At 31.2% G+C, this 72,089-nt stretch overlaps 3 protein-coding genes and 2 long non-coding RNA genes across 5 annotated transcripts; 3 read left to right on the forward strand and 2 right to left on the reverse strand.

Moving 5' to 3' along the window:
* Window positions 1–458: 458 nt before the first annotated feature.
* Window positions 459–1,425, forward strand: LOC114163408 (protein RKD2-like). Its single transcript, XM_028047726.1, has 3 exons — window positions 459–633; window positions 722–1,062; window positions 1,180–1,425. The coding sequence occupies exons 1-3, from the start codon at window positions 459–461 to the stop codon at window positions 1,423–1,425; spliced, it is 762 nt and encodes a 253-aa protein (XP_027903527.1).
* Window positions 1,426–7,377: 5,952 nt separating this feature from the next.
* LOC114162748 (GDSL esterase/lipase At1g74460-like) lies at window positions 7,378–9,442 on the forward strand. The gene is made up of 5 exons (XM_028046713.1): window positions 7,378–7,726; window positions 7,864–7,994; window positions 8,228–8,467; window positions 8,662–8,911; window positions 9,022–9,442. Exons 1-5 carry the CDS (start codon window positions 7,489–7,491, stop codon window positions 9,264–9,266), a joined length of 1,104 nt encoding a protein of 367 aa, XP_027902514.1. The 5' UTR covers window positions 7,378–7,488; the 3' UTR covers window positions 9,267–9,442.
* Window positions 9,443–24,053: 14,611 nt separating this feature from the next.
* On the reverse strand, window positions 24,054–24,445 carry LOC114162485. Its single transcript, XR_003599216.1, has 3 exons — window positions 24,331–24,445; window positions 24,159–24,234; window positions 24,054–24,086 (listed from the first exon to the last, which is right to left on the reverse strand). It is a non-coding gene; the product is annotated as an uncharacterized LOC114162485 (long non-coding RNA).
* Window positions 24,446–34,745: 10,300 nt separating this feature from the next.
* LOC114162244 lies at window positions 34,746–36,176 on the reverse strand. Its single transcript, XR_003599168.1, has 2 exons — window positions 35,127–36,176; window positions 34,746–34,990 (listed from the first exon to the last, which is right to left on the reverse strand). It is a non-coding gene; the product is annotated as an uncharacterized LOC114162244 (long non-coding RNA).
* Window positions 36,177–57,786: 21,610 nt separating this feature from the next.
* Window positions 57,787–61,028, forward strand: LOC114163860 (cyclic dof factor 1-like). Its single transcript, XM_028048222.1, has 2 exons — window positions 57,787–58,253; window positions 59,413–61,028. Exons 1-2 carry the CDS (start codon window positions 58,044–58,046, stop codon window positions 60,646–60,648), a joined length of 1,446 nt encoding a protein of 481 aa, XP_027904023.1. The 5' UTR covers window positions 57,787–58,043; the 3' UTR covers window positions 60,649–61,028.
* Window positions 61,029–72,089: the final 11,061 nt, after the last annotated feature.

Raw genomic sequence — 72,089 nt, forward strand, 5'->3', positions numbered from 1 at the left:
TATGGCTATAGAAGAATCACGTATCTACGAACGGTGATAAATTTTACAATATATAATAAATATAAGATTATGCAGAGTTAATAACCAGGTATATCTTGGTAATTGAATTCATCTTGTAACTCATAGTAGCGCACACGTTAAACAATAAATCATTCGGCGCGCACATTCTTCTAAAATTAATTACCACACTACTTTCATTCATTCATCATCATCATTACCATCAAATTCGAATATATATTTCCAATTTCTCTGCTCATTTCACACTGTACTATGGTGTCAACGAAGACATGGAGAATCAGCAACTCACGTTTTGGAATTCTAATTATGAAATTGATGAAAACTCATTTGCACCTACGTGCCAGTTTTCTTCATATGATTATTTAAGGTTAAGAAACTTCTCTGCTTTCCCTTAGTTTATTTCTCTACACATTTCGGTTTCCATGTACGAAAAAGTTACCATGTTAGCATCTTTATGCAGAGGTAATGCCATTGGCAGTGATGGGTTTCATTGGCCCTATGAATTTCCTCTGCAAGATAGCTATTTTGATGTTGTCCCATTCATGAAGTGTTATTATCCCCATGACATTTTATACGAAACTATGCCGCTTGAACCAACCCCACTAAGTTTTCAAGGTTGTAAGTATCAGCATCATGAGTTTTTTGAATCCTTTGTTCTTGTCCTTGTTTTTGATTTATTATATCTTCTGAGTTGCTGTTGCAGACTACGACTTCAGTGATGTTAAAAACGTGCTTTCTGCATGGAACGAAGTTGACGGTTCGGATCATAGACCTGCGTTTTCATCAAGCAACGATGGTGGAAGTGTGAATGAGATGAGGGATGAAGTGAAGGGTAAACAACGCAGAGAAGAGAGAATTAGTAGCAGTGCGAGAATGCTATCGAGGAAAACCGTTTCTCAGTACTTCTACATGCCTATATCACAGGCTGCGAAAGAGCTTAACGTTGGTCTCACACACTTGAAGAAAAGGTGCAGGGAATTAGGTATTCAAAGGTGGCCACATAGGAAGCTAATGAGTCTTCAAACCCTAATAAAGAACATGCAAGTAAGTTCTCAGTGTTTGAATTCCTAATAACTGCAAGGTTTTAAGCTATTTTTCTGCAATACTTGTTGATTATAAAGTCAAAGTTCGTTATTATAGTGAATTGGGGGGGTGATGCAGGAGCAAGGAGAGGCTGAAGGACCTGAAAATGATGAAAAAATAAGGATTGCTATTGAAATGTTGGAGAAAGAAAAGAGCATGGTGGAAGAAAGACCAGATTTGGAACTTGAAGATAAAACAAGAAGGCTTAGACAAGCTTGTTTCAAGGCTAACTACAAGAAGAGGAAACTCATGAGCATGAGGTTCATGGAACACAATCTTCCCTTGGTGCCCTATCCCACAAGTATTGACAAAAGGGGTGAATAAAATTATCATCAACCATATATATATATATATATATATATATATATATATATATAAACTATAAAACAACTATAACTTTGGTTCCTCCTTCTTCTTTGGTACAACGTAGTATATATGTTTGATTTCAGCCATGTATGCTGTGACAGTTCATGCTATTTATTTTCTTTCTGTTTTTATTTCAGCCAGCTATCATTGCTGAGTATTTTTAGTATTACGTGCTTCCAGTACGATCAAATTTCTATAACTATTCAAAGTTTTTCTCCACAGAAGTAAGGTGGCTCAAACAGAAAAAGAAATAATGTTTTCAATATTTTTCGGTCTAAACCTATGATTTCATGGAACATATCCTCTCTGATTTTGAAGACGAGGAGGAATGAACTTTGCAGTGTTTTTAAAGAACTGTAGGTATTCTTAAGTTGCCTTAACGCAGCTGTTATGAAAATTTTTGAAAGATTAACGATTGAGTTGTGATCTGACTGTAGATATTGTAACCATAGTTTAAAAGTTTAAATGTTGTTTCAATGATCAGATTGATTGATATAATTAAAATCCCCAGAGACTCTTGCGTTGCCATGTAATGATTTCATTTTATCGTTACACAATACGTAGTTTTTTTATTTAAACTTTTCTATTATTTATGTCCAGTGCATTGATGACAGGTTGATAACCATTATGACCAGGATAACGATATTTTAATTTAATTATTTTTAGATATTTTTCTACATCAATAAAATAATTAAAGATGAATAAAATGGTAAATTAAAAAAAAATAAAAAAAATAAAATATCATTATTCTTTATTTACGTGCCTATACATCTCGATTGACCGAAACAACAAATAACAGTACTTATTAATTAACTAAATTAAGTAATAACCACTTATTTAGTATAGGTAATACGATCTTCTACTAATAAGGTCCATCATGCAGGGTTTGTGAGTTTTCTTTAATTTTATCTCACGACTTTCTCACACCTTTATCATTTTTGGGTTGGTAATCCAATCATAATTTGTTTATTTCTTTGGCACACCTGTAACCCAAACATCAAAATGTTTGGTCTATGTGAGATTTATCAGAAAAGTTGAAACATTGGGTTTATTTAAGCAAAAAGGTCAAATATTTGGGTAGTAGGAGTCATTGCAAGTAAGGAATGCGGTAAGAGTGATTGCAAGGTTGGGAGAATCAAGTTTTTTTAGTGTTGTTGTTGGAATCCTTCCTTCGTCGATGTTCATTCGTTGTGGGTTCTGTATGTGGGGAGTAGTGTTGGAATAAGTGGGGAATTTTTCTTAATATTATGAACAACACTAACCATTTTTTTAATGCAAAAATAAGAAACTTAATCCACAGGCAAAAAGTGCCTGAATACTACGATTTATTTGTTAAAAGTTAGTTGGTGCTGTAATTTGTTGACATTGTCAACCATTTTGAAGTGCAAAATTATGGATGGATTCAAGATATGTGAACTGAAAAGTTAATGCAATGCAAATTGGATGGCATTACTGACTTAAAATTGTTTTTCGTAGTCATTTGTATAAGTGCACAAAATTATATGGTAGATCCCTAGTAATTTTGATGGGTCCCCACTTCGACGTTAGACCTGATGTCGAAGTTGTCATGAAAAGAAAGTTACAACTCTGTTGTTTGTGTATATTAAGTGCAATGTTAAGTTATGCAGAATTATATGTTGACAATAGCAGGCCTTGTGTTTTGTGGAATGATTGAAATATGGATAGACAAGTTTATTTGATGCCTTATTAGATGAAAATGTAAGTCCAAATTTCTTGTGTTTATGCTTTAATAAGAAGAATTATTATGGACATTTAATTATTATCAATATGGAAGTAAGGTTCTTTATATATTACTTGTGATGAATATAGGGTTGTTAAAGGATGTGGTGATGTTGAATAAAACTCCCCAAATAATCCTGCAGTTGTTCCCAAAAACCTTGAAATAGTGGTTGAATAGTAAGCCAAATTTTCAACTCTTGACCTAAAAATCCAATATAACTCTCATAAGAAAATCCAATACAACATTACTACCCACAAACTTCATAAGAAAATGTTGGCGCTTTAATTTAACAACAACAGTAATGAACAAAATATCCTTTAGAACTGCCCACTTTAATCATCTGTACTACCCACTAACATTATAATTCAATTTTAGGACATTTTAAAAAAAGGTCACCCAAGCACGTAACCTAGTTCTGCAACTTTTTTGACATGAAAATTATTTTTAACTACATTTAGGTGAGTTTGAGGATTTTGTGTTCACAATTTACTTTGTCTTCCATTTAAAAATTGCAAAAAATGAACAAAATATTGATCATGACTACCCATTTATTTAATCCATACTCCCCACTTATGTAATGAGTCATTGATGAACCATTTTAAAAAATCACAACGAATATCATAATCCAATATTCTATGTTTTGGTAATTGAAATAATTTTTTAGAAAATCAGGGTCACACTGTAAGGATCATTTTCTGACACCTAATTTTTCACTTCAATGAAATACTGCGAAAAAGTCTAAATATTTATCACCACTCCCCACTTTTTTAGTCAGTAGTCCCCACTTATGTTATCAGTTATAGATGATTACTTTTACAATAAATCCAAGTAATGAACATAACTAAAAAGTGAGTATTTAGGTAGTGGAAATCAATTTGTAATACATTAAGGTCATAATGTTTTGTGGGCAATAAACTTTGAACCCCATTTTTGAAGTGGAAATTAGACAAAAATCTTCAACACCACTCTCCACCATTTTAGTCAGTACTACCCACTTATGGATTCAGTTATTGATGGTTACTTTTATTAAAAAAACCCAAGTAATGAAGATAACCGAATATTGAGTGTTTAGGTAGTGGAAATCAATTTCTTGTACATTAAGGTCATCATGTTGTGTAGACAATAAAGTTTGTACTCCATTTTTAAAGTGGAAATTATTAGACCAAAATATTCTTCACCACTCCCAATTTTTTAGTCAGTACTCCACACTTATGGATTCAGTTATTGATGGTTACTTTTATAAAAAAAAACCCAATTATAGAAGATAATCGAATATTGAGTATTTAGGTAGTGAAAATCAATTTGTAGTACATTAAGGTTATCAAGTTTGAATTCCATTTTTAAAGTGGAAATTATTAGACCAAAATATTCATCCTCACTCCCCACTTTTTTAGCCAATGCTCCCTAGTTATGTTATCAGTTATTGATGATTACTTTTATAAAAGACCAATGTCATGAAGATAACCGAATATTGAGTATTTAGGTTGTGAAAATCAATTTGTAGTACATTAAGTTCATCAAGTTTGAAGTCCATTTTTAAAGTGAAAATTATTAGACCAAAATATTCATCACCACTCCCCGTTAATAACTTTATACTCACCACTTATGGAATAATTCATGCATGGTACATTATGTACATAAAAAATTTAGCTAGTACGACAACATTCACTATTGGGTTATGTGGATGGTGGACCTTTTTGAAATTATGCTAATACTGATATTATTCGTAAGTGGGGAGTACATATGTAGTAAGTGAGGAGTTGTGGTGACTATTTTGGTCTTCATCACCCAATTTTTATATAAAAATCAAACTTCATTGTGAACATAATATCCTCACACTAACCTTAACATAATACAAATTCATTTCCATGACCATGACATTAAATACTGGGTAATGTGGCCACGAGGATTTTTTGGAATTTTTGAGTCACACTATGTTCGAAAGTGAGGAGTGGAGAACAATTAAGTGGGAAGTTATGTTGGATATTTTGGTCATTAGTACCAGTTTTTGTTTCATATTTTGAGTTAGTGCAACTAATAATAAAAAAATTTACAATAACTCCTCACTTATTCCAACACTATTCCCCACATACAGAACCCACAACGAATGAACATCGACGAAGGAAGGATTCCAACAACAACACTAAAAAAACTTGATTCTCCCAACCTTGCAATCACTCTTACCGCATTCCTTACTTGCAATGACTCCTACTACCCAAATATTTGACCTTTTTGCTTAAATAAACCCAATGTTTCAACTTTTCTGATGAATCTCACATAGACCAAACATTTTGATGTTTGGGTTACAGGTGTGCCAAAGAAATAAACAAATTATGATTGGATTACCAACCCAAAAATGATAAAGGTGTGAGAAAGTCGTGAGATAAAATTAAAGAAAACTCACAAACGACCGTGGGCATGGATGACGACAATGGAAACCCTTGTTCTCAATGATGTGTTTTCGTCACCTCTGTCTTCTCTCAGCAAAACAAAATGTCTTTGTCTTCTCTCTGCAAAACACAATGCTTATTTTCTTTTCCCTCCAAAAAATGTTCGCACGTGCAAGAAGGTAAAACCTTTTTAATGAAAATCAATTTAAAAAACTTAACTACTAGGCCACCTCATCTATGTCAAAACTGAGTCCAAAAATTTTGTTTAAATATCATTTTCGTAATCTAAAATACATCATAGTTAAATTTTATGATATATTAAATTTTGAATTGAACCTAATCATAGTTAATTTTAACCACAATGGTATGTTAAGACAAAAAGCAAGAATTCAAATTTAAACCATATTGATATAAAAAGGAAATCATCATAAAAAAATAAAAAATAAACAAGACACAGTCTAACAAAATACATAACACGGACATTCAAAATAAATTCTTCCACAGTAAAAATCATCTTGTACAATGGCCACATAGATAAAATAAAAAAGAACCACTAACACTGAAAAATATGATTGATTGCAGCATTTTACACACTGAAAAGTCTAAGATAAGATAAAAATAAGTGAAAACAGTTTAGTTTTACAATGAAAAATATGATTGTAACATTTTACAATTCTAAGAGTTAACTGAACTGTAACTATATAGATTCGGTTTTTTTCAACTAAACTAGAAAAATCGTCCAGTCCAATTTTTGTTAAAAGAGTTCAACTTTCTTTGTATATAATAGTATAAATAAAATGTAGTTCAGTACAGTTTCATAAACTATGTCCAGTCCTATACAAGAGGAGGCAGAGTCGAGACCCACAATGATAACTTTTTTTTAGTTTATTTATCATGTAATAGTCATATTACATTATTAAAAGGTTTTATGCTTAAGTGAATTTTAATGTGTTTTTAGGAGAGCACTTTTTGTTTTGTTTCAAATCTTATAATACTCATAGTTTACTAATTTTTATTTATATTACAAAATTTTAAATTTAAAAAACAATTTTTTATTACCTCTTATATCATAATCATGCTCCAATGTAGATTTTTTTTTTTAAATTTAAATATTAACCTTATAATGTTATTAGGTTGGAGATGTTTCTAAATTTGCATAAGTTGTGGGATTTTAATACCTCTTATTAATCCATCTTTAGGAAGAAACATCTCCAACCTTCACAGATTTCTTAGTAAAGATTGATGAATTAGAAGGACTAAAATATTTAATCTTTTATAGATTTACGGTTTCGGTGTTACAATTAAGATATAAAATGTGATAGGAAAGATGAAAAATAGATACAAAGAAAGAAAAAAGAGGGTGGAAATAATTTATAAAAAAAAAAATGAAATATTTGTTTATTGAAGTGAAATACAATTTGAGCAAGCGATGGCATTGTTAGGTGTACTTACCACAACAATTCACTATAATAATATCATATATGTTCATTGAAAATTCGACTAATAAGAATCACCTGTTTGAGAAATTCATCATTCTGAAATACGCTTAAACTGCATTCAGCGAGAGTTCCACACCAATGGATTTCAAGTTGAAACATTCACCAAATCATGGTTTGATCACCCCAAAAATAACTAAAAACATGACTTCAGAGTCACAAAGTTGTACCCTGTAACAGACTAACGGGTAGTTGCAGTAGGTTTGAATCAGTAATAGTTGGTCCATCAAACGATCTACTTCACTCTGTTAACAATGCTACCAAACTAAAGCACAATCTCACCATTCTACACTTCAAAAATTCATAACTATAATGATATAAAACCAACTAAAGTGCTTCAAGCTACAAGAGAGGTGTGACTTAACTTGAAGAGATTATCACTTGATACTCAAACATGAAGTTCCATCTGTCTCTATTTGTTATAATAGGTATCATTTTTGGAATAAAACTTGAAGGGTGCCAATGCAGGGTTGTGCAGTTCATTTTTGGAGACTCTCTCTCAGATGTTGGAAATAACAAGTACCTTTCTAAAAGCCTTGCTCAGGCAAGTTTACCATGGTATGGTATTGATTTTGGTAATGGACTACCTAATGGTAGGTTCTCCAATGGTCGCACGGTTGCAGATATAATAGGTAAATCTTTCACTTTTTTATATGTAGACCCTAAATCAGTCCCTGATATTTGATCACTATAGTGAAAACTTAATGCAGATCCTAAAGCATTTATTTTTTTGTAATATTTCCCTCTGTAATGATGTTCATATGTTCAGGTGACAACATGGGACTTCCTAGGCCTCCAGCATTTCTTGATCCATCTTTAACTGAAGATGTTATATTGGAAAATGGGGTGAATTATGCTTCTGGGGGTGGCGGCATATTGAATGAAACTGGCAGTTATTTTGTAAGTTGCTTAGCGTAAACTTTCATGATAACTATTTAGCATATGAGCATAACAAAGCACAAATATATGTTATGAATAGGATCCTCTAAAGTAAACAATCTGAGAGTTATACTACACACTGCATAAATGTGTTAGAACATTTAATAAGAATTGAGATCATTCACTTGAAATTTACCTGCATCAGAGGAACAAATCCATGACATAGTTTGAATGAAAAACCAATCCTCTTGCAGATTCAAAGGTTCTCTCTGTACAAACAAATTGAGCTGTTTCAGGGGACACAGGAACTGATCAGAAGCAGAGTTGGAAAAGATGAGGCAGAAAAGTTTTTCCAGGGAGCTCGTTATGTTGTTGCTTTAGGCAGCAATGACTTCATCAACAACTATTTGATGCCTGTTTACAGCGATTCATGGACATACAATGACGAAACCTTTGTGGACTACTTGATAGGAACTCTTGGAGAACAATTGAAGGTTTATATACTAATCCACTCTAACACATATTAACAACATATTTAACATACTCTATCTGATCTGCTAGTAGAAGGTTGTTGGAAACTACAGAATTATGCTCTCTCAGTTCTTTTTTCATACATCTTACGTGTGTTATTTTTTACGCTTGATTTCAACTTCTAACAAATTTTCAATTATGACATTTTACTATTCAGCTACTTCATGGGCTTGGAGCCAGGCAGTTGATGGTGTTTGGGCTGGGCCCAATGGGCTGCATTCCCCTTCAAAGAGTGCTTAGTACATCTGGAGACTGTCAAGATAGAACAAACAAGTTGGCTATCAGGTTTAACAGAGCTTCAAGTAAGTTAATAGATGAGTTGCAAAAACAACTTCCCAATTCAAGCTACAGATTTGGAGATGCATATGATGTTGTTAATGATGTTATTAGCAACCCAAACAAATATGGTAAGCACAAATACCTGATACATAGAACATTATCTGAAACACAAATGTTGAGAGGAATTTGATTTGATACATTATTGTTGATTTCCTTTGTAATAACGTTTTGAATGTAGGATTCCAAAACTCAGACTCACCCTGTTGCTCCTTCGGGAACATTCGACCAGCTCTTACGTGTATTCCTGCATCAAAACTGTGCAAAGATAGAAGCAAGTACGTTTTCTGGGATGAGTACCATCCCTCAGACAGAGCCAATGAACTAATTGCGAATGAGTTAATCAAGAAATTTGGGTTCATGCGTGTTGACCAAACAAATCCTCCTTCACCATCACCTGCTATTGCCCCATCTTCAAACCATTAATCATGCATACCAAGGTTTTTAGGTTGGTTTCAACAAGTTTCTTTAGGATAGAGAAAATGGAAGTAAATTAATTTGTAGAAGTTCTTTTTTATAATTTTTCTAAATTACTTTTTCTTTTCTCTTATAGAAAGTCTTTGTGATAAATTTCATCCAATCTTCTAAATTTGTAATGGAAGTTCTGTTTATTGGTTGAACACAATTCTGACTAACGTAAACTAAAAATAATATGTATTGATTTTGATCAAAGAAATCATATTTGACATTAGCTAGAAATATTATTAATATTGATGAAAAGGTTTCTAACTAATTTAAGTTGAAATACAATATTAATTTGTATTAACAAAAAATAATTTTGGCAATGACAACGGAAAATATTGAGTTTATAACCATCTCACTTGAATTAATAATATTTCGATTTAAGATAGAATCAAAGAGATAATATAAAAGTAAATATAAATTTAAAAACAGATAAAATATTAACATTTTCAAATCATTACCTTTTATAAATAAAATTCAAAATTATTTATCTTTTAAAATAATTAAATTCATTTACTAAATTTTAAAAATTTTATATGGGATAACAAATTTTATCATAAAAAATTTCAAATTATTTATACAAATAAAGTATCTCTAAATAGTTTTTGTAGAAAGAGTATTAGTATTGCCAAATCATCCTATTTAAAAGGTTCCAAAGTTTGTTATTTTGGAATATACTTATTATACGGAAAATACAAAAAGGGTGCTAGATTTGAGAAAATATCTATTCTAGGAAATATAATATAAAAATGTTATGAAACGCTTTATGACGCACATAAACGCAATCTAGAACGTTTATTCTAGCATTCACATTCTACAAGACCTATTCCAAAATTTAAATAATCAACAAGATGAACAAACGGCGTTGATTACTCTATCTGTAACACACAAAAAGGGTCAAAATGTAAGTATCACAAATATGTTACTGCATTGCTTATCAAATTTTTTCTAACCATCATCATTATAATTTTTTCTTAAAACATTTTTGCAATCTTTAGTTTCTTCTAAATCGTAATTTACATATTTTATTTGTACGTTCAACAGATATTAATCTTCGTAAAATAAATAGGTTTCTGAATGAATGACCATCTCATATCTCATGTTAAATGATTTTTAGGAAAAATAATAAATCATTGTAACCACTAATTAAAAACAAAAATTATTATAGTAATTATAGAGTAGACGTTTGGAAATTAAGGATAACTTCCCCTAGTAAGTGCAATATTTAAAATGATAGTTTCCATTAGTAAGTAAACTGGTCATCTATTATTTAGATCTTATAAATAGATTCTTTTAAATGTAAAAGTAGAAAAATTATTATAGGTTTATAGAGAAGATAAATTAAGAATTACAAATTAAAAAATCACAAAAATTAACGTTCATCATAAAAGAATCAATTTGGTTTAATTTGATTTTTTTTATATTAAAAAATCTAATCATACTTTTAACTAGATCACTACAAAAAAATGTCTCATCAGTAACTAATTGTAGTGACCAAAAAATATTAGTTACTATAGTGACTAATTTAGATACCAATTCACAAAGTATAAAATATTGATCATTAAAATAGTCACTATTATGAATGCAAAATTGTAATTGGTCACTAAATTAGTTTTTAAAATTAGTTACTATAATTTTAGCTACCAAGGAATTGGTCAATAAAAATAAACTCAGTAAGGTTTTGGATCACAAAATAACTTAATTACTAAATTGGTCTCTAAGTAATAATTGACTAATTTAGTGAGCAATTATACTTTTTTATTTATATTAATGATTATTTTAATAATCAATAATTGTTACTTTTTTAAATTGACATTTAAATTCGTTATTATAGTGATTAACAACTTTTGATCACTAAAATTAGTTATCAATAAAATATTTTCTTGCAACGATGAAATTAGAATTCAACTAATAAATTAAAAAAAAAAACTATATTAAACATCTTTTATGAAACTTATAACTTTTTTTCTTCTTTTTTTGTTATACTTTTTGTTGTATCTTTCTAATATTGAGGAGTGAGTTGTACATTTATCTACTTATTCTAACATAGGGTTTCGGGTTCTAGATATGCAACTATGGAGGGAATCTTTGATCTAAGAAAGAAAGAAATAAATAAAGCATCAACTTTTTGTGAGGCATGATAAACAATCCCAAACTCCTAGGAATAAACCAAAACTTCTTCCGAGGTGATGGAAAATACCACTCTTGAACAATTACGTGTATGAATACGAATATTACTTGATTGCGTTCAGCAAAGATGAAAGCACGATTCATATACCACTACCTGTTTGAAACATTGACTATTTTAGCCTAATTTGTTGAAAAAGGCAAAGCATGTCAATGAAAAAATAATCAGACAGAACTTTAGTAAAAAAATTATATAAAATAAAGTAGTGTATATTATACACAATTTATATATGTTGAAAAAAAGGTGAAAAATAGTGCTTAAGGAACATAATTTCTTTCAAGATTAAATATGTTTTATCCCTTAGTTTTTACTGAAAATTAAAATTAGTCCATTTTCAAAAATTTTATCCATTTTAGTCTCACAATTTTAGAATTGTCTGAATTTAGTTATTTTAACTAATTTTTGTTATGTTTATTTGACGTTTCAAATGTGTTTTATAATAATATTTGAGTTGTTTACGCCGTTTAATACATTTTTGAAACTATCATGAAACACGTTTGAAACGTTAGATAAACTTAACAAAATCTGGTTAAAATGACTAAATTCATGCAGTTTTAAAGTTGGGGGACTAGACTGGATCAAAGTTTTGAAGAGAGATTAATTCCAATTTTCATTGACAGTTAAAGGACCAAAAATATATTTAATGATTTCTTTTAAGACAAAGCATACTATCTAAGCATGGTTTGTCCAATTTTAATTTTTTTTAGTCTATTCATTATAAAATTTACATTAGAATAGTAAATAATATTTACACTTCTTACTTTTTTTCATATTTTTTTAAATTATATATATAATCAGTGGCGAAACATGAACAAAAAATTCAAGGGTGCCAAATTAGATTTTTTTTAAAAAAAAATTCATTATATGTAATTCTAGGAATTTTAAAGAGTTGTTTTTCATTGTCTTTACTTATTTAATTATCATTCCCTGCTTCCCCTTATATCCTCCCTTTACCACATCATGGGGGTTTACAAGAGATCCTAGAGGCTCGCTAAAAAAGGTTGTTATACCATACCTTGTGACTCCACTCTACTCTAGTAGTCACTGAACTCATTATAGTAGTACTTCTGATTGCTCTTATTGAAATCATTACTCTTCATTCCCTGTGCTCTAAGAATTGCACTCCGTAGACCACTACCATGTAGTTAGGTATGGACATATATGCATTTTTTTCATCTTCATGACATGTCTTCCTTTTGAAAAAAGAAGAAGAATAAATTCTTTTACTTTTTATAAGAAACTTTCTAATATAAATTTATCACCTCTCACCTATTTAGAAAAAAATAAATTTATCATCGCCTAGTGATATACAATAGTGAATTAGACTTATGTCTTGTATCTCCCCAGTGATCCTCTCTCGAGAAACTTAGAGATGTGAACACGGGTAATCTAGCCCAGCCCTGCTCAACCCACCATGGGTTGGTTACTTAATGAGTCAACCCAATCCGACTCACTTATTAGCGAGGCAAAAAAAATTGAACCTGACCCGACCCACCACGGGTTGGTAGATTAAACAGGTTGGCTCACTAGTTCACTTAATAAAAAAAATACATCTTTTTTGTCAACTAAAATTATAATTCTGATTAAAATCTAAATAAACTTCAACACAATCCAAATACACAAAACTATAAATTATCGATGTGTTGACTAAAAAAACAACCTAATCTGACTAAAATGCAAAGCCCAACTTATAAAAGATACTTGTGTGACCTTTTATTTACGGGTTGGTGAGCCAATCTGACTCAACACGGGTTTAACCTCAGTGAGCCGAATTCTAGATGGGTCGGGTCAAAAGTCAACCCGCATTGAAATTTGTAAAAAATTTTCAACCCAACCCGAACCCGTGGTGGGCCGGGTTGACTCATGAGTTCCAACCATTTTGACACCTCTAGAAAAACCTAACAGGTTTCTCGCCACTTTACATTTTTAGCTTCTGAAACATTTCATCTTCAAAACACTTCTATTCACATGAAAGCAAATTTTTAATTTCAAAAATCTAAAGTTTATTCAAAGTTAGCTGAAAATTCTAATCATTGAAAATACATGAATTCTTAATTATTCACGTATGAATACAATTCAATGAATTATATATTTTTGTAAAATTGGTATGCAATATAAATGGTTTACACATGAGTTTTATGATAATTGTGGAATCTTGAATTAAAACATTGTAATTTAGATTGGAAAACAAGTTTGCTAGTCCTGCTATAAGAATCTACGTCAAGTTGATTTAATTCATCAAACCCACATGTTTATGTAGTTTGTCCCATGATAACTAATTAGGAAATTTGTATATTGTTGATTAGAGATCTAATGTTCGTTCAGATAAACCGAGTATAATTCTATTCTTTTATAATTTCTTTCTCCAAGAATCTATGATGGGAGGAAATATCTAGCTAAGATTAAGAAAGTCATTAAGTCATTTATACGTGTTGTGATGTCAAGAAGTAGTTCTCAACATATATATTAAAACAATTGTTATTATGCTAATATATTGTATGATATTTGAATTTCTCACATTATTAGACTTAATATCGAGTAAGTATCGTAGAAAAAACTAATTTTATTAAAATTGTTGAACACGTTACCTACGAATCAGATGAGTAGGTACATACAAATCATATTTGTGGGTATTACCTACGAATTATATTTATAGATAATTGCCTACTAATTTAATTTGTAAGTAAAATCTGAAGATAATATATTCGTAGATAAAATCTGTAGATCACAATTATCTATAAAGTATTTATTAACATATTTTTGCCATTAGTATTTCATCAGTAAATCATAATTACCTATAGATTTCAACTATTACCTATGAATTTTAATTGTAAATATATATATATATATATATATATATATATATATATATATATATATATATATATATATATTCTTATCATACCTTATATTTTCTTCTGAGATAAGACATATCATTGTTGTATACCCAATACGTTTTATATCTAATTCCTGTACATGTCGTATCATATTTGTATAACGTAAAAGTACAATAGAAGAGGGTTAAAACTCATTTGTGTTGGAAAAAAAAATAAAGTTTTAGTGTAACCATAATGTCTTTATCATAGAAGATAAACTCTACATAAAACTATCAATAAATTCATTTGAATATAAGTTGTACTTGTGAATTTGAGTAATACATTCTCTAACAAACCATTAGCATATTTGATATTAAATTGTTTTTACATTGATAAATTGCGAATATGATTGGACTTTGATAATTGCTTTATTTGGATGAGTATAGAGGAGTATAACTTCTATAACAAGTCTTTGTAACAATATTTATACTTTAACATGTTTTTAGATTGAGATTTTGAAAGTTCGACAAAATTTGAGTATTTGTAAAAAAAGAAGAAATAGTACACTGTTAAACAAATAATATTTCGCTATTTTTTGTAAAAATAATGAATCAAGGTCCATTTTAGTTAGAAGAGGATATTCATCTATATTCAAGCAAGATTGATTTTTCTTTTTAAAAGATAATTAATTACGGAAAACACTTGAAATAAGAGAAAGCTGGAAAATTAACCATTTAATGAGAATTGATTGAGTCAAAATTGGTTAAGAATATTATTACCTTTTAGTTATTGTTTTAAGCATTGATACTTTTATCAAGAATTATATTTGTAGCTTCTTTAGAAATAATGTTTAACACGAGTTTTTTTATGGACAGAAGAGAAAATAAAATAAAAAAAGTCAGCAATCAACACCACGGAATAAAAGTTAACACGCAAATACAACTCTAATGTGTTTTTTGGATGGCTTTATTTATCTTTTGTTTCATCAGTTTAATAGGAGTAAATATCAATTTTGACAAAAGGTTTTTATAAAAAACTTTAAAAAGAGTACTACAAAATAGAATTAATTTTAATTTTCACATAAGATCATTTTAACTTCAAAAAAAAATTCGTTTATTTATATTTTTTTCTTCTAAACCATTTTTTAATTAGAGGTGTTCTGATCTCTTCACATTTTTTCAGTAGGAATTTCCTGGAAGTTGACTATTATTTTTCTTTCTAAAAGTAGGCAGACATAAAGCAGTGTGTTAACCTAGGTTGGTTTGATGCTGTTTTTGTCTTTCTAAAAGCAAGTGTGGATACAAGCAAAATCCACTTTCTTAATTTACTATCTTCCAATAAAGTACCCATGAATTTCTCAGAAGTTCATTATATTTATTTCCAAAGGTTATGGGTTTAGTACCTTAGCAACCATTTCACAAATGACAATTAAATTTCAATCCACAATGACAATGTTTCTATATAGATATATATATTTTTCTCTCTATGGTTCTAGGGTTGCAGCTTTTCTACGACGACTCTGTATAACATATATATCCTTTTATAGTGTTTTGAGATTAAAAATAATACAATTGTTTTTGGGATTAAAAATTGCCATAATTAACAAAAAGGTACAACATTAAACAGGAACACTACAAAAAATTACACTGATATCTAAAAGTATATACCATTTATTTATTATTTTTGGAAATTGTTCTTCTTATAATATATCTATTTCCCTAACACAAAAACAGCAAATCACATCACCAAAATTCACAAATTTACATATGACATATAAAAATCAGCCGTGAAAAATATGTGATAATATTTTTGTAAGTAATAATTGTCGACATTTACGTATGTAGAGAATTTTTTATTTTATTTGAGAACTAATTACTATGAATTTCCATACTTATGTGCGGATGATTAGATTCAAAATTAGTTATAATCATATACTTAGTTAAAATATGTCATATATTTAACTTCTAATTTTAACTCTGTACACAAGATTAAATATTCCATATAATCAGTGGCGAGATTAAATATTCCATATAATCAGTAGCGGAACTTAGACAAAAACTTTAGGAGGGCCAAATTAGATTTTTTATATATAAATTATTTTTTCTAATTAAATAAAAAAATTCTTCATTTTCTTTGTTTCAATCATTCTCAAAAAGTGATTCTCATATGCATTTTCCAATTTATAATCTTTCTAATTCATTAAATTAACATAATAGGGATATTCTAATATCTAATCCAATTCAAGGTTATTCAACTAATTCATTGTATACAACAAAATTCGTAGTTCAACCCAAGATTTTACCATATGCAATGGAAAACACAAAATTTCTAAATTTCATAATCTATGTCATACTAATTTCAGGAAAAATATAATTAGGATTAGTGCCAATTTTATAAAAGAATCCTTACCATCATAATTAGGCAAACTAATTTGAAAAAAAAACATAATTTAAGAAAATCATTGTAATAGGAGAGTCATAAACACATAAATTATAATAAGATACTAGCCTCGATTCATGAGTGATATTGTGCATTTTTTAATTTTTTGTTTCCTAATATCTCTTTACCTTTCTTTCTATTATCATTATTTCTTAATGATGTACCATAAAAGAATTCTATCACTAGTGATTAAATCTATTACCTTTCATTAATCCATGTCTATCAAGTTGATTTTTATTTTATTTTTTATATAATAAATATATATAAATTTTAATACATAAATAAAATAGGTGATAAAATAAAATATTTTATTAAATTTAATATAAATAAAATAATAATATATAAATACAATTTTAAAAAATATATAACATATATAAAAAATAGAATTAAAATTTTGTGGGAAGCCATGGCTCCCTTGTCATAACAATGGTTCGCCATTACATATAATTAAAGTTTAATAAGTAATAACAATTTTATATTATTAACCAATATGGAATCTTAGTATAAATTTTGAAATGGTTTTCATTTAATTAAGTGTTAATTCTCTGTTGTAACTAATGAAATTAAACTTTTGGAGTAGTATTCATCCTATCTCTAATGTTTGGTGCTGATGATTAGAGTTGCTAAATTGTCCTATATGCTATAATGGAGAAAAGTATTGTTCCCACTCGAAATAACATGCATGAGCTGAACTTGAATATTCAAGCTTTTTCATGTATTGAATATGACTTCCACCAACTCAGGTTAATGTGCAATTAGCACCAGTCACAGGTAGAACAACCTTTTTGTTTTATCAGCAACCTAAACCCTCTTTACCCTCATAATGTAATATTCTCAAACTTAGGCCACACGACAGGATCAGAAAAAATATATATATACCACACATCATGCAATTACCTAGAAAAACACATTATTATTAAAAAAATGCACTTGATATATAAAAAAATAAAAATTAGCCTTCTTGTTTCGTGATAGTTCTTCAAGAGAACTTACTAAGATAGTTGATACATACCGAATTGATTCGGTATTAGTAAAGCATAAACTAATTCCTACAAGAGATATCATCTTTAATTCAAAATCTTAAGATATTGAATTTATATATCTATTCTCGCACATTGTTTATCCTTCAAAGACTATTGTATTACGATAACTTTTATCTTAATTATTTATAAATTAAAATGTTCTCACGAGAAAATTTGATGTATTATTCGTTTTGAAATGTGTGTTTTATTACGATTTTGTCTTTAAAAATCGTCTTGACAATAATGGAATGAAAAGAAGTATTTAAATTATTTTACACCTAATCTTGTAAACATGTGTTCTGTTACGATTTTGTCTTTAAAAATAGTCTTGTGATAAAATGGGATGAGAAAGATGTATTTAAATTTTACACATCAACTTTTAAATGTGTAAAAACAATTTTGACGAGTTGAGACAACCCATATACATGATAATATTGCTTTTAACCTAAAATCGTAAATGTATGTTCTTTTGTTATATATTATTCATCTTGATCTAATGGAGACTATCCCCTCACGCTTGAATTTGGTGAAATCCCTGCCACATTTCGTGCAATAGGAGTGGACTTAATGTAGGTGCAAATCTGATGTGCTGAATCTTTTATTGATTTTCATGGATATATACCTATTTTTACTGTTCCACACTATTCACAATGGAATATAGGTCGATGACTATAAACATGTTCACATAACCTTGACTTGGATTAGTGTACCAGGTTGGTTTTCCCCACCGTGCCCCCCCAAACATTTTTGTGTCATATTCCACTTCCATTGTGTGTGCTCTTCAACTTTTTGCTGTCATTTTGACTTAATATATTTACATTTAATAATTTCATCATGTCCACCAAAAAACACAATTCCGGCCCCCAGCACCCCGTATTAACTCATCAAAACTTTCCAAAGTGGAAACGCGTTGAAATTTTGCAGTACCATTGCCCCCTCCATCTAAAAGAATAATGTTCTAAAATATCTATAATCTACATGTATAAATAATGAGACCTGTGTGGTTCAAGTAACACAGCAAAGAGGTTGGGTATTACTATATACTAAGCAAGAATGAAGAACACTCTCTTTCAGCTCATGTTTTTACTCCTTTTAGGACTCTCTGAAGCAGTCCCTATTACAAGTAAAACTCTATCACCAATTTTTGTTCTTGTAGAGAAGCACTTCTTCTTTGTTCCTCATCTTCTTAACTCTTCTTTATAATAACAGGAACTGAAAGCCTTACGCAAGACCCTAAAGTTCTTGATCTTGCTGGGGGCAATATCCACAACCTCAAGGTATATTATTAAGATTTTTCGTTTGTAATGATTAGATTACACCTAACTATGATTATTATGTCGGAGTGACATTGTTTTAGAATTTTAGTAAGTATTAAGGATACAACTTAGCAGAGTTTAAAACGTTGTTTAAGACACATGCACATGTACACAGGTTATTAGTGGTAGAAAGTGGCACCTGGTAGAGGCAACTATTGGTGAGAGGATGGACATTGAACTCCATGACTACCCTCCATCTGGGGCTAATGGTCGTCACACTCCAAAACCACCATATCCATAGTACGTCAACAATCGTTAAACGTGATATCATCGTATACTGTCGAAGCTGTTATGAGTAACAAACTGTTTAACCATGTATATTATATCTAAGTACACATGATAAGTCGGTTTCAGAAGCACTTATGTGTATGATTATAATGTGAAAGCTTAGATCTTTTGTGTTTCTTATATTAAAGTCATTCTTATTAATTTTATCAACGTAAACTAAAACACTGAGCCACTTATGGGTATACTGTTAGAATTAAAAATGTGAGGAGTTACAAATGCAGAACCAACTCAGTCGATTGAATTCGATCTTTAATGGTAAAATGACAACGGATCCCTCATTAAACTAATAATATTACTTCTTTCAGAAACAGTATATATGATGGCAATTGCTTTCCTCCATCCCATCAATTTCTTCCGCACCCATCAATACATTGAAAATACCTAAATACCCTTCACCATTGCAATTCTATTGCCGCCACCACCACTGCCATCATCACCGGACCGGCAGAAGAAGAGAAAAAATGCTAAAAGAATCCATTAATTCCAAAAACGTTTTCTCTGAAAATTATTTCATATGTTCCAAAAAGTTCTTTCCGGAAACATTTCATCTAGGGGTAATCTGGAAAATTAATTATAAAGCATTATATGTGTTCTAGAAAACTGTTCTAAAAAATGTGTTCTCTAATGTATTTCACACATTTTCGGATAATTTATTTCGATATTCGTCCGAGAAAGTCTGTTCCAAAAGTCACTTTTATAAGAATAAAATTATTATTTTTGAAAATTAATGGAGTGTAGGAAGCAATTGAGGGGGTGCAGGAATCAATTAGCTATTATGGATATTATCTTTATCTATCTTCTTAATGAACAACTTACATTTTTACAAAATATATATATTTGTTTTACCATCATGTCACCACTAATTATTTATCTTTTTTTGGAAAAAGAGCCGATAATCGTGTCTCTCTTTTTATGGTTATAAGAATCAGGTTTATAATAGTTTTTACAACCACTAAAGCCACTTATACGTCCACACACATGTATATTTTAATGTATAATTTTAAAATTTTAGCAGTTAAATTATAACAATACTCTATAAATGAAACTTATTACAGAAATCATGAACTCATCTATAGAAGTTTATATAAATTTTTTCTGCTCGAAAGTTAGAGAATAAATTTCTAATAACTTTTCTATCATTAAATCTCAATAAATTAGGACTTCGTTTAATACTGGTATGGATGAGACCAATTGGGGGTTCATTCAGATATTAGACTTCTCTTTCCAAACCAAAACCTTCTATTAGCAAATAAGTTTGAAAACAGTTTGTCACTTCAACCCTGTTACTAACTGATTAATGTAATATCTTTTACTCCATTAACAAATCCCACCCAATTAATGGTTTCTCATCTCACAGATATTACCAAAATTATCAAGGATGCAACTGAATAGAAGCTAAAGTTTTCTTGACTTATTAAAAAATTAAATGATACGGATCATGAAAGGGAACTATAGGAAAAGATTGTCTTTGTAGGCGTCATTGTGCTAATAATTAAGGATGTGTGTCTTTTTGTCCCCATTATTTTTATTTGTATATATGAATGTGGGTTTACATAAATTATTCAAATAATAACCGATCTTGGGTTGCGTTCATAAAACTACCCAGAATAGAATTTAAACTAAGTTATGCCAAGTGCTGATCGAAGAAAAAGGATCCCAGAGTGAAAATTAGATTGAAGCCAAATAATGTACACCGCATTTAATATTAAAAGTTCCTACTATAATGGCTTTTTGACATTTCACGACCAAACTAAAACATAACTTCCTTGTCTACGTTGTTAACTACTAAATTGTAGACTGTTATTAAATGTCTCACATTAACCACAGGTAGTAAATATTAGAAATGAAATTTTAGTCTAACTCAAACTCACAAAATTAACTTATAATGTGAGGTTTGTATTCACTTATATACTATAAAATTGTTTTATCTTTAGTTGATACGTGACTTCCAACATGTAAACTTCCTTTATAAACCAATTTTATAAAATTGAGTTAGGTTTAAAATCCTCATCTTTATGAGTGAGGATTATAGTTCCCTTCTTAACAAATATCAAGTGAGGATTAAAGTTCACTTCTTTCTTAAAAGTATATCCTCATTTTTTAGATATAATAAAAGGGAAAGATATTTGAACCTTTTTCATTTTCGTTACACTCGTCCACGTTTATTTAATGAGTCGTTGAATAAAGAAAGGTTAAGACATGAACTTGTCTACGAAACGCAGATTACATGTGGCAATAAACCGGCAAATAGGCTTTTACCTTTTTGTTGTGTGTGACAAATAGGCTTTATAGCTCTTCTTTTTCCGTAGAAAGATACGAAAATATAACAATGGAAAACCATTTGGTGGTGCATCCACATAACCAATTTCGCAGGATATGAGTTGAATGAATCAACACTTTTTTATTTTTCGTAATCATATCACTTCTGAAAAGCCTTGAGAAATATCTCATATGGTGTATAATACAAACGTGCTTTTGTGATCGGTGGAGAAAGTGAAATGTAAAGTGGTGAGAATAGAGTTTTGTCTTTGTTTTCTCCATGCTATTATAATAATATTCATTGTTGAAGTATGAAGCTAGTGGGATTCTCTTAATAAAGGAAATAGGATCAAAGCTCGTTGTTTCTGAATGTATGTATATTATATTTTGCATGAGAAAACAATGATGCATGTATACAATTATGAGTGATGAACACAATGGTACACCTGTGAGCATGTAATAGCAACACCTCTTTCAGAGATTATTTAGATATTAATGATATCTTTGCACTCAATAATACCGTGTTCATTATAAAACAGATCCACATTGCACTTGCTTATTGATTTAATTAATTATCAAAACAGGAGTACTGGGATTTTAGTGCTAGATAGGTTAAGCTAAGCGTTATTGAAACTAATGTTAGCAAATAAGTTAATTTGCATGAAACATGGCACGTTTTGAATTGAGAACTGCCAATGAGTTTATCCCGAACTCTGTGCCACAATATACGAAGAGAATATACTACCACTTAGTTTTTTTACTTAGTTTTTTTAGGTTTAATTACTCGGATCATACCCATTTTGGTTCGAAAATTTTAAAATGGTACCCACTTTGAACTTTGTCTCAATTTAGTACCCAATTTTGATTATTGCATCAATGTAGTACCCTCCGTTAAGTTTTCACAAACGGCGTTAACTACCTTGCCACGTGTCAGCCTCTGGATTTTTTAATTTTTTAATTTTAATTTTTAATTTCTTTTTTGAATTTTTTTTTTTTAAAAAAAGTTGTCATGTGTCAAATCCTTGATGTGGCACGTGGCATTGTCAGTGACACGTGGCAAGGTATCGCTACGTGTCAAGGTACTTGGCAAGTTCAATGTGGGTACCATTTTGAAATTTTCGAACCAAAATGAGTATGATCCGAGTAATTAAGCTTTTTTTTTTTATTTGTCTTTGGGTAATACAAATGTTTGAAGTCTTATCTAGATTATGTTTCTTTTAGCCTTCTGAACGTTGGAGTCTTAGTTTGTAGGATCCTCGGCTTCCACGCATTGTCTCCATTTTTTTCATAACGCTTATAAAATACTATAAGAAAATCACAATCAATTTTAGTAACAAAAAATAATTATTATTATAATAATCCATTTATATACTAATTTGTAAAAATAAAAAATATTAGTTAATAAAAATAGTCACTATTATGAATAAAAAATTATAACTAGTTTGTAAATTGATCTCTAAATTTAGCTACCAAGATTTTTATCACCAAAGAAATTAGTTTCTAAATTAGTCTCTAATCAATTAATTATTTAAGGTTCAATTAGTCTCAAATATACTTTATTACTAGTGTAAAATGGGCTTTTTATACCAGTTAAAAAAAGGCCTTTTATACCGGTTCGAGCATCGGTATAGATGCAGGTGCTATAGAAGGTTTGATCTTTCTACATCGATTCCATGACAGGTATAAAGAAATTATTTTTTATACCATTTCTAAAACCGGTATAGAAAGTCCTCTTGCAAATGAAAAGTTATGTAAGAAAAAATGACTTACTATACCGATTATAGTTCCAACCGGTATAAAAAAGTACACATTTTACATCAAGTATGACCTCAACCAGTATAAAAAGTGATTTATTATTTTTTTTTTATGAAAAATTCGTTTGTGCTTCTTACCACATACAAAACCTGTATATAATTACCCAAAACATCCAGAAAACAAATCTCATTCAATCTAATATTTACATGAAACAGAATCTAATGTTTATATGAAATATAATACTACTCCAAAACGAATTACTATATAAGTCATAAAACACCTAACATCATCTTATATATTGTATATAATTACCCAAAACATCCAGAAAACAAATCTCATTCAATCTGATATTTACATGAAATAGAATCTAATGTTTATATGAAATATAATACTACTCCAAAATGAATTACTATATAAGTCATAAAACACCTAACATCATCTTATATAAACACTTAAAAGAAACAAAGCCCACTGCTCACGAACTTCCTTCAAGACTCCTTGATCCATTGGAGATGTGTCATTGGAAATCTACACAATGAATAATTGAGTCAACAATCTTTTAGTGATAAATACTTAAGATGTGATTTATAAATTGTACATATTACCATATCCCATGAGTCAACAATGTTTGCAGATATGATTCTATGCATGTTCCTCATGGTATAATATCCACACTCATAGCTTTCCGGTTGACGTGAGCACTACAAGTTAAATTCATATAATATCATAAATTTGATAATTGTATTTCAACAGTTTGAAGATTAACTACTTACAGTTGGCGTAATGAACTGCAACTTCTTTCTAGAAGTGATTTGTTGTCCCTGCAACCTAGAATGAGCCTCAACCGCTCTGTAAAATTTAATGTATATTGAAATTGTGCCTAATATGGAACTTAGTAAAATTAAATTATATAACACAAAAAATAAGTTAATAAAAAAAACTTACGCTTGTAAAGTACTTTTAATTTTCAAAGTGTTAGACTTCTTGTGTAATGAACACAAAAGAACCACAACAAACTTCTGAGGAAGAATTACCAGCAACTGCCAATGACCCCTACAGATTCAAATACCATTATATACAATTAAGTTTTACATAAATATAATTTAATGTATAAAAGACATTCTTACTGCTGCAAATAAGGCGCTAAGTACACTTCTTTTTTCCCAACATCAAATGCCTCTAATAGGTACTTTTGAACCTCTTCACTTTTATTCCCAACGCCTTGAATCGCAATAGGATCAATAAATCCATATATGTGATCATTCTTCTTCTCAGTGCATCTACTATGTAAATACCTTAAACATTGAAAATAAATAATATAAGAATAACATATTGAATATATTCAAACTTCATAAAAGTAATAAAAGTTTACTTACAACAACCAAAGTTGTATTACTGATATACATAACATATCAGTTCCAGAGAGAACTTCAAAAATATCCCTTTGACATATAAAAAAAGGGGTGTTCAAGGTCCTATTTGTGGCTTGGGGAGGCATTTCTAATTGTATAGGTTGCAAGGCGATAGTCGCTGCCATTGCACCAAGTCGTTCTAGAACTGTCTGTTGTGGTAATGATTCATTCACATCTTCCTTTTCTTGTACTCTAATCTGCTATACATATTTAAAGTATTAAATAACATTAGTATACACCGATGTAAATAAATACATAATTAAAACAAGTAAGGACAAATCCTTTGTAATTACCTTTGCTAATCTAACTGGCCAAAGGATAAAATTTCCAGGGGCCTCCCCACTGTCTTAACCTCTTGAGTGGGCACTAGGACTCGAGCAGTAGCATCTCGAACATCTACAAACACTACTCTCATCATATCATCCTGCCAATTTGTTTTGAAAGTTTTTTTATAGGAAATACTTATAAATTTTGTTATGAAAAAAAATTTGCAGGAAATTGCTGCCAATTTTTTTGCAAAATGTTTTTTATAAAACACTTTTCGCAAGAAATTTTGTAGGAAATACTTGCGAATTTTATAATTTTGTAGGATATAATTACCCACGAAGGAATTACCTGCCAATTAAAATTCTTAGAAAAAATAGCAGGAAAAAGCCTTTTCTTGCAAACTTTTTTAACAAATTTGCAAGAAAATTCCCATGTAATATGAGAATGTGTAGTAGTGATACATTTTACCTAAGGTAACCAAATAATATTTGTAAAATAAATAAGACAATATAATTAGGCTTAAACAAATACATGTAAAACAATATAATTAGACAAATTACTTAAAGCCACCAAGGACTGTAGGAGATCATCAATGAACAACTCGTAATCTGCATCAATAGTGAGAGAAGCTTCTTCAAGAAGAACATCACAACTCCCATTTGTGCTTACACAAATAAGAGAAGGTTGTTGAGGAGGATTACAAGGCTGGGCTGGGGGAGAGGCTAACTCTACTCTCATGTCTACTAACAATTGTGCCTTCATATCAAATACTTTTTCTTCATCTCCTTCTTAATCTCCTCCCTAATCTCCTCCCTCATTTGTTCTCTCATTTCTTTGATAGACATGATGACTTCCTCATTGATATTTACTTTATTATGATTAGTTGATGGAGGACTAAAGAATTGACGGATGCCTACAAATTTTCCAACACCACTAACACGTCCAGGATGCTCTAGACGACCAATGGCAACTGTCAATATGTCCTCACACCCCTGTGGAGTGAATGATCCTTGTGTGCTTTGCTCAACCAGCTCATCCTACAACACAAAAACTTTAAGTTAAGATTAAATATATATATATATATATATATATATATATATATATTAATACACATCTAAAAATAAATTAGTTTAAGTTACTTACAATACGCCTAGCTACGCTTTCTGATTCTGCAGATATGTAATCCCCTATTGGTTTTTGACGAGCTTTTTTCCATTTATCATGGCGAGGAGGATGAGTAACAGTAGTCCCACTGGAATTAGAGGCAGATGCCTCTTTCATGATCTTCTGCTCCAATTTATCATAACCCCCACGAGACAATCTATGGGGTGAACATTCCTTTTTGCTATCTCTTGTGCAGCTTTCCTCTTAGCCTATGAGCACCAAAGTATAAAAAATGATTTATGTTAGCAATATGTTCAATTAAATAGTTAAACCTACATATAATATGAATTTACCTAAAAGATAGGATTTAATCGCCTTTCCTTAAAAGCCTGCCATGTGTCTTCATCAAGGAATGAATACTTCTCACAAGGGTTTCTATCACTTAAGGGACCATAGATATAACGACTTGTAAGGTCCGTCTTAAAACCCTTCCATCATTCCCCAACAAATGAAATCCATTTCGTCCTCAACAGATTACTGTTTGGGACATCATATGTGACCTGTATAATAAGAATGGATTACATATGTTAAATATCAGTTATATATGTACGTAATAAATTATATAAGTTAAGATTTCATACTTGGACACTTAACCAAATATGATTCTTTACTGTCTCTAGAACATGGTCCTAATCATCTATAAGAATGGATGACTTGCTCCTACCAAGCAAGGCCACAGAGCTGGTGAATTTTGTGCTATTATCTCCCAAAACTTTACCAGTTTGCATATCAAATTGGATAGGCAATCTTTGATTTGCACTACGACTGACTGTTAACTCTCTCAACCTAGTTCCACGCCTACCATTTTTTTTGGTACATGTATGAATCTTGTCCCCACCTTGTGAAGGTGGAAGGTCACCAAATGGTGTGTCGCCAAACATTTTCCTATTCAAATAAATAATTGTTAGTGAGAATTAATAAATAATTTCTATCTAGTGAATTCGAAGGCTTTTATATCTCAACATATGATAATAAATCATTCTTCGGAGACTTCAAAACATACAAAACGATTTCATGTGGGACTCTCTCAAAACTAGCATTCAAAACTTTTTTCTTTACAGTTCATTTAATTCCTCTAGCTAAAGGGAGGAAGAAACAGAAATTGACCAAACTTTACTGTAAAGAAATCAACCCATGTTGTCTGTGTCTCTGACTACATATTATCATTATTTGATGTCTTGTTCTATCTTTGTACACAAACAACAAATGGTGCATTAGATTTATTATTTTGGAAACAAAATGCAACAGAGTAGCTAGAATATAAAAGTTACCTGAAAGCAATGGATATTAGGTTATCTTGTTTGTAATGGCTTCAGATCAAAACTTCGAACCTACCCACCTATGAAGAATATAAAAGAAATAAAGATGAAGTGAACCACATGAATCATAGTTTTTAAAACAATGAACAAGAAGGGATAAAATGTACCAATGAACTTGAGCTGAGAAAGATGAAGAGGGTGAAGAAAAAGCCACACACAAGTTTATGAGCACATAAATAAATGGGTCAAGTTAGAATGTTCTCCCAAAACCCTTCGTTGTGGTGATCACGTACGGCATGAACATCATCTACTTCATTGTCGACATTCAAGGTCGACATATTTGATGAGAAGGATGGAGCTTCGCTAATATAAAGTATCAATTCATCATTGTAATTAGTATAATGTATGGTTCTTCCTTGGAGAACCACTGACCATCTTTTGTTAGCGAGATCAGTGACATAAAACACTTGCTTTGCTTGAGATGCCATGATGAATGGCTCTTTAGTATAACCTTCCTTTTCTAGGTCAACCAAGGTAAAACCTAGATCATCAGTCTTTACGCCAATATTATCATCAACCCACTTACATTTAAAAATAGGTACTCTGAAACTTGTGTAATCTATTACTCAAATATCTTCAATTACACCAAAGTAGCACATTGATGCCATAATCGGATATTTATCCTTTGAACTTGAGAAATGCATTGATTCAACTACAACCATTACTCCACTATTTTGTGTGGTGCTTTTTTCATCTTTGTCTTTTGTATGAAATGTATAATTGTTTATATCATACCCTATAAAGGTGTATTTCAAATAATAGATTGTTTCTATAAGAGCGCTTGCCTGTTGTTCTCTAGAAGAGATAATGATTCAACTTGATTGAAAAAGTCCTTGGCATCACCTAGGATTCCAATACCCAGGAAAAATTTTGCTAAACCCAAAATTTTATCCCCTGGAAGCTGGAAATGCAAACCATAACATTAACAGAAAATTCTAAGAGGATAAAAATTTAAAATGTAATCCATACACTCTGCATACATTTATTTTTCCAGAAATTACAGAAGCAAATGTTGTGAGCCCTCAAACAACAGATGAAGTTGTGTAAAGAGAACCTTGATGCTCACGTCCACCAACAAATTTTTCATCAAAATAGAAGGTTCCATCATTTGAAAAAGAGATAATATTTTCATCTTAGATCAGAAGGATGAGGAATGTGGTATAAGGAACAACATAACCATTTAATGCAATAACGAACAATTAGGATCTATTTAGATGAATTAAAAGAACTAGGAATTTGAATTTGAATTAATATTATTTAAGAATTGAAATTGTTTCAGAATCATAAATTTACTATTTGTGTTGCACAAAGAATTAAGGTATATAATTTAAATTCCAAATATATTAATTGAATGTAAAATCTAGAATTAAAAAATGAAATAATAGAAATCTGACATTAAGAAGCATACATAATAATCAAATATTTAAATTTTAATAACATTATAAAATAAATGTTTAAAATTAAAAAAAGGCTTCCTACGCTAATAATTATCATAATATAACGATGAACCTAATAATTATCATAATATATACTTTTGTAAAATCTAGATCTGATTTTTATCTTTCAAAATGACCCTAATGTCATTAGCATACCAATATCGTATAACAAAGTGAAAAAGAAGTGTGAGTGAGAAACATCTTTTAATTTTGGGTTAAGCACATTTAAAACTCTAGACGTGGAATTGAAGATTTTAAGGTACCGGCTAAGAAATTAAAAGATCTTTCAATGGTTATTCTATAATTCCATGGAATTATGACTCTAATTCCAAATGAGTATCCAAACATAAAATAATTGATATACCAAATTCAAATTCAGTACTTAGTTCCAAATGCCAAATAAGCACTTAAGGTAATTTGCAGGGAGGGTGTCCAATTAGGGAAGACAGGGCATAAGTTTGTCTTTCAGAAGATTTTATAAATTATCGTTAAGTAGCACCATGTATGGTGTCTACACACTAAAGTAAACATTGAATTGCTATCCATATCCTCAGCCCTAAGGGATATATTGCTGCTAAAAATAGGACTTCAAGACTTAGGCATTCTGAAGAGGTGTATCTTCTATCTTTAGGTCATTTAGTTTATAAAATGGAACAAAAATTTATCAATGGTATAATTATTAATTACTAACAATGGCAGTCAACGCAACAAGTCAACCAGAAGAAATATGTATAGAAATAAATAAATAGAACTCAGTGCTATTAAAAATTTATAGTTTTTAGTTTAGAAAAGAGAAAAAAGAAATCCATGAGGATAAATTCCGCAGAGGTGACTGAAAATTTGCTAACAACCAACATTAGAACCTAAAGGACCAAAATGCAACAAAGAAGTGAAAGAACCAAAAGAAAGTCGCACTGCAGCATAACATGCAATGACATTGGGAGATACATAGTATCTACCTTCTATCAAAGAACAAACTTTTTAAAGGTGAAGATGCTGCTGCTACGTACATCCATTCTAGGGGAATCAAACTTCATAGATGAATATTAAGCCTTATGTTGAAATTTGAACAAGGTTAAGATCAGAGGTACACATACCATATTTCTCAATGCTGTCAAAAAGCTTCAGTATATCATTTTTCACTGTATTCACCTGACAAAATAGAATGACATTAGATATCAATAGAAGTGCCAGGATGCCCATGATAAAGTATGGACACAAGATGAACCATAAACAACAATGGTAAGTAAAACATAATCTAAAACAGATAAAATGTTTGAAAAATGCAACAATTATAAGTTTGACCTCAAATTCACAATATATGTCAAGAAAAGGCTAAGTTTCAAGTCTTTGAATAGATTTTTATCACTTTGCTCACCATTTAAATTCGTTCTCATTTATCAGTGCCCTGCTGGTGTTTAACTTGTAATTTAGTTCACAAATGTTCTGATGAAACTTTCTCGACACAAATTTTATTTGGCACAATGTATATACTTTCATCCACACTTATTTTAGAATTTAAACACAATAGAATCTTTTCAACCAAGCAAGAAGGTTAAAATCTGAAGAAAGATGAAGCATGTAAAGCAACGAATTTAAGACAAGATTTTACCCTAGAAAGATCAATTTCAGAAGATGCTAATGAGATCACTCCAGCCAGTGCTTCAAGTGCTAACCCTGTGAAATCTAACAATAGCTTAAGTTGTCATTATGGATAAACAACAATATTTCCTAGAATTCCATAAGGCTAGTTTCAGTGCAAACTGCAGAAAACATAAAATATCATTATATTTCCAATAAATCATTACCAGCAGCAAAGGTACTAGACTCTGGATTATCAGAACTATAGCGCCATCTTCCATCACTTTGGCTCAGAGCCTGCCAATAATGCATAATTTGAAATAATGTTACACATCATGACCGTCTAAATTGCACTTGCAGCAACAAAAACATAAGTAATTTGTGAAACAAAACAAATAAAACAGGGGAAATCCTTTCACTACGTTATATGAGACCAGAATGGTAGCTGTGGAGAAACAAAATAAGTTCACTCATTCACGTGCAACATCAATCACACTTAACTCCTGCAAAGGAACAAATCTATCAATTTCACTCATTTAACAAAACAAGAGTAATGTGTGGTTAGGGTTCAAATGTTTACCTTCAAATGGAGAAAACATATAAGAGATGGATGGTAAGGGTGACACAGACTAGGATACCAAGTATTTCGACAATGAAGATAACACAATGCGATAGAGATACTAGCAGACGAAGAGCACAAAAACAACACGCGACCGTGACGAGGCGACTTCGCACAGTGATGGCAACTTCGTACGGTGACGGCAACGGCGACTTCGCACGGTGACAGTGACTGTTGGGAAGCAGGAGCAACAAAGCAATGAACTATGCTGAAAACGAAACACCGTGTTAAGGAAAGGGAATAAACGAAAGAAATGGGAAATGGAAAACATACTGTGCTGGTTACGAGGTGAACAAGTATAATATCTCTTTTAAAAATTAAAAAATAACATATATATATATATATATATATATATATTGTTATATATATATATATACGAAATTTATACCAATTCGAAATATAACCGATATAAAAAGTCTTTTTTAATATTGCAAAAATGCCACCGCATTAATTTTTATACCAGTTGAAAGTATAATTGGCATAAAAGATCTCACATTATTTACAAAATTGTCATCCGCCTCTTGTTTTATACCTGGTGGATTTGAACAGGTATAATAATGTAGGTATAAAAAGCTTATTTTGCACTAGTGATTATTATATATAATTTAATCTTTTTATTAATAAATTATATTTGTTATATTTAAAATTGTTCAAAACCTTATTTCCTAGTCCCACTAAACATAAAGATTTTGCATATGTTTATGTTTTTGTAGTTTTATATATTATTTTATTTTTAACTAGAGAATGTAAATACTTATACTTTAAATTTTATGTTATGTTGACTTATTTTTATTTGTATTCCTTCTTTTTCAAAATATTTGTAGCAGTTTTATATATATTATTTTATTTTTCACTAGAGAAATTAAAAATTAGTAATATGTGAAAAATTTATATCATTTTAATGTTTGAATTTTTGAAGCACCTGAAGTTTTTCTCGAAGCTTTTCTTTCTCCCCTTTCTTCTTTCCCTTCCTCTCTTATTTCTAATCGTTAATTTAGGTATCACAGAAACTACCAGTGCACCTCAATTCCATCTCCATACATTGCATCGCACTGGACCTGCATCGCATCGTTGGATTGCACTGCATCATTGGAATTGCACCGCTCCGCTCCACCGCAACTGCACTCCATCGTGGTGCTTGGAACTTCATCGTTAGGTTTGGTTTGTTTCAATGAAAAAGGTTAGGTTTCTTCTCCATTTCATGAGGATGACTTTCATCTAAATTGATTATTGTCTTTAAATGTGTTGGCTTAGGGATTGTATTGTTCAATTTTTTTTCTCACCCAAAATACTGTTAGTGAAAAACCAACACGGCAAGTGCACCGGTCGCACATAGCAAGTAATAAGTATTTTATCGTTCTCTCCCAAAGGACTTGTGCAACGCATGACAAATCTCGCAATTCACGACTCAATTAAACACAAAGTTCACAAAACACACTAAGAAACTCTTTTTGTATTTTATGACACAGTTGGTGTGCAACAAGAAATTAATTAACATAGTGTATTTATAATTTGTCAAGATTAAACTTCAACCACTTCATTCTCATGCATTCTAAATTATCTCAATTTCATATTCATGTTAGAATCAATTCACAAGAATACTCAAATCCTATTTCTAGAGCCTTTGAGCCTATGATCACTCATCAAGTTTCAATTCCTTGAACCTTCAATAAGTGAAATCATGCATTAGTTTCAAGAATCTAAGATTACTAATGAACCAAGTTCTATTTCTAGATACAAGCATCCATTAGGTATTTAATTTCAAATCTATATTCTAAAGATGTTTCCCAACACCTCAAGAATCACAAATCAAGCATGGGAACAATCCACATCAAGCATTAAGCATGAAATTCAAATACTAACATGAATTGGAAAAAAGAATATAACTTAAGAACACAAATTTACACGAGAATTCAATGTTTTACATCTAATCTCAACAAATAGAAATTGCTCTCCATGGTGGAGAACCCAGGGTTTTACAAAATTAAAGAATATGGAAGAAATTGGAACCATAAAGTAGAAAAAATCCCTCTCCCAAGGTTCTTGAATACTGCTCCATGCTCTAATTGCGCCTCCCATTCACATTTCCACCTTCAATTTCGTAAGCCATCATCCTCTCCAACCCAAAAGGGGTAAAACCTCCATGGATGAAGAAGGAAACCTAAGAAGGAGAAGGGAGAGTTTTCCAACACCCATAATAGTGATGTAGGATTATCTTGTTCCTTTTAGAATATTATTGAATATGGTGATGGTTGATTAAGAAAACTAAGGAAATCCCCATTGGACATTAAGATGTTAAGGTTCCTTTCCAAGGTTCTAGAGAAGAGAAGAATGAATTGATTCAAAACAAATAAGAGTGGACAACACATAAAAAGAGTAAAACCCAAGTCACACACACAAAGAAATACGAAAGCATAAAATGAAAAGGAAAGGAATGATAAAAATGTGAGAAGCACGCCACTACAAGGCTAGGCTAGAAGAAGTCATGGCAACCTTGAAGATGAGTGGATGTGTGCCGCCACTTGAATTAAGATTCAAGATAAGGCTTAAAAGAACTCCACTACCTAAGGAGGAAGACTCTCACAATGGTTGATACACAAAGGTGTTTAATTTCTCCAAAATGTTCAACCCCTTTACAAGTGTTAGAGGTCCCCTTAAATAGACAAGTCTAGGGGTCCCTTAACAAAACAACTAAGTTAAAGGATTACAAAAGAACCTAGCATGTTCTAGAAAGTAGGTCATCCTAGGATGCACATAGGTGAAATTTCAGTCCAAGCCATCTGTCAACACCCAATTTCGTCCGAGTAACAATGATAAAATAAAAAAAAATTAATTAATTAATTAAAGTTCAATTGAGAAGAATAAATAAATAAATAATTAAGAAAAGAAAAGAAAAAAATGTTTTAGTTTGAGGAAAAAATAATTATCTATTTATTTTATTATTATTATTTTTTATTTTAGTTTTGTTTTATTTATTTATTTGTTTATTTGGGCTTATTATTTTGATTATTACATTATTTTCCTTTCTATTATTACAACTCCATTCTTGTTTTATCTCTTTCATTCTAGTTTAATAAAAAGGAAAAAAAATAACAAAACAAGAAAACCAAAACAAAAAAAACAAAAAAAAAGAGTAAAAAAAAGAAAAAGGAAAAAGGGGAAAGAAAGAGGTAACATAAGGTCTCTCTGTTGTCAGACTCATGCATGCTATGCTATCATGGTTTTGTATTGGGAAGGGCCGGTAGCATGGTCATGATGGCTGAAGGAGCAGGAAGCAACATCTGCTCTCAGCCTTGTCCCAAATTTCGAAATTGGAATGTGCAAAGGGTTACATAATAAAAAGGGGAAGATTCATGAGAGGAGGGGTCTTTTTTTGGGATTACTACAGAGAGGGGAGATGGCACTAGAAATCAGTGAGGGAGAGAAGGAGTCAAATTTGAAAACGGAAGCAAAGTTGTTAGTACATCAAGTTTTATTTTCACGGTAAGTGTTCTTAACTCCTCCTTAGCTTATGTTACCGTGACTTGATGTTGCTGTTCATGGGTGTATGAATTAGAGCTTCTGTTAACACGGTGATTTGATATTGATGTTCATGAATGTATGATGAAAAATGGTTTGAGATGAACATAGTTACATCTGTTATTCATTTTGTTTATTCCCATCGCACCTGGGTACAGTAAAGAACAGAGCAGAATGTTTTTTTGATATGTTCTTGTTTGGGTGTTACTGCTGCCCGAATGAGTGTTAGAAAATAACCTCACCCTCAATCTCTCTCGCCACCATCATCTTTCCCTCATCACCTTCTACCTGCAAGAAATTGCCAAACCAGAACCCAAACACATTTCACCAACAGTTATATTCTGCAGAACACATTTTCACTAACTTTCTCGTCACATCTACATAAAAATAAAAAATAAAACATAGACCCGAAAGCAGTACTCACACGGTCATCCACACTGCATCCCATCATCCTTTGTAGTCCACTCATCCTTTCATTTTCACTCTACCCCCATTATTTCTGCGCAACACAAACTCTCCCATCATCACCCTCGTCATAAACCCGCAACGAACCTTCATCACCAAACAACAAATTTAATTTTGGACTCTTATTCTGCACCACAACCACACCCATTCTTCATCATCAATAGAACCCACCTTCTTTCTGTTACAACCCATCCTTACGATTCATCATCACAGCCCAACATCGAAACAGAGAAATCAAGGGTAAAAGGAACTGCTGGCGAGTCGGTCTTCACCGCGTCGCTGCGAGTCGTGTACGGGCTAGCGCTAAGGTTTGGCCACGTTGATGTGAGGAAAGAGGGAGCCAAACTTGTAACTCCGGCGGTGTCCCCAGTTCACGACGACGGCCCGGTATGGGATGGAGGTGATGGCAGCGACGTCGGTTGGCCGTCAGAGGTGCGAGAAATGCGGAAGCCGACGGGTTCGACGTGCGCGTGAGGACGAAGCGGTCAAGCCGCCGTGGAGGGCTCCGTCATCGATGGGTGTCGCCGGTGAGTCAGCTGCGTCGTGGCGTGGTGAAGCGGAGCGGGGACGCGCGGTGGCAGATTGGAGTCGTGGTGGTTCGAAGGGGAAAGGAGAAGAGGCTGCTGGAAGAAGAAGAAGCTTCATTTTTTTAAATTAGGTTTACTTTGAATGGAAATGGGGCTGACGCGCTTCTGCTCGTTGCACCTCCATCTTTATTCTTCGCACCCCCTCCATTACCACATGCATCCATGTTTTTTTTTCTCATCCACCCCCATATGCTATGTTATGTCTCCTCATTTCTTTTATTCGTGCACCCCCCATTTCTTATCCCTACACCCCTTCTTTGTATTTCAGTTGGGCCTGTCCCATATACTCTATGCACCCCTAAGTTTACTAACTCCCACACCCACTTTTTACTCCTATTTTGGGTTTGTTTTATACTTTATTTGCTGCATCCCGCCCTTAATAAACACACCTCATTTACTTCATGTACCTCCCACTAATTACTCATATACTCTCATATTTTGTTTTCTACTTTCTTTTTTTAATTAAATTGTCTTTTTTTATTATTAATTTCTTATTTATTTATTTATTTATTTTATTTATTTATTTATTTATTTATTTTATTTTCTTTTTATTTATAAAAAAATATTTGAAAATTATCAAAAATTGCAAAAAAAAATAGAAGAAAATATAAAAAAATGAAAAATGTTCTTTTTGCTTTATTGTGTCTGTCCGACCGCTCGCGTCGTATGACACTTTCTTCCAAATAATTTTAAAAAATGCTAAAATAGTTTTTTTTATATTTTAGTGTCTGTCCGATCGCTCGCATCGTATGACACCTGTTTTCAAATGATTCAAAAACACCAAAAAATATATAAAATTTCAAAATATAAAAACATCAACATTTTTAAACAAAATATCTTTTTAAGAACTACGTGATCCGATTCTCCCTTGTGAGATACGGAGGAGCAAGGTCAGTCCTTGTCAGGTTCACCTCTAAAAAAATCAAATCTTTTTTCTCAATTGTTTTTCAAATATCTTTTTAAAGAACTACGTAACCCTGATTTCTCATTTCTAATGAGAATACGTAGGACCAAGGTCAAATCCTTGTCGGGCCCAGCGAGCCACCAGCTCACCCAACAAGTGACCCGGATGCCCAATGGTCATTTTTTGGCCTTCTAAGGGTGGTCCAAGGTAGTATATACATATGAGTGAGTCCTTTCTCCATGTTTGCAGTGCTGGACTTGATCTCAGTGCCCATTGATATGGGTATTTGTGTAAAAGTCAATCTTTCATGTCCAATCATGCTTCCTTGAGTTTCAGCTTGTTTTCCTCCACCAGAATTGCTTCCTATTATTTTATTTCACACACCCATAATAGATATTAGAAGTAAAAAAGTATAAAACAACTAAAATATGAAACAATGGAAAAACAACATAAATTAGATGATTAAACAAGATAAAAGCTATGTAGTAGTTGATTTTATTCACGAAACTTAACATCAATAAAATGTAGAAAAAAACATTATCAAATACTTGAATCGCTGTTGAAATAATTATATCTGGTGGACTATAACCTAATTATTAAGGGAAAAAGTACTTCAGTATGAAAACCAAAGTTTAGTGAATCGATGTTATGATTTAAGTGGATTCACTAGATAAAATTAAAATGTGGGATTCATTATTTCAGGAACAGTTTTATGTTCACTAATGGTATTGTCATGTTCATTAAAATGTGGGATTCATTCTTTAGTTTTTGACTTATGTGTTTGCATTAAAACTTGCTTTTCATTTAGTTCATTTATTTTGAAGTTTTCTGCATAATTTTTAAATATGTTATACCTGCTGTCAATTTACCAATTTTCATTACAAATGCTTGTTTGATCTTTTCTTACACTACAAAAAAATTAATATTTACTAGAGGTTATTTTGCAGAGGTAATATAAACCCTCTACAAATTAAAATTAATTAAATGATTACAATGAATTGTTTAAAAAGGTTTACAACATCTGGAAATTACAATGCATTTTTTACTCTTCCCTCATTCTTTTTTAGGTTTTCCCTCCCACAATTTTATATTCACTATACGTTTCCCAAATTTCTCAAACCTAAACAACTTCATCAAACCTTTATGTTTTCATTTTTTGTTTTTCTACTTCGTCTCGATTGATCTCACCATCAAACCTAGGGTTGTAGTTAGTTCATCTTCATCATCTCCATCATCACTTGTCGCCCACATCAAACCTAGGCGTTCTGGTGAATTCATCAAACTGGTTAGTTCATCTCCATCATCATGGCTCGTCTCCAATGCTCGTTATAATGATGTTTGGTTTATTCTTGTGTGTTATTGTGTTATGCGCACCAACTGTTCAATGAAAATCCTTAGTGTTATTAATTGTTGCTTTTGTAGGTAGAAATTTCCTAGAAGGTTGTTGTTGACATGAAGGTGAATCAAGCGCGTTGTATGCTGCATAACCTTACTATTATTGTTGCGAAGACCTGTAATTCTGAGGTTGATGTGTTTGATTTCAACATGCACTGTGGGAGCGAAGACCTGTAATTCTTGAGTTTTATTCTTTCTAATACATAGGCTTAAGTTCTTGAAATATGTTAATGCATGACCGTATATGAGTGTGATAGGGTTTAAATGTTAGACGTAGACAACCTCTCCCTTCACAATAAGATGATTTGTTTAAATATGGACAGTTCTATGCGGTATTTATGAATCCTTGTGTGTTTCACACGGGCCTTTTCGTCTTGTAGGTACATTCCTCCAACACCCTTACCATTTCATTGTGTACGGAATTGAAATATAACTCCAAATTTTCTTGAATTTTTCCCACATTTAAATCATTTTTTTAACTCTATAAAGATGCCATAAAAGAGCGGTACAAAGATTTTTTACATTAATACTAATGTGTATGATGTATTTATTAATTTCTATGATAATTATTAAGTTGAGTGTATTGTATGCTACTCTTAAGATTTGGTTTAGGAAATTCAACAAGTATTTTTGGTTTGTATGGCCTTAGTTAGTTCTTTATCTCATCCATTACGTCCTCTTTGAGGTACTCACACTTCAGTTTTTTACAAATTTCTGTCATTATTGCTTCCTATTTTTTAGTAGTTTAGTAAGAATTTCTATGATTTTGATGAATTTGATGGTACTTCATGATGGTATTAAAATCTTAATTAATTGTGGACTAAAATATTAATTGTGGACTAAAATCTTAAATGATGGTACTTCATGGATGTTCATTGGACAAGTTTGTTGTAGTCCTTATCCATTTAAGATTTTGATGGGTTTATTTATTTGGAATTAAATTAAACCTGCATGACTCAATATCATGAGACAAGGCCGTGTCAACTCAATTATTCATATAATATATTAATATTAACATTATGTTTAACTAAATAAATTATTATAGTGTAAAAATCATTAAGATATATTCAATATATATTTCAAAATATATGATATAAATATAATTATAATTTCATGTTATGCAAAGGTATATTCATTAGGTTTAAATGTTTTTGGTTGCTATTGCATAATTTTAAAGTATGGATTTTAAAAATACGTAGGGCACTTGGTAAGGTGTGGACGAACCTAAAATTTACAGGCTAGGAGCTCAAGTCATCTGCACCTCAAATTTAAAAATACTTAATATGATATTGTCATTTTGGCTTGATTAAATTTTTGCAATTTCACAATTTTTACAATCTGGACTTATTGCAATATCGGCTCATTTTTTAATTAGAAATTCAATATATAAGTTAATAGATAGAATAAAGCTGTAGAGCGAGAGAAGATGAAAATATAAAAGAAATGAAGGAAAATGAAATTGAAGGAATCAAGAAAACAAAAATTAAAGTTGTTGTTTTGGTTTTTGTCATGGTTTATAACTTTTGTAGCAAAGTAACAAAGATGAAAATGTGAGGAAGGAGAAGTAACTGTGTGTGGTGATTGAATTTGTTCCAGATGGGGTCGACGAGGAAGTCAAAATTTGATGACCAAACATCGAGGGCGCTGAAACAGTGGCATAAAAATGCTCTGAAGAAGAAAGTGTCAAAAGGATGCCACGAAACTCAAACGTTGGGTAGGAGTTTCTTGATTCCATGGTTTTATGCACGTTTCAAGTCTTGTATGGGCTAGTCTCCAGATTCTCAAAACTTTGTAATTATGTTTTCATATTTCTCTAATACAAGTTGGATGTTTCTTTCTAATTTGTCTTTCTTTCTCTGTTTATGAATTGTTCTAATCATTTCAATATTTGATTTGTTGTTTTCTGTCCAATTTTGTTTTCATTATAAATAGTTAAAAATAAAGGAGGTTTCAAACCTCCACAAAATAATAGTCACAGATAGAAGAGGTTAAAACCCTCCATAAAATGATCTCCGCAATATAATTTAGATACCAGGGGTTATCAAAAACCTCCGCAGATAGTTTGTGGCGACTCTAACTACAGAGGTTAAGAAAACCTCCGCAAATTAATTTGTAGAGGGTGAAAACCTCCACAGATTGAAAAAAAAAAACCTCCACTAATTATCAATTTTTTTGTAGTGTTATTGTGAGGCTCTGCTTTTTTTTGTCTTATTGTGAGGTTCTATATGGCAAATGTAAGTCCAACAAAAATCACCTCCAATACCAATTTCTAGTGAATCAGTGAGTATATGGCCATGGTGATTTAATAAGTGGTTGTTGAAAGCATTTAAAAAAATCAAGTAAGCGGTAGTTTTAGTTAATTAAATTTAGCATGATATATAACTTTTAAGTTTAAAGAACAAGGGTTGAAAATGATGGGTTGTAGAGTAAATTGGAGAGACGAAAAAGAAGGTATGAATCCAATCCAAAAACAAGAAAGAGGCATTAGGACTGAGATGTGGGATGGATTAGTAGACATATGGACAACAGAAGAATGGAAAAAAAGTTTATTGCAGGTAAGAGCAATAAGGCGGCCAAGCCTAATGCCACAAGAGGATCACAAAGCTTTAGACAACACTTGAAAAAAAATAGTATTCTTACTTTTCACATTTAATAATAATATTGCAAATATTATAGAATCTATAATTGGGCCAGAACTTAAGCTTTGGTTGATTAATTACTATGTTGCTCCACGTGCTTTGTTGCTAATGAGTTGAAAATGTTGCAGTTTCAAGCATATAACTCAATTCAACTTAGTGAGTTGTGCTCTCCTTTGTGTAGCTTTTTTTTTCTGATTAAAATGTCCCACCTTAGAGCAATTTAAAGCTTAAGCCACTCTACTACAACTTTATTTCTGAAAAAATATTTTGGAATTGGAATGGTTAGCTGATAACTTTTTGAAAGGAGATAAGAATGATACTGAGAGTTGGAGTTATGAGTTTTTATACATAAATTGCATTTTTTTATAGAAAGAAGAATACAAACGCTCAATTTCTTATGGTGAATTATACAACAAAGTTCACAAAAGAAAAGATTGTCAATATGTGTCCAATAAAGCAAAAAGCTTCATTGTAAGAATGTGTTTATTTTATAAATGTTAAACTACTTATTTATAATATTGCTAACATATTGATTTGATATAGGAATCGTATGAAAATGCTATGACTGGAAAATATGAGGAAGACATATCTAAGCATCCTATAGTTGACTCTGGTGTTTGGATAAAAATAGGTGGTGAAAATAAGAAAGGTAGAATCTATGGAATTGGTCACAGTTTGGATCTTGGCATTTGTCCACATGTATCATCCTCAACAATTGAAGGTCCCTCTTCCCAAAATCTAAATCCAAAAACTAAAGAAATCACTACATTGACTACATAAATATCTAATTTGCAGAAGCAAGTGAAAACACAGTTACAAGCACAGAATGATATGCAAGCATTAATGCAAGCACAAATGAAGGCACAAGCAGAAATGCAAGCAATTATGCAACAACAGATGCAAGAGCAAATGCAATCTTTTAAGAGAGAATTATTGTCTGCTTTCAAGAAACAAGAATGAAGACATGCCTCAAAGAATCTAAAACTTTGTTTGTATTTTAATTGTGTTGATGCATTACTTTTTATTGATACCCTCTAATGCTTTTGTGTCCTAAAACTGTTATACATTGGTGGAAACTTTTATGTTGTTTTGTACTGTTTGATGGATATACTTTGATCATTATAGGATTGATTATCTATCCTTTTTAAATAGGTATTGCAAATATTGGAGGTATTTAGACACTTTTTGTGAATCATTTATTTTCTTTGTCTTCTTCTTTTATTATGGACATGAACATGACTCATAATAGAGAGTGAATAACAATGAAGTAATTACAATTAACAAATAATATTTGTAGGAGATTAATAGAATTGTAATAGATTAGCTAATCAATTGTGATACAGATTAGTGATAAAAGAATTGCAACAAATTAACTACATAATAGCGAGAATAAAATTGCGACAGATTAGCTACAAATTAACTACGGATTAGCAAGAAAAAAATTGTAATAGATTAGCTACGGATTAGCGAGAAGAAAATTGCAACAGATTAGCTACGAATTAGCAAGAAGAGAATTGCGATAAATTAGCTACAAATTAGCTAGAAAGGAATTGCGACAAATTAGCTACAGATTAGCGAGAAAGGAATTGCGACATATTAGCTACGAATTAGCGAGAAAAGAATTGTGACAAATTACCTACGAATTAGCGTGAACAAAATTGCGACAGATTAGCTACGGATTAGCGATAACAAAATTGTGACAGATTAGCTATGGATTAGCGACAATGAAATTGTGATAAATTAGTTACGAATTAGCGACAACGAAATTGGGACAAATTAGTTACAGATTAGCGACAACGAAATTGCGACAGATTAACTATGAATTAACGACAATAGAATTGTGACAGATTAGCTACGAATTAGCTAGAAATTATAAAACTTTTTCACTTCAATTAGAGAGGGAATAGAGATGGATTAGATATGAATTAGCGACGGATTATATCCCTCTCTAATTAGCTACCTGTATTTAGCAATGAAAAATTCCCTAACAATTTGAAAGGTAATTTTTCGCAAAACATTTTAGCTACGGATTAGCTATAGATCAGCTACGAAATTTTCCGTAGCTAATATATAAAATTTTTGTAGTATGTTGTCATAAAGGTTAAGCCATTATTTCCTAAGGAAAATATGGTAGAAGACTAATCAATTCCGAAAGAAAAGGTAAGAGAAAAAACATGATCACTAGAAGAAAAGTAAATTTAAATTCTTTTATTTCAATGTATCTAATTTGACCTTCAAGAAGAAGAAAACTTTTTTTTTCAATATAAAGCAAGATCATCATGCACTTCAATACAAACCTAGAGTCAATAATGAAAATTCTCCTAAAGAAAATCATTACATAAAAACTGAAATTATCAATGTACAATTACCCACACAAAAAAAAAATCATATGTAAATATTTGTTATCTACGAAATTTACCCATTGATAAAAAATTAGACAAAAGTGGTCTGACTAAAGCACTTTGGATGAATGTTGCATAAGAAAATAAAGTCCAAGGATAGTATTATTTAATCCATGGACAAACTAAAAAAAAAAAAACATTAAACTACAATCATAAAAATTCGTTCATCTTTCCAAATATCCCCATTGTCTTATAACACATAAAATTTATTCCACAAAGTTGCTCTACTAAAACCTACACCCAACTCTACTAAAACTTGCACTAGTAGAAAATCCAGCGACACAATCTCTCGAACACCCATTCCGGAACCTTTAAATCTCATTCTAAAAAACCTCTAAAAAGGAGTCTCTACAACCTCAATCAATCCTTCAATCCTTCTGCGAGAGTTGTTTTTTAGGATGTGATTCGAGTGAGTTGGGCATTAATTTGAAGCCAACTGTCATTATTGTCATGATTTTGTGAGCTTTTTCGCAAATAGTTTTTTTTTTCATTCTCTATACTTTTTCCTCTATAGTTTCTTCTTTCTTGAAGAGAATTCAAGTCATGATCAAAATATTGTCACTAAAATGTTTATTTGTTACTTCTCTCTCTTCCTTTGACACATGCTTGCCTTTAGGGACATAACTCGTCACACATTCTTATCATTCCTAATGTCAAAAATGAGTTAATTGATTGGTCTATCCAAGATACTTATTGGTGGCACTTTTTGTGTAATATAGCAATATTTTGGTATTTCAGACTTTTGGAAAATCAATTGCATCCATGTATGATTATGATTGTTAGATTTACAAATTATTTATTTTAAAGAGAACATAAACTATTTTCCTCTTTAAATTCACTTTAGAAAGTAATAATGTAACTTAAATACCGATATTTGAAAACAAGTGATAAATTATATATTCCTTTAGAACAGTTAACTTCTATTGCCATTACTATAAATTTATGATTTAGTTACGAAATTTGTTGCAAAAAAATTTCATGAAAATTTCATGCAAAATTTATTAAAGATTTACTTATTATAGTATTTTTTTTTCCTTACTAATTTTGACCCTTAGAAAATTTCACATAAAATATTTATATTTGTTGTGATTTTTTTTACAAATTTCAATTAGTATGAACATGTTAAATATATTTTAAAATTTGGCAAGAAACTATTAACGAAAACACAATTTGGTAGGAACTTCATATAAAAATTGTTGAAGATTTATTTATTTTATAATTTTTTCCATACAAAATTTAAATTCACACCATGCTTATATTTTTTTTTTTGGAAAATTTCGGATAAATTTATATTTGTAGGGAAGTTAACATTATTATTTGAAATTTTGCAAGACAATTTTTCCTTATTTTTTTATATTTATAAAAATTTTAAAATTATTCGCCATCTCTCTCTTGTTGTTATTGTGTTCCTGATTAAAAGAACAAAGACTGTGAACTTTTAAAATCTTTATATGAGTTAAAATAGACATCAAAACAATGACATGAAAAAGTTGATAATATTTTATTTTGTGAAAGTGTCGTATGTTGATGATATGTTAATTTTTTGTATATGCAATTATATTTTGTTTAGAACAAAATTATTTTGGAATTGAAGTTTGAAATGAAAAACATGAGGGAAGTAAATATAATTTTCAAGTTAAAGACACGTGTAAGGGAGATATTATATTATTATTCAAAATAAATATACTTAGAAACTTCTTATTTGTTTTATGTGTGTTATCCATTAACAATACAATGCTAAATACAATGCTAAATGCATTCAACAATTTCAATGAATCAAGGTATGTCCAAAGAAGAAATTAAACATATTATATGGAATATACATGTCACACTCTAACAACATCATCAACTACTACATTTTAGTTTTGTGTTATCTTTGTAATCTCCTAAAAACATACATGACCTTGCACATTTTCTTGACTTTGGTCACATTATCCTCATTGTTCTCCTCCAAAATAAGTAAAATGTTTGTTGGCTTCCTAAACTTTTAGTTATCTCAATGAACATGGACTATCAACCTCCCTTTTTCATTAATAACTTGTTTACCACACAATTTAAATGGACAATCACATGTTATTTTACCAATTAAATATAACTTGTAATTTTTTTTTATCTTGGTTACCACCCCTTTTACATTTTGACAACACATGTTTTTCTTCTTTGTTGTTAATTTATTGTATTTGACCTCAAAATGATAATTATGGTAAAATAAAGAAAAACTCAAAATGAAACCACCAACGTCCTTTTGTTACTATCTTCACTTTCTTCACTTTCTTCACTTCACCACATATCCAAGAAGTCAATATTCACTTTACACTTCAAGTACCACTACAAACATGAACTATGCAAAATGCTCAAAAGAAGCCACAACATTACAAAAAAGGAATTTTAAAAACGTACGAGGGTCTATGATGGTGCACAATGAAATGGTTGGAGAAACTCCCTTAGTGACATTTGTGAGCCTAAAGCTTAGATAGCATATTAGGGAATTTCTTTCCGCACCCCTACATTTTCTTTCTATAGACATGAAATTTCCACTTTGTCCTTGAAAAAAATAATGTTTGCATTATACAATCTAAAAGTCATTTTCTAATATAAAGAAACTTCTAGATTCTGCATTTGGGAAGGTTTTTTACTTTTGGATTGTGCTTGAAAGTCATTTTTTACTTCTAGATTGAACCATCCAAAAGTCATTTCTTGTAAGATAAAAACTTCTAGATTACACAATTTAGAAGTCATTTTTACCTATGCATTTTGTAGTCCAAAAATATTTTTGACTTTCAAATTATACAATTTGATATTTTTTTTTTTACACAAAAAAAAAAAGATGATTTTTGAATTGTAAAATTTGGAACACTTTCTTCTGAAAATTCATCCATGATCCAAGACATAGACAAACGTACCAACTAGAAAGGACAACGATGATAAGGAAGTGGTGACGGCAACAACAATAACAAGACGGTGGTGAGGGTGACAACAATGGAGGACTATTTGATTTTTTTAACCACCACAATGGGGGTGCACATGAAAAGTAGGAGGGTGAAGGCCGATATATTAATGCTTGCTATGTAGGCCCAACATCCAGTATTCTTGGGATCAACTTCCTTCTGGGCCCAAAGTTGTGGGTATCAATGACCCATAATTTTGCATCTTGAGTACGATTTGTTCTGTTGTGTTTTTAAAACATTAATTTCTAAATGTGCTAAATAAATATTAACCAATAAAAAATTCTTTTAATTTTCTTAAATAATGCTTTTAATACACTAATCTATGAAACCCAAACTAAAATAAAAATTTTGTAAAGTTCCGAAGTAAATTGACTACTTACTCTTGCAATCACAGATTTTTTATACAAAAAGTGAATTAGATTCGACATTTTCTAGGCAATTGTCAAACTCTCATTGCTGCCTATCTTTTTTTGAGTATTTTTATTTTCTAGATACGTTTCTTTTGGGTCTTTGATGACAAAGGTAAATAGATATAATACTAAATCACTAATATTAAACTATAGATTTTGGTGTTTTCTACGTAAGAAAAAAACGAAAAAGGGAAGAATGAGGCAACTCCAGAGTAGGAATCATACTAGGTCGTAGTTTGATTCTCACACACAAAGTTGCATAGTTTGAACGTTGTGTTTTGTCGTTAATTTACTAATCTAAAAATAACTAAATTAGTGATAGATTGGAATATTAAAAGTTGTTGGTGAGCATCACATCAAAGTTTTGGCATATTCATAATATTAAATAGGATGTTAAGTGAGGCCCAACCGCCCACGAGGCCGCCCCAACCATTATCAAAACCCACTTTTAATCACACAAACTTACTACTCAATTAGACGTGTTAATCTTTGTTTAATTAATTTTAATTCTCCCTCACCTTAATATAATTTAATATTAACAAATCATTTATTCCGCTCTAACCAATAGATGATTTTTCTTATAAAATCAATTTTGAGTAGTTGAATGTCCTCCTTTTCAAACGGAAGTTCGAAACAATAATAAAAAAAAAAGTAATTTAGAAAAGAGATTAAAAAAAAGTAATAATCGATTAGGAGAAAAACAAATGCGAAACTGGTTGACCTATTGCACCCAAAGATTCCTAATTCCATGTTCGCACACTACCTTTGCTTTTCCTTACGTGTACCATTATTACTTTTCATTTATATTATATTTTCCCACTAAGAAGGACACGTGTCTCGTTTATGGAATGTACTTTGTTAAAGCCACCCTACGGTCAGCAGAAACTTCCACAAATGACCACCACGTGTCTTCTTTTGGACACGTGGCGCGAACCCAGGCGGCTTTCATGAGAAGAGTTGAAAAATGATGGAGCTGATGTGGCAAGAAGAGAAAGGCACATCAATCATTTTCCTTTTTTTTGTTCTTTCTATTCAGTTAAATGAAATATGAATAGTTTATTAGCCTCTAATCAAGTAATTATTTTTTATTTGTTTGCTTTTCCACTAATCTTCTAACGTGTAACTTTTCAAACTTTCTTTTTTCTCTTAACGATACAAATCATTTTGCTTTGTCAAACCCACGTCTGAGTTAATGGGAATCGGCACTTCACAGAACAAACAGGTTTGCGTGAAAGAAGACACCAATTTTTTAAGTAAAAAAATCTCCATGTATATACCATATACATAACAAAATTAACGTTCATAATAATATTTTAAAAGTTATATCTAAAGCAGTTTAATTAATTCACAATATAAAATTGTTTACCCTAACAATGTACTAAAAATAAATTTTATTACGTAGTATACATGTGTGCGTAATAATTATAGAGCAATATATCTTCAAGGAAGGAGAATAAAAAATACAATATCTTCCCTATTAGTAATTGATTGGTTTTATAATTTTACTCGTGAAAATACATAATTCCACATATGTATATTATAGCATTAAAATAATCTTATTTAAAAAATATATATTATTGTAAAAGCATATTAAGACCATTAAAATAATAAAAATTAAAATATATAATTTTGTAAGACTGATATATGTGATGATTACATTTAAATAAGAATTTATATAGTAACTTTTAGTAAAATAGATTATTAGTATGTTAGGATAAAGTTTTTAAATTTTTGATTAAGCATTTGTCACAACAAAGTATAAAATATGAAGATGTTTTTTTTCTTTCTAAAAGATGATCAATTATGAAAAAAAAAAGTCTTGTAAGACATTGTTACTTCGTCTCAAAGATAATACAATATCTTGTAGTCTTCCTTCATCTATTAAGTAAAAATTTTAACAAATAAGAAAACATATATAATACTTAAACTTATGTTGCACCTAACCAAAATATATTTTAAGCTTATCACTATTTTGAAAGAAATTTCTTGGTCTTCTTTCTATTTATCCGGATCAACAAAGTCTACATCAAAATCATTTGAGATATGGGTTAAAATTGTTTTGTTTCAACGATCATCCTGACAAAAGATTATATGTTTCTACTTATGTCATTTGTTTTATACAATCTTTGTTTTTACTTTTTTGAGTAAAAACTCATAGTGCTGATAAGTATGACTAACTATTAAGATGATACTTGAAGAAGAGATTAACATTTAATGTTGAATGAAGAGTATTTAATGCGTATTTACATCTACACTCATTCGATGTTGGAAGATGAAGCTATCTAAGTTCGAAAGCCCTATAAAGACTAGAAAGGAATTTGCAACAACTATTTTTTTCGAACGCTATATAAAGTTATCCTTTGATGAAAAAGATAAAGAAGAACATGAGTGTTAAGTACCAAAATGCAATTAAACTATTTTTTCATTCTTAAAGCTTTTTAGAGAACATTGTTATGTTCATATAGTAAACTAGAAGAGAGATCATATATTTATATATGTGATAAGATGCTAATACTCTAGTGAGCAAAAGCCTCTGATTTGCTTGATCAAATCTTTATGCAAACCTAGTTTGTTTACCTAAAAATAGTTGTTTTCCAAAAAATACTCAGTGTCTTAGTCATGAGTGACTATTGTCCAAACATTAATTTGTATTAGCCAAGAGTGGATGCATTCCAAACAATTTTCAATGGGTTAACCACAAAATACTTAGGTTTTAGAAAAGGATCGGCTGAATATTTAAATAATAATTGAATATTAGTCAAGAATTGTTTCATTACATATAATACTTGATTGTAACTTATAATACTAGTTTGCATAATAAAACCTAATAATATAACTAAGAAGTAGGCGTAATACATGTCATCAAACAGACAAACTAGTAAAAACTTATTACATGTTTATTATCTCACCTATATACCAAATAACTTGAATATCTTAATATCTCAAAACGCATTCACTAAGTGAAAACATTATACAAAAATATCACAATAATAATAATAATAATAATATTAACAAAATTATTATAAATTTACGAAGATTTTAACGTATAAATTGATGTGTTTATTACTTCATCTTTATACTAAATGACTTTAGCACACAAATATTGTTGTGACTTTACTTCATCTTTAACAAATCGTTTACTAAGTTTTGTCGGAAATTTAAAACTGAAAAAAAAGACCGTAAATTTGAAAGGTGAACCCAACGAGAATTTAAGCCTCGGCATGTTTGTTGGAAACCACGATCCCAAAAGAATCGGAATTTGACCCAAAATTTTTATGGAAACGGTTATATATATATATATATATATATATATATATATATATATATATATATATATATATATATATATATATATATATATATATATATATATATATAAATTTTTTAGAATGGATTATATTTACTTGCTTAAATGATAGAGGCAAAATGCAAATATAGTTGCATTAAATGGTTTAAATTATCATTTGTATAAAAGAAAAATGAAAGACTTGTTGTTTGTGAACAAGTTGCATCTTCCCGTATTTGATACACAGAAAGTTGAGAATCATATAAGGATGAAGACCCATAAACTCATCGTCTTAAGGTTTTAGGTTAAGAATAGTGTCAATCCCTTATGTGTGGGTTAGACTCATTTCTCATTGGTATTGTATCTCCCTAGTGATCCTCTCTCGAAAGACCCAACAATGGTATCAAGAGTAATGGTCTGATAGGATTTTTTTCTTAGTATGCTTTGTGGTTGTAACTTAGTCTGATCTTCCACATCAGAAAAGATTAATTTCTTGTTATTGGAGAATCATCTTGGTTTGTTGAAGTTGCAATGAGAAATTTAATGGAAGGATCATTGTCAGCGTTGTGTTAACGCGTGGAATCTGTTGTTGGGTTCGTGGAGGTGCAAGGATTGTGAGTCGTGTTAGATCTGCAGTGGAGTTCACGTGTGGTGAGATGCTCCTGGATTTGTAGAGGTGTTTCACTTTTCATGTGGTGGAAGTTTGATGTCTAGGGGTGGAGTTTCGTGCGGTGCTTTGTTGGCGGCGGGATGTCGTGGTGCCATGGTGGTGCTACATCAACCGATGTTAAGTCGACAGGTAATGCGTCTCCGGTGAAGGAGTCAAACGACACGATGGCTACGAAATGCGAACGTTTGATCAGTGGCTTTTCACAATGTTCAGTGGTTTTGCGTTGTGAGTTGTGGTGTGGTTCCAACAAAGGGTGTATGGTGTTTAAACACGAGCGTTGGCTAATATTTATGCAAGGTGTGTGTGGTGATTATACATGACTATTAGTTAGCATTGATGTCGGGTGCATGGAAATTCTTGGGATGACTTAATTCGAAGTGAAAATTCTTGGGATGGTTTGATTCCAAGTGGAAATTTTTGGGATGGTTTAATCCCAAGTGGAAATTCTTGGGATGGTTTAATTTCAAGTGGAAATTCTTGGGATGGTTTGATTCCAAGTGGAAATTCTTAGGATGGTTTGATTCCAAGTGAAAATTCTTGGAATGGTTTAATTCCAAGTGGAAATTTTTGGGATGGTTTGATTCCGAGTGGAAATTCTTTGGATAGTTTGATTCTAGGTGAAAATTCTTGGGATAGTTTGATTCCAAGTGAAAATTCTTGGGATAGTTTGATTCCAAGTGGAAATTCTTGGGATAATTTAATTCCAAGTAAAAATTCTTGGGACGATTTGATTTCAAGTGATACACTTCATGGTGGAGTATGATGACTGATATAGGCAATAAAAATGTGTTTATTTTAATCGGTGTAAAGAATGTTGGGTTGATGAAAATAACATATCATAAAAAGTTTCACATCGCATAGGATAACCAAGGGGGTGAGTGTAAGACCCACGAAATTTAATTAATTAAATAAATAAACAATTAATAAATACGAGTACTGGGAGCCTTTATGGTGTAGAATAGTACTATCTCAAATGGTTGAAAATACTTGATTGTGAGAGGACTTGGGTTCAAGTTTTATGTATGACAATTGTGTGTTATTTAATTGATTTTTTTTTATAATAAAGTGTTTGATCATGATGAGTGATAATATAATCCTAAAATTATAGGAATTATCACGAAACATGAATTTTTTGAATGGTTGTATATTGATTTTACATTGGCATAGGTATGGCTTAAAACTTTGGAACACGTGTGTTAAGCTTTCTTTTTGCCAAAATTTCTTTTGGTGTGAATGTGAAGAGGCAAAGGAACTCTAGATGTCAGAGAGGCAGTCAAGAGGGCTTGAAAATAACTCATAATGATCCTTGAATGGCCGTTACAATCACCATTAAGGTGATTTTCGTTTCCTTGCCATTAACCACCATTAAGGCTTAGTAATTGGCTAATTAAAAGGAAAATGAGAGAGGTTTAAAGGTTGTTGTTAGTGAGTATTGGGAGGAGAGGTTTTACAGAGTATCAACGTGCCAATTGAGTGAGAAGGAGAGTTGAACTGAGGAAGCACTCAGGAGACCATTGTTGATCAAGGAGGAAGCTCAAGAACTATTCATTTTGAGCAAGAAATCTAGGTTAGGGGAGTTGGACCACGTTGAATTTTATGTTTTGGATTAACTACATGATATATAGCATGTTTGTGTATAAATTTTTCTACCATTGCTTTAATTTCATGTTTTTGGAAATTTTCAAAACCGTCTAGCGGGCCTTCAAAGTCGCTAGGCGACTCATGCTTTTACTGTGTGATTTATGGGTTCATGTGAGGGACCGTCTAGCAACATGTGCTGGACCACTAGGCGACGCATGTCTGATTCACCCAGTTTTTGGGTTTTTCTATTAATTACCTGGCAATGATGAACACCCGCTAGGCGACGCGAGTTATATTGACACGATTTTGATGTTTTTGGTGTTCTATAACGATTCTAATCAGGGAATAAGGGAGTTTATATGTCCATTGTGTTCCTTGTCCTGAGTCAAAGACACTTCAAGCTTATATGTGACTCTTCTTATTCTTGTTTCTTATACTATTATAATAAGTGCGTTGTGAGGTGTTTGTTAAATTATTGCTTTGAAAAGTGTGGGTGTACTTGGGGTCAAAGGACATTGGAGAGTTATCTATGTGTTTCCTTGTGTTTATTTTATTTCTCTATTTATAAAGTGATCTTGAAGGTTTTTCCCAACATGTTAGTACAAAAACATGTTGGAAAGGGAAAATTCTCAAATCAATAATTATGCATCTATATTTTTAGAAAAAACACACGTAAAGTCACTTGACAACTATTTTTGATTCGTTCACGTGTGATTGTTGATTAACCATTTTGTAAAATGCAACGAAGGATGAAGAACACACCCTTAGCTTGATTTAACTGATGCGATGACAATACTTAAAATGGAATGCAATTTGGATTGCTTCAACAAAGCGATAATCTCCATGCACTAACGATCATTCAGGCATAGACCTTAGTCTTTACCTTTCATATCTTCTTGACTGCTCATCTTTTATCATAGGAAAAATTTATTATATAACTCATTGTTGAGAATATTTACTTAATATATTTTTTTATTTAAATTATATTTTAGGAAATATTTCTGTTACACTTTGTTTATATATATATATATATATATATATATATATATATATATATATATATATATATATATATATATATATATATATAAAATTCGCATACTAACTTGTTGAAATTTGAAGTAAAAAAAAGATAAAAAATATATGTTACATAAAAACATTGATCATCTTATTTTATTTATGTAATACATATAAATGTAACAAAATATTAAATATTAATAATATTTTTATCTTAATTTTATAAATCTAAATAATAAATAACTATACTTTTATTTTTATACAAATGATATTTTTAAAATTGAAAATTTTGCTGAAAAAATAATTCAAATAAAGAAAATATTAGGTAAATATTTTCTCTTCGGTTAATATATATGTTTAAATTTCAAATTTTAAATTTGACTGTTTTTTTATACTTGATTTTTTGTTCTTGCAATTATTGCTTTCTTTTTTCACATTTTTATCCAATTTGACAATTTTTATTGTATTTCTTCTTTTATTAGCATCATCTTTTTTGTTGATTGATTTTATGTAGTAACATTAGACCTTTGATGAATGTTAGAATTCATCTTGTACTCGTTTTGACCTTTCTTTTATATCTTTTTCATTTGTATGTAACTCCTCTTTCATGAAATCTAAAATAAATATTTTGTCTTTCATACAAACTTTGAATATTTCTAGGGTTTTTGTGTTGTAAAAGCTGATAACAACACGAACAAAACTTGATTCTTGAAGCTTGTAAATTCACCACCCTTAAGGACTTATTCGCGATGTGTTGTAGAAGTCTCCAAGGATATAACAAGAACTTCCCATATTTTTCGAAGATCCTAAAACTAGCAAGGAAATCTTTAAGAGTGAACAACTAAACCCAGGATAATAAAAGAAAGAGATAAGAGTAAGAAAAAGAGTAAAATTGAGAGAGATTGAAAGGCCAAGTTGTGTTGTGTTTTGTAGGAAGAAAAATGGTCAATTTATAGAAAAATGGAGTAGCTTGTTCTGCATGCTAACAAGCTAACCAATCACAATGGATTCAAGATGTCCACCCTGGTTTACAGATGAATCTTATGGCTTGTGGACCAAAAAACACAAAGGTCAACATATGAAGTTTTTGCCGAATATGAAGCAAAGTATCTCACACTACACTTTCTCTAAGATTTTAGATGCTTTTGCAACACTTAGATTTCTAGGAATCCCCCACGTATTGCAAAAAGGTAAAAGATAGAAAAAAGGAAAAAAGAAAATCATGGGTCTTATATAAGGTGTAATGCATCAGAGCTGGTATAACAAGTTGTATGAACCAGTAATATATATCTTGAGAAACTTAACACTTTGTGTAGTTGGTAAAGCAAGTTATATGAACCAAAGACACTTAATGTGTGTTAGATGTTTATCAATCACAATATACCCCACAATTATTGTTGTTATTGCTTTGTTGCATTTACTAGGCCATATGTGTGTCCGATATTCATGAGGGTTTTAGAAATCATGTCAAGATCTCATACAAGTGACCCCACTCGACACTTATATAGGTGATTTCATCAAGTGTATGATGCAAATCATACACCACCCCCTTAAGGGATATGAAAATCATTAAAAACTTTGTTTAAATTAAAATTCTTACTCCTCAGAATTTAAATTACAAAGTTTAACCTCCCAATAATGCAATCTTTAGCACTTTCACTCACATCATAGGAATAATCATAATTAATTTAAAATCAATTTAGTGCTATCATAACTAACAAATGACTTGTTTTTATCCATTACCTTATTAATGAGATCTCCAATCACAAAGGTTGGGTTATTGTGACTTGTTTGTTTGCAAGTGGCTTAAGTCTCATTCTCCCTCGATGTTTCTAAAATCATATTTCTTCACAGGGGTTTTGCGAGAGGATTTGCTAGATTCCATTATGAATTCACATAATCAATGGAAGTAGTTTCACTCTTTAATTGTTGTTTCACCAAATTATATCTCAATTGTATATGTCTATTCTTTCCATTGTAGTTTTTGTTTTAACTATAGCTAATTCCAATTGGAAATCACAATGTATTGACACTGATGGAGTTGATTTCATTCACAGTAGAATGTTTGCTAATAAGTTTTCAACCACTCAGCCTCACTACCAACCATTTTGAGAGCAACAAACTCATATTCTTTTGTTGATCTTACAATAATTGCTTGCCTGACTGATCTTAATGTAATCGCACCACCTCCAAGTGTGAATACATAATCACTAGTGGATTTTGTCTCATCTAAATCATATATCCAGTTAGCATCATTGTACCCTTCTAGTACAGTAGGAAATCTACTATGTTCAATCGCATAATCCATTGAATCTCCTTTGTATCTCATAAGTCTTGCAAGTGCATCCCAATGTTCCTAATTAAGACATTGAGTGTACCTACTCAATCTACCTACTGCATAAGCAATATCAAGTCTAAAAAAGGTCATCAAATGCAGTAAGCTCCCGATTATCTAGGCTTACTAAGGTTGGGTTTGGAATATGAAAACTCTTTATCCAATAATTTTATCTTGTTAGCAATACACAATGATTTGCTTAAATATTCCTTAAATGTCTGAGACTTTTTCATTCATTACAACTCAAACTCCCATATCAAATTTAAATTTAGCACTTCTCATTCCCTTCGTATTCTCTTTTTAAACAATTTTAAGTTTCTTTATGTGACTTTAGGATCATGATCCTAATAAGGATCACCTGTGAAACATCAGTAAATAAACGTAATTTCACCTTTGCTTTCTTCATCTTTTTTTTTTTTTTTGTATTTTGATTTGGGTCATGGAATTTTCAAACAATGAATCAACTATGTCATCCTCCTCCACAACTTTCCATAAATCTAGTCCTTTTAAATAAGTTTGTGTTTTTAAAAATCATAACTTTTCTCATTAAATATAGAATAATGACTTCTGAAAAATTTTCCTTTATATTAGAACAGTCTCATAAGAACTTGACTCTACTGTTGATATTTTAGAATTTTAAAAAATATGAGAAATATAAAAAATATTTTATACTAAAGATCTTCTTATTTTATTTTATATATAATATGTAATAGAATATCAAATGTTAATAATATCTTAATCTTAATTTTCTATATCAAATTAATAAATAAATATATTTTTATATCTATATAAAAAATATTTTTAAAATTAAAAGATTTCTTGAAAAACAGATTTAAATAAAAAAACATCAAATAGATATTCTCCATAATTCTTTCCGGCAACACATATTAAGAATTTAAATTAGTAATTTAAAGAGCTTGAATACTTGTATTATATAACATTTTGGATTAAAAAGTGATAAGTAAGTGATTGTATACGCTACTTATATCAATAAATTAATTAGTGTTTTAGGCATGGCAAATAGAGCTTGGGGTTAGACAAGGAGATATAAGTTGAGACTTTTATTTGACACTTGTTGTGCATATAATATAACAACATATATACATTCTTTTGCTAAGTGAGTTATTGCAGGAATCTTTTTATTTTCAAGAAAAATAATGGACACAAATTATGATTACGCTTCTTTCAATATCATGGAATAATCTTATTTGTTCTTAATAGCGACATCTTATTGGCTTAGCAACAACATCAAATAGCCAACTCTATTAATTTATTTCACTTTTTCATTGGTTTTAACACTTTTTTGGGGTTTTGGATTCCCTCCTAATTGCCAACCCTATTAATTTAACTGCTGCTATAGAATCAGCATATACAATACCATAATATGCCACTATTTTTTTTTTCTCTCTTGTTGGGTTTAATTAAATATTATGAAACAAGCTAAAAAGTCTCAAAAGAGATTATTAGAATTAAAAAAGAGATAGAATGTAATCACTTTTTTTTTCTTTCTTTTAACCTTTTTAAATTTGCATCTGTATTGTATTTTTCATGAATAAAATTTAACTACAGTGTTACGACTTTTTTAGTATCATTTTTTAAGTAAAAGCAATTCTTTTCATCTCAACAGTTTCGGTAAAAACATATATCAAAGGTTAACATGCATTATTGAGATAAATAATTTACTTTTTACATACTAACACCGTCAATATAAAATTTTATCATTATCAATCAATTGAAAAACATTTGAAATATATTGTATTAATTATCATTAGCAATTTATACGGAAAAGATAAAAAGCCTTTACAACAACTTCCTACTATGGATAAAGTCAAACTAATTAGCATGAAGTTTTAGATTTTAGCTCCAACGCTGCCAATGTTGAACAAAAAAAATACTAAATTCTAAATAAACCTTATTTTAATACATTCTAAAGTAAAAATTCAATTTTTTTTATTAAAACTGATAGTATATATTCTTTTACTATTCTAAAACATTTAAATTTTGATTTAATCGTCTTTTTTTTATTTAATTTTAAAGTGTGTAGTTTTTGTTCTCCAAATGTTAACTAAAACCATTTTTGGCTTCTCTACACAAAGTATTATCCAAATTCTTTTTCTGAAGGAAAGATGTATTTCAAAATTAAAAAGGTTAAAAGTAAAAGAATAAAATAGGAGTGAAATAATAATTTATTAAAAGTAATAATACCATCATGTTTAATTTCTTTATTAAATTTTTTATAGAAGAAGTCGAAGAAGTCCATGTAGAGTAATTTGGTTGGACAGTATTATCAACAAAGCAACCAATAAAAGTGTTCCACGAAGGCTAAAATTGCAGTACCCTCGATGAAGACGCTGACGTGGCAGCGAGTGCGGTGCACAGAAAGAGTGTGCAACTCAGAGAATCAAACACTTGAAAAGAAAATCTATTCCAAGCCACAAAAACTTGTGGCCATGAATCCAAACCCCTCTGTGACGTGGCACCCTGCACTCGTTTAAACGGATCAAAATCCACCTCGTCCTGCTTCCATCGCCAACTTTCACCAAAACCCAAACCTCAAAAAAACCGAACACACTATAACAGACACAACACCTGCAGTAGTAGTAGTAACCAACTACCCTGCTTCGATCATAAAACACGTAACCCTAACACAGACCACCTCGCGTGTTTTTCCTTCGTGTCGTTGCCGTTTCCATTCCCAGAAAATGCTCGAAAATAAGGACCCTGAAATTAGGCTCTTCGGTCAGAAGATTGCCTTTTCCGGAGAACCCGACGCTCCAACCATTGCCGCCGCTGACACCGCCTCGCCGCCGTCGCCGGTGGATGTTGTCAGAGATGCAGAAGGGGAAGGAGAAGAAGAAGTAGATGACGACGTTGCTGACTCAGAGGCTGAAGATGATGAGAACAAAGACAAGGTAACGTGATTAACAGCACTTAGGTTCCAACAATTCATGGGTCGGTTGCTTTTTCCGTTCCGGTGCCAAAACTTACCTCTTTTCAAATTCTTCCCCAGTAATTATTTTCTGCATCAAGTTTTTCTGTATTGGTTTTCGAATGTAAAACGGTTTTGTGTGCGTTTTTTTTTTTTTTTTTTTAGTTTTGAAAATCATTAGTCCATAATTTCTTTTTTTTTTTGGATTTTGAAATTTAGGATTATTATATTTTGTCGGGCGTTGCTTACTTTTCGGGTTTTGTGTATGGGATCTGGAACTTCAGAAACAGAGTGCTCGAAGAAGAGTCGATTATAAAATACATAAAGTTTTTGTATTTAGTTGCAAAAACGAGCTAATTTCAGGTTTTGTACATCCTTCCCTTGTTTAGAAGGGAAGTGAAGTTTTTTTTACCTGTAATTTCTGAGTTTTTTTTTTTTTTTTTTTCATTTTAGTACTGATTCAAATGCCTGAGGAACCTGGGTATTTAATTTTAGGTCAAATTGTTTTTCTTGTTGAGTAAACTGACTGGGGGAGCAGTATTTTTGTGAACACGATTCACTTTTAGTCCACTAATACTTCTAGTCAAATATTTCTGCTAATGATCTAGCATCTGAGTTCAAAGCACCAATTTTCACTTTAGACTTTTCTTAGCGATGAAATAGAACGTTTTTCGCTTGTAATAATCTACCAAGGTAGCTTCTTCAGTTCCAGAATTTAAATTTGCTTAACCCTTAGGATTGTTGCTTTCACCATCTTGGTACATCTCGTGTTCTAGAAAATATGTGTTTACATCGTGAAATAGAACAACTTTCAATGGGTAATTTCATTGGTCTTGCTCGAACTACATGTTTTTCTTCGTCAGTGAAAAAAACCTACTCTGTACACCAAACGCAGATACCTCTTTCTTTTTTAAAAAAATGGAGCAACTGAATGATTTTACTTCTCTCCAACCTTCTTGATCTTGTGGTTCGAGTTATATGATGTCTTTTGCTAGTGAGTACATATTAGTAAAACGGTATGAACATGACAAAAACAAAATCTTTCTCTCATAACTCTGTGAATCAGCTTGTGTATGCCTGTGTTATTCGTTATCCCAAAGTTTGCATTTCATTAATTAAGAAAAACACTGGCAAATTATTAGGATCCTGCAGAAGAAGTTAGTGAGAAAACGAAAGAAGCTGATCTTCCTCCAAATGCTGCAGACTCTAAGAACACCCCAGAGGGTATTCAGAATCCAAACACACCTTCCATTGACGAAGAATCTGCAAAGTCAAAATCCAACAAGTCAGAAAACGATCCAACCACAACAGTTGCTGCTACTGCAACCAACAACTCACAAGACAACAACAATAAAACGCTGAAAAAACCAGACAAAATTCTTCCATGTCCTCGCTGCAATAGCATGGACACCAAGTTCTGTTACTACAACAACTACAATGTGAACCAGCCACGTTACTTCTGCAAAGCGTGCCAAAGGTACTGGACCGCCGGGGGCACCATGCGAAACGTGCCGGTGGGTGCAGGGAGGAGAAAGAACAAAAACTCAGCCTCTCACTATCGCCATATCACAATCTCTGAAGCACTTCAAGCTGCGAGAATCGATTCCCCAAACGGAACTCATCTTTTGAAGCCCAATGGGAAAGTCCTCAGCTTTGGTTTAGACCCTCCAATTTGCGATTCCATGGCATCAGTCCTCAACCTCGCAGAGAAGAAAACAAGAAACGCGTTTCAGTCCATGGAGGATCAAAGAAACAAAGACGATGACCGCTCAAGTGGATCATCCATCACCGTTTCCAATGAAGAAAGTGGGAAAAGCACGTCACAAGAATCACTGGTCCCTAACAACAACAACAACGGTTTCATACATCATCATCATCACCATGTTCCGTGCATCTCCACTGTTCCTTGGGCTTATCCTTGGAACTCCGGGGTTCCCTCAGCACCTGCTCTGTGCCCTCCTGGGTTTCCCATGTCATTCTACCCTCATGCATTTTGGAACATTCCATGGTTTCCCACACACCATGCTGCACCAGCTCCAAGATCTCCGGGTTCCGGTCCAAATTCTCCCACTCTTGGGAAACACTCGAGGGACGATGACTTGGCGAAGCAAGAGCACGTCCACGAAGAACCCTCGAGGCAGAGAAACGGGTCTGTTTTGGTGCCCAAAACTTTGAGAATCGATGACCCCAGTGAGGCAGCCAAGAGTTCTATATGGGCAACTTTAGGGATCAAGAACGAGTGTGTGAGTGGGGGTGGCATGTTCAAAGGGTTCCAATCAAAGAAAGATGAGAAAGAGCGTGTGGTTGAAACCTCTCCTGTGTTGAGGGCCAACCCTGCAGCCTTGTCTAGATCCCTTAACTTTCACGAGAACTCTTGATTGAGTCAGCACTTACAATAGAACAGAACAGAACAAGAACAACCTTGGTAAGAGACGGTGACCATCTTCCAGCAATGGGTGTTTGGACACGAAGTGAAGGTTGGTAGTCTCTGATTTGGTAAGCATAGGTACAGGGAACTAATCTACTAGGTTGGAACTCGCAACTAATTTCTGTCTTTCATGTCAGTAACCTTATATTTTGTTTCCTTTTTATGTACTTAGTTTGGTGAGTTTTGAGTTGATGTACATATATATATATAAATATATGTGAAAATACTTGCTAGAGATGGAAAAAGGTCTTTACCATGTATAAAAATTCAGAGCTACTGTATTTTGATCTTTGATATGAAAATGGAAAATGAGACTGCCTTTGTTTTTCATGTTTGGTTGTTTGTGGAAAAATTGTGGAGGGTTTGGTATATCTGTGAGTCTGAAATAACATGAGTGTATTATTATGAGTTTCAAAAGAGGTAAAAAATAAAATGTATAGAAGAAGAATATAAATAAGGACATAAGACGGCAATATGCGAAGGTAGTGGATAGTGTTATCAGAGTCATAATGGCATGTGGGTTGTTAGAAAGCTAAAAAAAGATTAAAGTTGGGAATTTATAAGAAGTGAAGAAAAAGAAAGCATTGGTTGTTTTGTGGTGAGAGTTGCATGGTGATGAAGTGTGGGAGTATAATGGAATGAGAATGAAGATCTTTTCACTTAAACCCTCCTTTGGAGTGTTGAGGATAAACTTGCATCTAAAATATGCCAGCTAGCTGTACTTTTTCTGCACCAAGGATCTTAACAACTAGCACAAGAGATGGACCACTAGAATAGTTTTTCACAATCTTTTCAACCCCTCTCTCTCTCTCTCTCTCTCTATATATATATATATATATGTATATATATAGTTTGGATAATACAACTATGTAATAAAGATGGAAAAAAAGGTTATTTCTTTCGGTTGCTGTTACTGTGTTACATGGAAAGATTTCGGACAATAAGAAATTTTGTTTCTTTATAAAATTAGCTTTTAAAGATGTTATATATTTTTAGAAAGTATAATGATATTTTCATTTATTTTTTTGGACTCATTTTTAATCTATCACTCTGATCATCATTAAATTATCATATCACGTTATTAAAAAAAATCAAAATAGATAATTGAAGGGTGATTGAAGTGATGAGTTAAAAATGGGTTAAAAAAGTATTGGCAGATAAAATTCATAATGGGTAGAAAATTGATATTGTAAATAGATATTTGCGGATAACCGATACAAGTACTTTTTATACCCGCATGTTAACATGGCATGTACGAGTATTATAGTATTCGTACCCGTAGATAATCATACCCATTATACTCTAATTTAAATTAAAAAGAACATGATTAAAATATTAACACATTGATTTTAAATGAGTTAATTTTTATCAATTGGTTTTAAACAATTTTCATTTTTTTAAAACTATTATTCAATATTATTTAAATGTGTTATTTAAATTTTGTTTGAAATTTATTAATGTTATATATTATATATTATTTGAATTTACAATTAAAATATGTTGTTAAATATTTTAATTTCTTTTTTATAAATATCTGTAAGTACTCGTGGATATCCGTGGATATCTGTTGATATTAAAAAATATGTGGGTATCTACATAAAGGATATGAAGACGAGTATGAGACGAATATTTATCTAACGGGTACAAAAGAGTTGTTATCCATACATTACTTACCGCATTGACATCCCTAGTTGAGTCGGATCGTTTAATTCGTAAATGTTTCATTTAAAATAAATTCAATTCTTTACATGTTTCTTTATTAGGTGGGTATTTATGGGTGAAAAAAAATTACAATTTTTTAATATTCACGTATATTTTTTATATGTATTTTATATTTTTTTAAATAAATTATTTAAAACAAAGTTTTTAAAATATAAACTTAGATTAAAAATTAATTTTAAGTTAAATTCAAGTAAAATTACTTAGTGAGATATTAATGTAAATAAATTTAATTTTTAAAAAAATAAATTTAAATAAGTTATTCAAAATATAAATTTTAAAAAATAACTTCAAATTAATATATATATATATATATATATATATATTTAAATTATAAATATTTATTCTATGATTACTATTTTTCATTAATAATTGTATTTTAATCATTAAATTTAAAAAAAATACTCAAATAAAATTTATTGACAATAATTAAAAAATAACAAATATTCAAATATCATGATATCCTTACATATTCTATTAATAAACAAATACTAAATATACATATTTACTATCACATCGGTCCATTAAAAATATTCATTTACTTTTCATCACATATTTTATCAATAAAAATAAATTTACCTTTTGGTAACGGAAGAATACATCCGATTCTCGTAACAAAGGATAAAAAATTTGGTTTAATTATTATTTTGGTATTTGCTTAAAAGTTTCAAATTAATCTTTTAGTTTTTTAAAGTATTAATTTGGTCTTTATTTTTAAAAATCGGTATAATTTAGTTCTTTTTATTAAATTTTTTGAAGTAAATTAATGATTATTTATTAAAATTGATATTATGATTATGTTGATTACATCAATAAAACAAATTATTCATATTAACAATTTTAATTTTGATGAAAAATCTTTGATCTATTTTGAAAATTTTGACATAAAGGAACAAATTACATTAATTTTTTTAAAATTTATCAAATTAAAAAAATTGAAAGACCAATTTGATATTTAAAAAAAAACAGAGAAAAAAAATAATTAAACAAAAAAATTAATAAAACAAAAATTTTAGCACAAATTAATTAAGAAGAATAATGACAAAAGCCCAGAACATTCTCTCTCCAATGACCCATGCGGAAATTGGGATTTACACTATTTAAAAAAAAGAATATCATACAATCATCTTTTCTATCCAAAATTTTATAAACTTTGATTAGAGCATTGTGGTGGATATTATGAATGAATAAGTGTTAAGACATGAAAACTGACCCAACTTGTGCACATAAAAACAGAGAGATATTTTGTGAGGTTGAATGTAACAGAAGCCACAGTTTGCGAATAAGATGAGTTGGGATGGGACCCTTAAATGCCAAAAAATGAGACAGTGGCTATATCTTCTTCCCCTTGGCATTGCACTCTTTGTTACTTTTGGCTTTTCCTATCTTTTCCTTTTTGCCCTTTCCCTTTTCTCAAGGAAAGCAATTCTTCATTCCTTTTCCTCCATATAATCTCTGCCCAATTTTCAATTATTACATCCAAAACTACACAGACACATCATTGCAAGTAACCATCATCATTAATTTTTAGCCATTGCTAATTCATAACTTTCCCATCAATTTCCTCCTTCCACACTACTATAATCACACCTTTAGGATATTCGCCATTTTTCCTTTCCAATTTTCCTCGCACTCTCCAATGAAAATGACACTTATATTTTTCTTTAACTCCCCTAACATTTTGCCAACCAATACCCACATATCTCCCTATTTCTTCTTATAAGTTTGTGTGGTGATTTGGGAGGATCAGAAGAAAAGAAAAATAAAATTACTTCAGCAATTATTAATGATAAAGTTGTTTACCAATTCTGTAGATGTATTCTTGCAATCCACAAAATGCAATGCATATCTCATCCAAATTATACATGGATGCATAATTATTTAACCAAATCACATGTTTCATTTTCAAAAATTGATTAAATGTCACATTTGAAGGTTTGTGTCACTATTGATTATCCAATGCTCATTTTTATTCACATCATTGTAATTAAAAAAATGGATGTAAAGTACAAGAACCAATATTGTGTGTGCGCGCACATGTGTGTGTGGGTGCGTGTGTGCATATGTATGTCTAATAATAAAGTATGTGTGTCTAATAATAAAGTTCTCAAGATGTAGTCAAATAATTTTAAATAAAATACACTAAATAATTTTTTTTATCTAAAATATACGGATTTTTTTTTTAACTTCAATTGAAATTTGTAATGTCCCATTTAATTAATATGCGTAATTAAAGAAACGTCACACAATTATAATATAACTATGCAGTCCTGGAGTTTAAACATAACGTCGTACAAGCCAAGGCACACCAAGATGCCACCAAAAAAATAAAATAAAAGAAACATGTTAAACAGTTTACTAGAATCCTAGAAAGATGTAAAAGCGAACAAGTACATGGGTTGTAGCCTTAAGGATAGCCCAAGAAGGACAGAAAGTCCGGCCCAAGAAGACTAAGCAGCGGGTTCGCCTCTTCCTTGTTGACCACGGTTACCTCTCGTGTCTGCTCCCATCACTAGAATTGATGATCATCGCGAAGATAGAAGAACAACATACAAAGCAACCAACAAGAACGGGTAAGCTAGAGCCAACAACAATTTCATCATGCAATCAAATGTACCTTCATAGCCAATATACACATATACAACATACACATATCACTCAAACATGTTATGACCCTTCAATCAATACACTAAGACTCGACTCATCCGGATACATATAGCCTGGTCGGATTCAGCGGATGCTTGCACTTGTGGTGGATACCTCTGCTCACCCCCGAGCTGCTCACCCCCGAGCTAAGTGTTACAAGTGTTATAATGAATCAAATTTCCCTCACACACAAGGTTAGCCCTTAATAAATTTCGGACCTCCTGCTACTCTCACCATAGGAGTCAGTCCACTCTAAGTGAGACTAACTAACTCCTTAGAGTGTCAGGATGCAACCTTACCTTGAATCCTTACCAGACCATATAGATGGGGCACCACCATGGACACCCACTAACAAGGGCCATGGAATTACGTCCCGACCACTGAAGCACGACCCTGAGAGTCTCACCTAGAGACTCCAAGGAATTACGCACTGACATAGACCGACTTTTATAAACAACCAAGAATTTTCACATACATCACACATGAAATATCATGCCAACACCCATAACCAACTCCTCAATTCTCATACGTTGAATCATTACCAACTCGTTATTCCCAACCATGAGTAAAGTGTTTCTCCTCATAACATAACCATGCCACTGGTTTACCAACCATCAAGATTTATTGTTGCTCATGCCAAATTTGTGACTACACACACGTATATATGTATCCGACTTCTCATGTACAACTCATATAGAAATCATGTCAAGCTCATAATTCCCCACAAATAAACTCCTCCCAACATGCATACTCATTTCCCTCATGCCATCATATAATAATACAATAAAACACAGTTCAACCATCAAAAGACAAGAAAACCCCAAGCTGAATGCAACCTCGCTCAACCCGTCGCTCAGGTTAAGGAGTCTCGCCCAGGCGAGAGTCTCTCGCTCAGGCGAGTCCTCTTCACCTAGGCGAGAGTTCGCGAATCTGGAACAAGGCCCTCCGCACGTTCTCGCTTAGGCGAAACTCGCCTCGCCTGGGCGAGACGCTCGCTTGCTTGAAATTGAGCGAGCCGCCTGGGCGGCCATTTGCGCGAGGAGGCCTGGGCGAGCCTCTACTCACCTCGCCTAGGCGAGATGAGCTCGCTTGGACGAGTTTAACAGTCGTCGCCACTGCCATGCCTATAACAGTCGTATTTTGCACATGCCAACAACAACATCAACCATCTCATGCATTCACAGCAACATACCAGTTCAAGGACCATAAAAATATACCGTAAACAGCTTACGATCACAATAAACAGATTAAACAAAGAGGTTCTAGCTTCCCGTACCTGGATAAAGCTAGCTGGAAACCTCGACACCCAACTGTGGAGCACGAACAACTTCTAAGAACAGACTCAGAGCTGGAAAACAATGAATAAAAGCGGGTCGTTACGGAACCCTGACAAAAGCTACAAGAATAGACCAAGGAGGGATAACTCCTAGTTTGAGAGCACTTCCGTGAGCTAGAGATGGCCAAGCTGAATGCGAACGGAAGGTGTCGTGAAACCCTAGCAGAGGAGGCGGCTACGACTCTAGGTTATGTGAAAAGAGTGAAAAAATGAGACTTAAGGTAACGAAGTATGATTTTGTATACTGGGCCAGCTCTTAGGTCCACTTACAAGGACAACCCCTTTAATTTAGGGCAGACAGAAAATGATTATTCTTAATGGGCCTTACAAAATTAATTAATTATCTATATTTAATTTAAAAAATTGTATCATTTTTTTAAATATTAATTTCGTTATATAAATTAATTGTTTCATAATTAATCATTCTTTAAATTTAATTTATTCTCTTTTTTTTCTTAAAATACAATTAAGGTTATTTTTGTAATTGATTTCATTATACAATTAATTTTATTGTTTTTCTTATTAAGTTAAGTACATTTAGTACAAACTTTTGAAATTCTTTCTCTCGAGGCAAAAAATCCCATTTTCTACTCTCTTTTCCTTCCTCTTTTTCCTTTTATACTCCCTTTAATATAAAAAAGGAATAAAAACTCTCTATAAAACTAGCAAAAGGCACTGCCAAATTTACTATACGTGTGAAGTTAAAAGTATTTCAGTTTAAGATGTTAAAAATGAAAAAAATAAATAAATAATTTCAGTTTAAATTTGGACCATAAACTGATATTTGACATATGCACTGAATTACCAAATTCAGCAATCAATAATGAATTTAACTAGTTTTGAAGGAGAAAGTGAGTTTGGATCAGAAAGAAGTATTATAAGAAGGGAAAATGAAGGTGGAAAGGTTTCTTTATCTTTTTCCCTTTACTCACACATTGTTCAAGTATGATAATCTATGGCAAAATTGATCAGAAATATGGCGAAAGTGCTTCATGCTTTAACTCACACACTTGCTGATAGTTCAATGCAATTGGCCCTACCAGTTTTCTTCTATTGGCCTAAAGTGCATAACACTCTTTTATTATTATAAGGTTTGACCAATGAAGTTGTTAAGCCATTTTCAACTCTCTTTTGGTCATCTGAAATATAATTATAATAAAATGAATATAGCAGAAACACTTACACTATAGGAAGCATGGCCACTTATAAAAGTGACTTAATAGAAAAGCAATTTCGGAATCATTGCTTCATGCTCTTATCCCTCTTTATAATCCATCGTCAACTTCAATGGACTAGGACTCAGCTTCCCACTACACCTTTTTTTCTGAATCTGTATATTAAATTGATTTGAATATAACATATAGTGGATGAACCACAATAGTTTTTTGCATTGAATGTGTTATGCACCCACTGTATCAACATATTAGTTCATGCTAATTGGTTTTTTTTTTCCCCCTTCTCATCTTCTTTACCAAGGATTGATCATTAGCATTTCAAGTCAACCATTCACCACCATTTTTGTGTTCATGTAAAACATCTGTTTCCCCTTATAAGGCCAATTGTGTTTTACTCAAGTACAATATTAAGGTTCTCTCCCATTCATATCTCATCACTATTTATCAAACAAAGTCAAAACCTTACTTTTAGTTTATAATATTTAGTATGGCATGTGTATTACTAATATTCAGTTTATAATATGTGATGCCTGAGTTACTAAAATAAGTTCTTTTTAATCGGGTGAATTTTTTATTGGATAGTGCTTACCATATGTGCTAATCAGCATTTAACGCGTATGAACATGATTAAATAAGTATAGTTTCAACATGATTCACAAAACTTTAGTCATATCAAACAATTTTTTAAATGACCATGATAAGAAATGTCCACCTAACAATTTCTCCCAATACTGCATTTTTTGGCCATGTGAAATTCAAAGTTCTAGTTTCTTTCTTCTTTCCAATTGGTGCTTGTTCCATTTAAAATATCTGTTTGAATTATATCCTTCAAGATTGAAAAGGTTACTCCATTCTATTCCTTTCACTATCAGATTTATAATTCTCATTTCGAGCTTTTTCTGCAGTTCAACTTGTGTAAGTACAGAATTTTAGTAGCAAAGCTAAACTAGTGACTTATCCCTATACAGTGTAATGGAAAAGACAGAATGTGTTATTACTTGAGATACCAAAATTCTTGTATTCAATAAGAGCAATGATGTCATCTTAAACCTGAAGAATATGTGCAAATGCCATATCACTGTCAATCCAGCTTCAACAATGCTGTATTTTGACTTGTTACATTCAAATTGTTCGATCCGAATCAAAGTTAACATATGTTGGATGTCAATACAGTATAGTTTTAGGTATAAGAATAAACAAAAACACAGAATTAATACTGGTTCTTTTACTAATATACTACCGAGATAATCCTCAATTAACTCAAAAAGGGTACATAAAGTTTCTAAAGAAGGAATTTATTAGAACAAAGAGAAAGTTATCCACCTTCAACTTTTAGTGATATGCCTGAAACTTGTCACAAATTTACAGGTTTCAATGTAAAAAACATGAACTCTGAGGTAGGATTTGTTTGGTTTTATTCCAATTTGTTCTAACATGGAATATTCCATGTTATATTTTTAAATTAAAAAGGGTGATTCCTTTTAACCATTTGCCCTACTCTCAACACAGCTTTTATATACTGAGTACAAATGAACAACCGTAGTGAAGTTAGTATCTTTCGGAGTTTCCACAGAAACATCTCTTTTATTACTCTTCCAATGTAGGATTTGTCATGATATTAGGAACATGCTGTATTCAGAAGCCATGTGATGAGTTCACTCACAGCCAGGCAAGCATGAGTTTAAATAGTTGTAAAGCATGTGGCAGAGAAATGTTCCTTCTAAACAATTTAGGACTCATGTCCTTGTTCCTTCTAAACTTTTCAATTTATCTACATGATTCAACTGGTTACAACTTTTCATTTTATGGTTGGTCTGAACCAGCAAAATTTGTCCAAATAATGGTTGTCCTTTTGCACTTTGGAAAAAGTGTGGAAAATTCTATTTCTTTTCCCAGTTTGTCATAACTTGGGTAGTAAGGTTTTCGATTCATAGACCAGTTTAGTTTAGTTTACTATTGTATAAACATTATGTCCTGTGCATTTTTTCCTACTTAACGCATTTTCCCAGATAAAATTCAAGTGCAAGCACATGGGTTGATGCACTTCTGAATTGCTCATTTCGTGCATTTTTTTTCCTGTCATTGGATAATCGAGAAATGATGTGGTGTATCTTGTTACTGAAAATTTTTCATTAGCAGGAAATTATTAGAAAAACACCAAATGATTAATCCTATTTGGGATTCTTTTTTTCTCTTTCAATTACTTTTTTCTTCGTAATTAACTTATTAGGGATTCTTTTTCTTTGTAGGTTTAATTAATCGTATAGTACCCAGTTTGGGACTAGTGTGTCAAATAGGTATCCGGTTTTAAAAAAGTGTCAATTACATCCCAACTTTTGAAAATTGCTTCAATTAGGTCTCTTTCAGACAGAGTTGACTAACGCCGTTAGTCAACGTGCCACGTGTCAATCTGTGGTTTTTTTGATTTTTTTAATAAAAATTTTTATTTTTTTTAATTTTTAATTTTTTTTAATTTAAAAAAAAATGCCACGTGTCAAGTCCCTTGTGTGACACGTGGCATTGTCAGTGCCACGTGGCATTGTAATGCCACGTGTCAGTGTCACTATCAGATGTCATTGTGATGATTTCGATTTAGTTCCCATTTATGTTCTTTTGTTTCAATTTAGTACCTACTTATGTGTATTTGATTCAATTTTGACCTAATAATTTTTAATAATTAAAATATTTTTTAATAAAATTAAAAGTAATTAAGTATAAAAGTTTTAAAAAAATTAAGTATTTGATATTTATATTAAAATTTAGAGGTAAAAGTCATTTTATTAAGTCATTTTTAATAAAAAAACTTAGTATAACATTCATACCAATAGAAATTTTAATTTAAAATTAGTAAGAGACAATATTGTTCTATTTTGAAAAAAAATAAAACATGAGTACTTAATAATAAAATAATTAATAAAGTAATATGTTAAAAAGTCGTTTTTAATAAAAAAAATATTAGTATAACATTTATACAAATAATAAATTTGGTCTGAAATTGAGAGAAACATTATAAATATTAGTACTTAATTTTGTAAAAATATTTATACTTAATTATTTTTAATCTTATAAAAAATGGATTACAAAAATATTTTAATTATTAAAAAAAATTTGGGACAAAATTGAATCAGATACACATACTTAGGTACTAAATTGAAACAAAAAGACACATCTGGGGACTAAATCGAAATCAACACAATGACATCTAATAGTGACACTGACACATGGCATTACAATGTCACATGGCACTGACAATGCCACGTGTCACACACAGGGACTTGACACGTGGCATTTTTATTTTTTTTTTAAATTTAAAAAAAAATTTAAAAATTAAAAAAAAAATAAAAATTTAAAAAAAAATCAAAAAAACCACATATTAACACGTGGCACGTTGACTAACGGCGTTAGTCAACTCTGTCTGAAAGGGATCTAATTGAAGCAATTTTCAAAAGTTGGGATGCAATTGACACTTTTTTAAAACCGGGTACCTATTTGACACACTAGCCCCAAATTGGGTACTATATGATTAATTAAACCTTCTTTTTATTATATAGGAAGGGATAACTTTACCGGTTGATATTACCCTGTGAACCAAAATTTCTGCGAATTCGGTGGTTAACCACAATTATGTATCCTGCATTCTCAGTTTTGCAGTGTTATAGTAGTACTACTAACTGAAATCGAATTACATTGTTTACGTGGAAACTGTATCTCTTTGTAATCAGACCTTGGCTATGCATTTTAATTAGCAAAATTACTTACTTTAGTTAGCATAATTAGCTTCATTATCTAATCATTTCTCTTATATCACCAAGCCATTCTCAAAACTGAATGTTATAGCTATGTGTTTCATTCTTTGCAGTATGGATGCTCACACGGACACTAGACATGACAAGAGACAAGGTGATACAACACAGCTCAATACCACCACAAGGCCCACAAGAGAGCATAAAAAATCTCATTGGATGAAGAATTTCATTTAAGTTAGTTTTGGTGATCACGTTTCAATTATGTTAGTTATGGTTTGGAAGCCCAAAATAACATACGAATGTTTTTGTAATCCAAGGACACACCTGGCCCATTGCAACCTTATTTAGGGTTGCTTTTGTTATGAATGAAGGGCAGAAAAATCATTTTCATTAGTTTTCTCTCCCCTCTCTCTTACATCTTAGTGTTAGCTGTAGCCGTAACTTAACATTGGTGCTTTCATTGCTTTCTCTATGTCTCCCAAACCCCAATCTAAAGAAATAGAAGACATGCTTCATGCCATTCAAGACCGCCTTTCTGCCATCCAAATTCATATGGAGTCACAAGAGCAACGTCAAGATGCCATATAGAAGCCAACCATGAATCCTTATAGTCCTCCCTCTTGGCCCTTCTTGAGCAGGTATCATCCTTAACCCCTCCTGGCTCATCTTCCACCTCCATTCCTTATATTTCCCCCCATTCCATGCCCAAGCACACTACTCCACGACCATGACAACACAACCTCTTCACCATTCTCTTGCTGCACCCCTA

This window comes from Vigna unguiculata, chromosome 9 (assembly GCF_004118075.2).
Source record: "Vigna unguiculata cultivar IT97K-499-35 chromosome 9, ASM411807v1, whole genome shotgun sequence".
Classification (NCBI taxonomy): domain Eukaryota; kingdom Viridiplantae; phylum Streptophyta; class Magnoliopsida; order Fabales; family Fabaceae; genus Vigna; species Vigna unguiculata.

What these genes read in the sequence shown, in the direction of transcription:
- LOC114163860 (XM_028048222.1), top strand. Translation starts at nt 58,044, where the DNA reads ATGCTCGAAAATAAGGACCCTGAAATTAGGCTCTTCGGTCAGAAGATT. An exon ending in ATGATGAGAACAAAGACAAG is followed by an intron (nt 58,254 to 59,412) that starts GTAACGTGATTA and finishes GCAAATTATTAG; the next exon opens with GATCCTGCAGAAGAAGTTAG.
- LOC114163408 (XM_028047726.1), top strand. Translation starts at nt 459, where the DNA reads ATGTTAGCATCTTTATGCAGAGGTAATGCCATTGGCAGTGATGGGTTT. An exon ending in AACCCCACTAAGTTTTCAAG is followed by an intron (nt 634 to 721) that starts GTTGTAAGTATC and finishes TTGCTGTTGCAG; the next exon opens with ACTACGACTTCAGTGATGTT. An exon ending in CCCTAATAAAGAACATGCAA is followed by an intron (nt 1,063 to 1,179) that starts GTAAGTTCTCAG and finishes GGGGTGATGCAG; the next exon opens with GAGCAAGGAGAGGCTGAAGG.
- LOC114162748 (XM_028046713.1), top strand. Translation starts at nt 7,489, where the DNA reads ATGAAGTTCCATCTGTCTCTATTTGTTATAATAGGTATCATTTTTGGA. An exon ending in CACGGTTGCAGATATAATAG is followed by an intron (nt 7,727 to 7,863) that starts GTAAATCTTTCA and finishes TCATATGTTCAG; the next exon opens with GTGACAACATGGGACTTCCT. An exon ending in CTCTTGGAGAACAATTGAAG is followed by an intron (nt 8,468 to 8,661) that starts GTTTATATACTA and finishes TTTACTATTCAG; the next exon opens with CTACTTCATGGGCTTGGAGC.